Source organism: Nicotiana sylvestris, chromosome 3 (assembly GCF_000393655.2).
Source record: "Nicotiana sylvestris chromosome 3, ASM39365v2, whole genome shotgun sequence".
Classification (NCBI taxonomy): domain Eukaryota; kingdom Viridiplantae; phylum Streptophyta; class Magnoliopsida; order Solanales; family Solanaceae; genus Nicotiana; species Nicotiana sylvestris.
This window is the reverse complement of record NC_091059.1, coordinates 149,478,594-149,550,682: the sequence shown is the minus strand read 5'-3', so window position 1 is coordinate 149,550,682 and position 72,089 is coordinate 149,478,594. Positions and strand designations below refer to the sequence as shown.

The window sequence follows — 72,089 nt, the reverse complement described above, 5'->3', positions numbered from 1 at the left end:
ATACAAGACCTCATTGACACTAACAAAATTGAGGTCCAGACACCGGAGGCTCCTAACATCAATCAAAACCCACTGCCAGCGCACCACGAGATGCATATGATCGAGTTGGTGTATGAGGGAGGAGAGTTGAGAAAGCCCTCGCAAATAGTGATGATGATCCAGGCCGCTCCGAAAGAAGGATTAGCCAGTGGAGGAGTGGGGGTACAGTCGTAGGGAGAAGGCGACAAGCCAGTAGTAATATGGGGAAAGGGCCCGTCCGCCAAGACAAGCAAATCTGAGCCAAATCAGTTGGGGACTAAGCCCACACCCGCCGTTGTGCTGAAGGGGGTATACAGAGAATTGGTCACTATAAAGCCTGTAGTCCAGCTGCCAATGATTGATAGCAAGGTTGTGCCTTGGAAATACGAGAAGGCAGTAGTGATGTACAAAGGAAAACAGGTGGAGGAAGTTAGTTGTGAAGCACAGGGGCTGACTCGATCAGGTCGGTGTTTTGCTCCGGCGGAGCTGAGAAGAACCAACCCGGCTGCAACCAAGAAACCTGTATCTGAAGAAGAGGCTGAGGAGTTCCTGAGAAAGATGAAGGTACAAGACTATTTTGTGGTCGAACAGCTGAGAAAAACACCGGCCCAGATCTCACTGTTGTCATTACTGATCCATTCTGAGGAGCATCGTCGGGCCCTGTTGAAGATATTGAACGAAGCTCATGTACCCAGTGAGATTTCTGTAAACCACCTGGAAACCATTGCCAGCAAGATTTTCGAGGTGAACAGGGTAACATTCTCAGATGATGACCTGCCGGTGGAAGGTACGGAGCATAACAAAGCTCTATACCTAGCTGTCAAATGTGAAGACTCGGTGGTAACTCGAGTATTGGTGGATAACGGCTCAAGCGCCAATATTTGTCCATTATCCACTCTGGACCAGTTAAAGATCGACCGCGGAAGAATCCGCAAGAATAGCATCTGTGTCTGAGGGTTTGACGGAAACAGAACAGCCACTGTAGGGGATGTTGTACTTGAACTGACCATTGGTCCAGTCCTGTTTACCATGGAATTCCAGGTGTTAGATGCCACAGTATCTTATAACCTGCTATTAGGACGACCATGGATTCATGCCGCCAAAGCGGTGCCCTCCACCCTACATCAGATGGTGAAGTTCGAGTGGGAAAGGCAAGAGGTCGTGTTACACGGCAAGGACCCGGCGTGCACCATGGGTGGCGCCATTGTACCTTTCATCGAGACCACTGACGACAAAGGTCCTTGGGTCTACCAGATCTTCGATACAGGGTCGGCCAACAAAATCTCTGAAGGAGAGATCATCCCACACCCTAGGGTAGCTGCCGCAACGGTCATGATGGTCTCAGAAATGCTGGGTAATGGATTTGTACCAGGAAAAGGCCTGGGAGTCGAGCTTCAAGGGATTGTCCAACCTGTCACCCTGCCTAAAATCTGGAAACTTTCGGATTGGGGTTCAAACCAACCGCAGCAGATAGGAAGCAAGCGCGAAAAATGAAGAAGAGGGTCTGGTTTCTGCCCAAACCGGTGCCACGTCTCTCAAGGTCCTTTGTCAGAGCCAGTGCCAAGGGGTCGCCAGTCCCGAAGATCCTAGGACCATTGATTGGTATGGATGGGGACCTGAATCAGAGTTTCGAGAGGCTATTCGTTGATGTCAGTATGGTAGAAGCTGGAGAAGGTTCCAGCGGAGCAGAGATACAGTTTGTGGGGCCTAAGGCCAAAACCAACAACTGGACGGTTACTCCTCTTCCTGTCCGAGGGGAGTCTTGGTAGTAGGCTTTGATTTATGTTTTGTTTGTTTTGTTTTGTTCGGATTATTCGAGGGTGTAATCCAAATTTTACTTTTGTTTTGTAAAAGTGTGAACCCTTTTATCCCGCAAGTTTAATAAAGTTCTCTCCTTTTGCCCATTTTAATTTTGTTTTGTTCCTTTTTCTTTCTGAACAGTTCTCTTTTTACTGGTTCTAATGACATGACATGCACAGCGGATCGTCGACCTAGTCTAATAAATCAATCTGAATCCGACTTAATGACACAAGAGGTCATTTGCAACGATGAATCTGAATATGACGAAAATAAAGCCTTCGAAGAGATAAACCGAGAAATGCGCCAATTTGAAGAAAAACCCAAACCTAACCTAAATGACACTGAGGCTGTGAATCTAGGGGACGCTGATAATGTCCGAGAAACCAAAATCAGCATCCATATTGAGTCGAATGTCAGGGAAGAATTGATCGAAACCCTCATGGAATTCAAAGATGTTTTTGCATGGTCATATGATGATATGCCAGGATTAAGCACCAATTTAGTGGTTCACAAATTGCCCACTGACCCGGCATACCCTCCGGTCAAGCAAAAGCTAAGGAAATTTAAAACAGAAATGAGTGTAAAGATCAAAGAAGAGGTGATTAAGCAGTTGCAGGCGAAGGTCATTCGGGTCACTCGATATCCCGAGTGGTTGGCCAATGTGGTACCAGTTCCAAAGAAGGACGGGAAAATCAGGGTGTGCGTCGACTACCGCAACCTCAACAAAGCCAGTCCCAAAGACAACTTTCCATTACCCAACATCCATATCTTGATCGATAATTGCGCTGGGCGCGAGATTGGATCATTTGTGGATTGCTATGCGGGTTATCATCAGATCCTAATGGACGAAGAAGATGCGGAAAAGACCGCATTTATCACGCCATGGGAAACTTACTGCTATCGGGTAATGCCGTTCGGACTAAAGAATGCCGGGGCAACGTACATGCGAGCAATGACTGCTGTGTTTCACGACATGATACACAAAGAAATTGAGGTGTACGTCGATTGTGTGATCATAAAGTCTTGGCGTCAGGAAGACCATGTAGCAGACCTAAGGAGATTCTTCCAAAGACTCCGAAGGTATGATATCAAGCTTAACCCGGCCAAATGCGCATTCGGGTTTCCATCAGGAAAGTTGTTAGGATTTATCGTCAGTCGACGGGGGATTGAGTTAGACCCATCCAAAATCGAATCCATCCGAGATCTGCCACCGCCAAAGAACAAAACAGAGGTAATGAGTTTGCTGGGTAGACTCAATTACATCAGCAGGTTCATCGCTCAACTCACGGCGACTTGTGAGCCCATATTTCGGTTGCTGAGAAAAGATGTTGCGGTAAGTTGGACGGCAGAGTGTCAAGGGGCTTTCGACCAAATCAAAGGGTATCTGTCTAATCCACCTGTATTGGTCCCGCCTCAGCCAGGGAAGCCCTTGATTCTTTATCTGACGGTCCTGGAAAATTCTTTTGGTTGTGTATTAGGGCAACATGATGACACAGGAAGGAAGGAGCAGGCCATCTACTATCTTAGCAAGAAATTCACAGTATATGAAGTCAAGTATACTCAACTCGAGAAAACATGTTGTGCCCTAACTTGGGTAGCTCAGAAGTTGAAACACTACCTGTCATCGTACACTACTTATCTCATATCCCGTTTGGACCCATTGAAGTATATCTTTCAGAAACCTATGCCCACAGGAAGGTTGGCAAAATGGCAAATTCTGCTCACAGAGTTCGATATCATCTATGTGACGAGGACAGCCATGAAAGCCCAGGCACTGGCTGATCATTTGGCAGAGAATCCTGTTGATGAAAAATACGAGCCTTTAAGAACGTATTTCCCCGACGAAGAGGTAATGCATACAAACGAGCTGGAGTTACCCGAGGAACCGGGTTGGAAGCTTTTCTTTGATGGAGCTACAAACGCGAAAGGGGTGGGAATATGAGCAGTATTCATTTCTGAAACGGGATGCCATTATCCTGTTACGGCTCAACTACGCTTCTATTGCACCAATAATATGGCCGAGTATGAAGCTTGCATTTTGGGTCTACGATTGGCTGCGGACATGGATGTCCAAGACGTCTTGGTCTTGGGAGACTCGGACCTCTTGGTACATCAGATTCAGGGTGAATGGGAAACACGGGACTTGAAACTCATACCTTATCGACAATGCTTGCACGATCTGAGCAAGCAATTTCGATCGGTAAAATTCAAACATATCCCGAGAGTTCATAACGAGGTTGCGGATGCATTGGCCACCTTAGCATCAATGTTGCACCACCCTGACAAAATGTATGTTGATCCTCTGCACATCCAGGTCCGTGATCAGCACGCTTATTGCAACGCCGTAGAAGAGGAAGCAGATGGCGAGCCCTGGTTTCATGATATCAAAGAATACCTCCGAATGGGGATATATCCGGAACAGGCCACTGGAGACCAAAAAAGAGCCCTTCGGCGTTTGTCAAATGGTTTCTTCCTCAGCGCAGGAGTGCTATACAAAAGGACCCCAGATTTGGGATTGTTGAGATGTATAGATGCCGGTCAAGCCACGACGGTTATGGCAGAGGTACATGCTGGAGTTTGCGGGCCACATATGAGCGGATATGTATTGGCAAGGAAGATCCTTCGGGCAGGGTTTTATTGGCTCACCATGGAACATGACTGTATCACTTTCGTGAGGAAATGTCATCAGTGTCAGATACATGGAGATCGGATTCATTCTCCGCCAACAGAGTTACATACGATGTCAGCACCCTGGTCGTTTGTGGCATGGGGCATGGATGTCATTGGACCTATCGAGCCAGCAGCATCCAATGGTCATAGGTTCATTCTAGTAACCATTGATTACTTCACCAAATGGGTTGAGGCTAAAACCTTTAAGTCGGTAACTAAAAAGGCAGTGGTGGATTTTGTGCACTCCCATATCATCTGCAGATTTGGGATCCCAAAAGTAATCATTACGGATAACGGTGCGAATCTTAACAGCAGCCTGATGAGAGAGGTATGACAACAATTCAAGATTACACACCGCAATTCCACCCCATATCGTCCCAAGGCGAATGGAGCGGTCGAAGCAGCCAATAAGAACATCAAGAAGATACTGCGAAAGATGGTAGAAGGGTCCAGACAGTGGCACGAGAGATTACCCTTTGCTTTGTTGGGTTACCGCACTACAGTCCGGACTTCCATAGGTACAATTCCTTATTTGTTGGTGTACGGAACTGAGGCCGTAATACCGGCGGAGGTCGAAATTCCGTCCCTCCGGATTGTTGTTGAAGCCGAGATCGATGATGACGAATGGGTCAAAGCTCGATTGGAACAGTTGAGCTTGATAGACGAGAAAAGATTGGCAGCGGTGTGCCATGGTCAGCTGTATCAGAAGAGAATGGCAAGAACATATAATAAGAAGGTACGTCCCAGGAAGTTTGAAGTAGGGCAGCAGGTATTGAAGAAGATCCTCCCACACCAGGTCGAGGCAAAAGGCAAGTTCGCCCCAAATTGGCAAGGGCCTTATATCGTGACCAGAGTATTGTCCAATGGAGCTTTGTGTTTAACGGATATCGAGGGAAGATGTGTTGACATGGCTATCAATTCGGATGCAGTCAAGAGATATTATGCGTAATTTCTTTTGATTATGGCAGTTGTTGGTTCGTTCGTTTGTACTTGGTACTTATTGGATAATGAAATGACGGAGGCAATTCTTTCTTCTATCCAAACACTTGTACCCTTATTTTCCCCTTTTGAGCTTTAAGTTATTCTTTCATACCCCTCTTTTGGAATCACTAACGGAAAAGATATGAAAAGAGAAAGAAGAAGAAGAGAAAAATTTTAAGAGAAAATGAAAAAAAAAAAGAAGAAGAAAAAGAAAAAGAAGAAGATAAAAACCACAAAACAGCGGGAACTACGTTTGACCTGATTCCTCAAAAAGGATACGTAGGCGCCTCACGGCTCGGTCATAGTGTGCATCATAGAGTACATAGTGTGCATAGTATACACAAGTACGCATGATAGGCACAATGTGCGAACGCACATAATTCAACATAGAGTAAAAATAAAATCCCCCAAGCAAGAAAAACTGGGGCAGAGGTTATGTTTAACGGTTCCAACAAAGTTTTGATTCCAAAAGTTGTAGCGTATCACCCATCAAGTTATTTTTTTTGATAGACTTTCTTTTAGCCCACACCGAAACCAACATCGACGTCCAAAAGACCTCCCGATCAATATCCAAGAGGCGCCAAGTCAGGCAAATAAAGCCGAGAGTAATACACTGATCCCCGGCAAAGAAGAGGAGCATAAAACGGGAAATGAATTGATCTCTAGAAGAGAGGGTCACATCGACAGCACTCCCATCCTCCGTGAAAATATATGATAAAATGAGAGAGTCTTGGCGGTGAAAACCTTCGCAGGCACCACAAGGCGACGAAAGATGAGGGATATAAAACGAGAGAGTCTTATTGGTGAAAACCTTCACAGGCACCATAAGGCGCCGGGAGCTGAGAGAAAAGAGAGAGTCTCATTAGTGAAAACCCCTCGAAGGGCACTATGAGGCGACGAGACAGATCAACAAAAGGGATCCGCGTTCACAGAGAAATGGACGCCCATTTATCCCCAGCAAGTAAGGTCATCTGGCAAGTTGATTGATACAAATAGACTGGGTCGGGAATCTATGGTGCACGTCATGATCACAAGGACCAATCTGTTGTCCAGATAAGTTTTTTCTCTTTTCCTTTTTCCACCAAGTATTGGTTCAGAAAGATTTTCTTCTTTTTCTATTTCTTTCGTTTTTCTTTCTAAGAATTCGTGTTGAAAGAGATTTTTCAAAGTTTACTACCAGTCCAAAGTGGTCAGACGCCACAAGAAAGGGAAATCAATCCAGTACAAGATATCCCCAAGAAATGCAATTCTATGCCTCACAATTCCGGGGGAAGTGAACTCCTGAAGAGGGGTAATTTCGGGATTAAAAGCAGACTCCCAGCAAGAACCACCCCAGCAAGCGACGTCGTCCACCAACCAGTTATTGGTGCACAAAGCAAGGAAAAGAAAAGGGAGAAATCATCCCCCAACGGAAAGATCACCGTTGCCCCACCATGATTAAAACTAACTAAGTCTTTCTGTCTGCTGCAGGAAAATAAAGGTCGATGAAGGCAGAGGAACGCGATACCAGAAAGGTCACCAAAACAGGGGCAGAAAATTTTCTGCCATTGTCAAAAAATTTCTCGGAGGAACGGGAAAACAAAATTTCATGTCTTAGTTTAAATAGGCGCCCACCTGTATAACGAGAGGAATAATTTTCAGTCTTAGTCTAAATAGGCGCCCACATGTATAACGAGAGGAATAATTTTCATGTCTTAGTTTAAATAGGCGCCCACCTGTATAACGAGAGGAATAATTTTAATGTCTTAGTTTAAATAGGCGCCCACCTGTATAACGAGAGGAATAATTTTCAGTCTTAGTTTAAATAGGCGCCCACCTGTATAACGAGAGGAATAATTTTAATGTCTTAGTTTAAATAGGCGCCCACCTGTATAACGAGAGGAATAATTTTCAGTCTTAGTTTAAATAGGCGCCCACCTGTATAACGAGAGGAATATTTTCATGTCTTAGTTTAAATAGGCGCCCACCTGTATAACGAGAGGAATAATTTTCAGTCTTAGTCTAAATAGGCGCCCACCTGTATAACGAGAGGAATAATTTTCATGTCTTAGTTTAAATAGGCGCCCACCTGTATAACGAGAGGAATAATTTTAATGTCTTAGTTTAAATAGGCGCCCACCTGTATAACGAGAGGAATAATTTTCAGTCTTAGTCTAAATAGGCGCCCACCTGTATAACGAGAGGAATAATTTTCATGTCTTAGTTTAAATAGGCACCCACCTGTATAACGAGAGGAATAATTTTAATGTCTTAGTTTAAATAGGCGCCCACCTGTATAACGAGAGGAATAATTTTCAGTCTTAGTTTAAATAGGCGCCCACTTGTATAACGAGAGGAATAATTTTCATGTCTTAGTTTAAATAGGCGCCCACCTGTATAACAAGAGGAATAATTTTAATGTCTTAGTTTAAATAGGCGCCCACCTGTATAACGAGAGGAATAATTTTCAGTCTTAGTCTAAATAGGCGCCCACCTGTATAACGAGAGGAATAATTTTCATATCTTAGTTTAAATAGGCGCCCACCTGTATAACGAGAGGAATAATTTTAATGTCTTAGTTTAAATAGGCGCCCACCTGTATTACGAGAGGAATAATTTTCAGTCTTAGTTTAAATATGCGCCCACCTGTATAACGAGAGGAATATTTTCATGTCTTAGTTTAAATAGGCGCCCACCTGTATAACGAGAGGAATAATTTAATGTCTTAGTTTAAATAGGCGCCCACCTGTAAAACGAGAGGAATAATTTTCAGTCTTAGTTTAAATAGGCGCCCACCTGTATAACGAAAGGAATATTTTCATGTCTTAGTTTAAATAGGCGCCCACCTGTATAACGAGAGGAATAATTTTCAGTCTTAGTCTAAATAGGCGCCCACCTGTATAACGAGAGGAATAAATTTCATGTCTTAGTCTAAATAGGCGCCCACCTGTATAACGAGAGGAATAATTTTCATGTCTTAGTTTAAATAGGCGCCCACCTGTATAACGAGAGGAATAATTTTAATGTCTTAGTTTAAATAGGCGCCCACCTGTATAACGAGAGGAATAATTTTCAGTCTTAGTCTAAATAGGCGCCCACCTGTATAACGAGAGGAATAAATTTCATGTCTTAGTTTAAATAGGCGCCCACCTGTATAACGAGAGGAATAAATTTTCATGTCTTAGTTTAAATAGGCGCTCACCTGTATAACGAGAGGAATAAATTTCATGTCTTAGTTTAAATAGGCGCCCACCTGTATAACGAGAGGAATAATTTTCAGTCTTAGTTTAAATAGGCGCCCACCTGTATAATGAGAGGAATAATTTTCAGTCTTAGTTTAAATAGGCGCCCACCTGTATAACGAGAGGAATAATTTTCAGTCTTAGTTTAAATAGGCGCCCACCTGTATAACGAGAGGAATAATTTTCAGTCTTAGTTTAAATAGGCGCCCACCTGTATAACGAGAGGAATATTTTTATGTTTTAGTTTAAATATTTCAGGTTTTGAGAGCAGTAACCCCACTGGAAGGTAGAAGGTTACAACATGAATATCCAGAAGGGAACAATAAAAATCCCCGGTACCGGGAAGCAGAAAGCGGCAAACTCAGGCACACGAGTCAAAAGGACGCGTAAGGACGCATTTTGAAAGAAGCAGTTTGTGAACATTGAGTCATGCCCAGCGTGGCAAATCTGATGAAGAGAGCCATACCGCCGAAGGAACCATTGAAAGGCTTGATGAAGAAGGCCATGTCCCCAGCGGATCAAGCAAAATGAAAACTAGTACTCAGAGGAGCAAAAGGCCCGTACCATCCCTCAAGTTCACAAAATAAAAGCATCGGAGGAAAACGCAGGCCGACAAAGAAGAAATCAGGCGTCCACCTGGAGAACAAGGACAAAAAAAGGAAGTAATCAGGCGTCCACCTGGAGAACAAGGACAAAGAAAAAGAAATCAAGCGTCCTCCTGGAGAACAAGGACAAAGAAAAAGAAATCAGGCATCCACCTGGAGAACAAGGACAAAGAAAAGAAGAAATCAGGCGTCCACCTGGAGAACAAGGACAAAGGAAGAAAGAAATCAGGCGTCCACCTGGAGAACAAGGATAAAGAAAAGAAGTAGAAATCAGGCACCCACCTGGAGAATAAGGGAATACAATTGAAGTATTGAAGCCAAAATCCCGCTCATATGAGAAAGGAGCACATTTAGAATCAATAAAGCAGAGGAATACAACAGGAATCCCCTGCAGGAAACAATAAAAATCCCCAGCACCGGGAATCAGAAGGCTACGGCTAAAATCCCCAGCATTCAACCAAGTCATAAATAGCAGAAGCTCGCCTCAAGAATGCGAGTCAACAGTCTAAGATGGTCAACAAAAGCTGGACACAAAAAGGGTATCAAGGTCTGCTCAAGAACTAGCACCTGCAACTAGCAAGTAGCAAGGTTCGAATCCAAAGTCTGTGTGAAGCACCATTCAAGACTCAAGATCAAGTTTCAGAAGACTTAAAGATAGGAATCCTTGTAACTAGTAGCTGATAGGCTTAGTTAGTCTTTTTCAGTTTTCATTTTTGTAATGACAGGACCGCGGACCGGAACCTCAACGGAACGGCACCTCGATCGGCTCTTCACCTCGGTACACTCTACCATCTCTCTCTCATTTTTCGAACTACACGTGGCCTGATTCCTGTATAACCAAGGATATGTAGGCAGCTCAGATACCAGGGCTCGGTCACATCCCCTTCCTTTCCGTAGTGTAGTCCCTCCAAGTAATGGTCGGGTCAAAAACATGTCTAGTCGTTCTTTGTCGGAAAACTCTTCGTGTTTCCAGTCAAAGAGGGGCAGCTGTAGACACCTGATTTTTGACCCTCCCCGAGAATTTTCACATTTTTTAGCATAAATATGTAATTTAGGCCTAATATAGCTATTTTGACTATTTTTGCTTTATTTCGTCGCAAAAGAGGAAAATTACAAAAATATATATATAAATTTTAGTTTATGTATTTCTCATAAACTTGAAAAAATACAAAAATTGTACTTTATTTTTGTACTTTATATAATTTCGAAAATTACCAAAAATATAGTTCTATTAATGTTTTATAGTCATTTTAATTTTGAAAAATACAAAAATGTTACTTTATATTTTTATCTTTATATTAAAAACGAAAATTACCAAAAATATAGTTCTATTAATGTTTTATAGTCATTCTAATTTTGAAAAATACAAAAATGTTACTTTATATTTTATCTTTATATTAAAAACGAAAATTACAAAAAAATAGTTTTATTAGTATTTTGTAGTTATTTTAATCTTGAAAAAAAATATTAAAAAAGATCTAGTTTTGTGTTAATTATCAGTCTTATTTTTGTAGTTATTTTTGCTTACATAATCAGTTGAGCAACGTCGTGTTCCTATTTCTCGGGTCCGGGCAAAAGAATAATATTCGGGTTCAAACTACCCGGTTTTAGGCCTAATTTCGGACCTAGCCCATAATAATCCGAGTCCACCACACATGAGGGGACACGCGTGGGGAACACAGACGAAACACGATACACGGGGAACCCCACCACGCGTGGGGGACACAAGTCTCGAACCCCACCACGCGTGGGGCTCATTTTTCTTGGCAAAAGTTTACAAAATACATGGATAAACAAGCCAAGAGGGTCTGAGGTGAAGGACTGGAAATTTTTTTTTGGCAAAGGCACTGTGGATCTCCTTCCTCCTTTGAACAAAAACCTAGCAAGAGCTACTGTCCCAGAAAAATCAGGAACACGCGCGACCACTCCTCCTCCTCCTAGCTCCATCCAACCAGTCCGGCGATCCTCCATTAAACCCGGCGATCACTGTTCATCTTCTTCCTCAAGAAAAGAAGAAGAACGAACGGAAACCACCATCATTCCACTTCAAAACCCTACTCCATAGTTGTTTCCTCCTCACATCCGAACGACCCCCTTCCTGCTTCATCTTCCTCGTCGTAACCAACTCCACCCATCCCGTCCAGCTTCTCCGTCGTTACTGTCCCCAACCCACTGTCCAAACGCCATAACCATCGACGAAAACCACCTCCATCACAAACCAGGCACATCCCGGTCGCAACGAGCTCCCTCCGTCGACCAGTAGCCTCACCATCTTCACCAAACGACCCCTCACTTCAGGTCAAGCAGCAGTAACTGCCGCTGCGTTATCCAGCCACCCTCTCACGTCCAAACTCCAACCATCGCCACCAACCTCACGTCCAAGCACCATCACTGAACTCCGACGTCGCCAAATGACCCCTAGTCCAGCGATGCCTCCCGCCATGAACCACTGCCCAAACGACCCCTCGCAAGCTTGCAACCAGTAGCCGCGTCGACCACAGCCCCAAACGACCCTCTATAGCTGTTTCCTCCTCATATCTAGACAATCCTTGGTTGTTGACAGTTGTGGGTCCGAGCTTTATATTTCCATCGAGGTCGTCTTTAGTTCATCGAGGTCCGGTACGTCGAGGCGTTTGTCCGAGGTTCCGTCGTTGTTCAGTGAGATCCGGCTTGAGTTCCGTCGGGGGCGCTATTTGTCATTCTAGGTTTGTCGAGGTTCGAAGGTTAGTGTTCTTCGTCCTTTGTTTCATTTCGTTCGATTCGCATATTATGGTTTAAGATGAATGTCAACAATGCAATTTTTGTCGTTTTTGTTAAAAATGTTCATCTTATGATTAGTTACTGCATATGCTTAAAGTAAATGTGAGAACATATTGTGAACTTAAGTTTTTGTACGAGAATGTCTACTTCTATGCATATATTTGTGTTTATTAAGGGAACAATTTGACATCCAGTGATTTGTCGCGAACATATGTGCTCGCATATATTATGTACTCTCGTTGTAATGGGTATGTGAACGTCTGAATGAAAAAATCATGACTACTAGCGTTTAAACCTTATTTCTCATTTGTTAGTAATGGAAGTTGGGTTTAATAACAATAACAATACGTTAGCAAAGTTAGGAATAATAGGAACTCTATTAAAATTCTTAGAATTCGGGACAGGCCGCTTAGCGAATTTCACGGCCTTTCCCAAAATAACAATACGCTAGTTGCTTTAAGCGCGTATTTAATAATGTTACCTTCTTAACTCGGGTGCACATTTATGTGACCCAAATCCAAGTCTCAACGGAGTCGAAATGTGTTTCTAATCACGGGTACATTGATTGTGACGTGGTCTGAGACGCATTTCCATAACGTTGCAAATTCTTTTAAAAAAAATAATAATAATAAGATGAGGCGAGCCTCGCCAAATAAAAGGGACAAATTGCGGGGCCCTCACAAAATATATGTATTAAATACTTAGATTCTGGGATGGGCCGTTTAGCAAATTTCACGGCCCTACCCCAAAAATAATAATGCGCTAGTTGCTTTAGGCGCGACTTTAATAATGATATCTCCCTAAATTCGGGTGCACATTTATGTGACCCAAATCCAAATCTCAACCGAGTCGAGATATGTCAATAACCACGGGTGCATTGATGTAACGTGGTTCGAGATATGTTTTCACGACGTTGCAAGTCCTATAAAAATAACAGTGAATGATAAAAGCGGTTAAAAGATAAAATTGGCACATAAGTTCACATTTGTATAAAATCAGATAATCAAGCCGGATATAACAGTTGAGCGACCGTGCTAGAACCACGGAACTCGGGAATGCCTAACACCTTCTCCCGGGTTAACAGAATTCCTTATCCGGATTTCTGGTACGCAGACTATAATATAGAGTCATTCTTTTCCTCGATTCGGGATTAAAATTGGTGACTTGGGACACCCTAAATCTCCCAAGTGGCGACTCTGAAATAATTAAACCAATCCCGTTTCGATTGTCCTTTAATTGGAAAAACTCCCTTGTCCCCTCGCGGGGCGGAAAAAGGAGGTGTGACAGCTCTGGCGACTCCGCTGGGGACGATCGCCCAGAACCACTAGTTCAGGGTTAAGAATTCGAGCTTAGAATAATTGTTATTATTTGGCTTTATTTATTATCTGATTTTTACATGTTTGAGCCTAATGTGCTAAATGCTGCTTTTACCGCTTTGATATTATTTGAACTGTATATAAATTGTGCCGAAACCTTTCTCTTCTTACCTCCGGGGATGTGCTTACTGGTTGAGACTCCCTATTCTGTTAGTGTCATACCCTGAATAAAAGAGGCTCGGAAAGTTTCTAAGCCGGCTGGCCTTTTGGTTCCCGGAAAGGAGCTCCTTCCTCAGCTCGAGTTGTCCGCTCGGGTACACTGTCTAGAACACCGACCCAGGTTTTTGAACATAGAATAACGTGACTTCATGCCGGATCCCTAGTAGGAACGCTTATTTGCATCACGTTGCATTTGACTCAGGGGACTCAACACAGGGGTTGGGTCCGTCTAGGATTAGCGACCTGATATGAAAAGGCCATCCTGATGCATCCTATTTGTTTTCCGTGCATTTATTTGTCTCGTACCCGCATGCTGACCGGTGTTTGAATATTATGATTTTGTGAAATTGAAAAAAAAAAGGGAAATAACGGTTAAGGAATTGATTGTTTATTTTTGAAAAAAAACCCAATACCCAAATACTGTCAAAACTCTGCCGAAATTTTGAGAAAATGAAAAAAAAAACGTCTTATTAGTTTGTTTTATTAAAAGCAAAGGAAAAATAGAAAAATTGTTGTTCTGTTTTGTTTTTCAGAAAAATATAGAAATATATAGTTTGTCTTGTTATAAAAATAAAAAAAAAATAAAAAAAAAAGTCTTATTTTAAAATGGTTTTTTATGAAAATTCAAAAAATAATAATAATAAAAAAGAGTCTTTCATTATTTGTCACAAATATATACATGTATATATATATATATATATATATATATATCCAAATTTTTTTCCAAAAAATATATATATGTCTTTATTTGTTGCAAAAATATTTGTCTTGCCAAAAAGTTTAGAAAAGTTTTTAGACTCCCAATTTTCAAAAACAAAAAAAAAGATCCAAAAATATTTTCCATTATTAACTTCTTTAGAAAGTCTTTTAATTATTTTTTTTTAAAAAAAAATGTATAATAAGAAGAAAAATCCGAAAATATTTTGATTCTTCTTTCAAAATTTAAAAGAAAATGCAAAATTCAAAAAACAAAAACATTTTAGAAGCATTTCTTTTACTAAAGGGAAAATTCCAAAAAAATATATTCTTCTTTTCTTTAGAATAAAAAATAATGCAAATGAAAATTCAAAAAATATATCTTAGAAGTGTTTCTTTTAAAAAGAAAATCAATCAAGAATCAAAAATATACTTCCTTTCTTCTTTTAAAGTAGTTCTTTCACAAATTCAGAAAAAAAAAGTTAGTTCATCTACTTATTCTTGATTACCCGAACTACGCGGGTTTGATTCTCACCGGATGTGAGATACGTAGGCAACCCTCATCGGGTCCAACCCCACCTTTTGCTAAAAAGCCAAAAACAAATAAATAATAATAACAAAAAATATGTCAAATTTTAATTTTGTCATAAAGAAATCGGGTGACGTTATTTTGTCAAAACATAGCCGAATGTTCTCGAAAGGGACGCCGGAAGGCTGACTTTGCATAAACAGCCACCTTCGGGTCATTTTTTATTTTGATCCAGTTGACCCACTCAGCCTTGAAAAATCTTCGTCCCCGAGGCGCTGAAGGGCCGTGCTTGCAACACCAAGTTTTTATTATAATTCGAAAAAAAAAACAAAGAGTCAGCGGTCAAGTGAATACCGTTTGAATTTTGTCATAATAAGCCGAGCCAGCTTCGGCCGCGTCTTAAACCGTTCTTGCCGAAATAGCCTTAGAGTATCTTTCAGTTGTCGAAAGGTTATTTTCGTAAAAGAACGGACAAGTTTGTAAAGTGTCAAAAAATAATCCTCCCCGACCTCAAAATTCATGTGAGATTCGGAAGGGGCCACATTTGCAAAAATAGCCGTTCGGTTGCATTTGTCAAACGGGGAAAGAAACTGGCCGTTTGTAAATCTTTTGATTAGAATATGTGGGTTGTTTGATTTTCGAGTTTGTAGGTCATCTTCAAACCTTTGAAACCTAGTTTGTTTTAATATGAAAATTGAAAAAAATGTTTATTATTGTTTATCTTTATTTGGTCCGAACTACGCCTGGTCTGATTCGCGCGGGGACGTGATACGTAGGCAATCCCCATAAGATTCGACCGCTTTAAATAAAGAAAGAAAAGAAAATATAAATATAAAATAATAAAAAAAACAAGAAAAGGGGATAAATGAGCAAACCGGGATGACGCATGTTGTTTAAAGCAAAGCATGTAGAAACGGTTAACTGCCTAGGAGCATTGCATCCTCTATGTGTTGAGATTAAATCCGTTAAACTCTAACGCTAACGAAGTTTGTTGTTGTCTGATCAAGACAGTTAGTTGTTAAAGAATTCTGGCAACACACCCTTACCAAACCAGATCCAAAGGACCGGTAGCAATAAGCATGACTACTTCAGAGAATAGTAACGAGGAAGAAAGGCCGATGAGCCAGTTGTTAAAAGAAGCGATGGAAAAGATTGAAAGGATGGGACTAGAGATGAATGCAATGCAGCTAGCTTTAGCCAAAGCACAAAAGAGTCCTGAGCCATTGGGGCGCATGCCGGAATACCCTCATTCCGGCCCTTCCACAAGCCTCCCGAATCCCCGTTATCATCAAGAAAGAAGCCCTCATGATTCCCAAGCTCCACCACCCCATCAACCTCTCCCAACACCGAATATTCCCACTTTTGTGGGACCCCCATCAGCCACCTTGCAAAGAACGACCAGTGAGCCATTGTTTCAGGCCCACGATACGCAGTACTACCCCCTGAGCCTACATTCCATGCCCCCGAGCCCCAGGCCTACAATCCGCACTTGGAGGTACCGGCAGAGATTGAAAAGCCGGTTAAAGCCCCTGAACAGGATGAGGTATTGAGAAAGTTCAAAAGCCTGGAGCAGTCCTTCAGGAACCTGCACGGTTTGGGCAACCAAGTCAGCGTAGCTTACAAAGATCTATGCCCTTTCCCGGACGTCCAGCTCCCGGCTGGGTTCAAGATGCCTAAGTTTGATTTATATGAAGGGCACGGCGATCCCATGGCACATTTGCGGGGATTCTGTAGCAAAATGAGAGGGGCAGGCGGCAAAGATGAGCTGCTGATAGCTTATTTCGGCCAAAGTCTGAGCGGATCTGCACTAGAATGGTATACCAGGCAGGATTCCAGTAGGTGGTACACTTGGGATGATCTGGCGCAGGCTTTCGCAGGTCATTTCCAGTACAATCTCGAGATAGTCCCTGACCGTCTCACATTGTTGAGGACTGGGAAGAAACCCGGGGAAAGTTTTCGCGAGTTCGGTTTCCGCTGGAGAGAGCAAGCGGCCAGAGTCGATCCTCCCATGAGAGAGGGAGAGATGGTGGACTATTTCTTACAAACATTGGATCCAACCTACTTTGGTCACTTGGTGACAACGGTTGGAAAATCCTTCAACGAGGTGGTCAAGATAGGGGTCATGATAGAAGAGGGTCTGAGGTCTGACAAAATCCTGAACTACTCGGCACTCAAGGCAACGACCCAGGCTATTCAGAACGGCACGGGAGGTGCGCTGAGAAGAAAGAAAGAAGAAGTTGCCTCGATCAAGGCAGGCAGTTGGTCCGGATCTGGCAGGCCACACTACAACCAACCCAGACCTCACAGGACAAATTACCCATACAACCCACCACATCACTACTATCCACCCCAAGAACCGCATTTCACCGTCCATCAAGCCCAGACATACGCCCAACCTCCGGTTCGCCCACAATGGCATGCGCCGGCTCCCCACAACACATACCCAGCTCCACATAATAACTACCCACCACCACAAAATACCTACCCTCCGCCCAGAGCATACAGGAACCCTCTAGGGACAGGTTTTCGAGGGAGTCAAGCAGCTAAAAATGATAGGCTACAGAAACATAGAGCCTTTACTGAGCTGGGAGAGTCCTATACCGCAGTATTCCACAAATTGAGACAGTTGGGTTTGGTAAGTCCTGTCGAACCCCGAGAGCAAAACCCCCCGCCTCAAAATGTGAACAGGACGATAAGCTGTGAATATTGCTCAGGGATGCTGGGACATGAAACTGAAAAATGTTGGAGGCTGAAGCAGGCGATACAAGACCTCATTGACACTAACAAAATTGAGGTCCAGACACCGGAGGCTCCTAACATCAATCAGAACCCACTGCCAGCGCACCACGAGACGCATATGATCGAGTTGGTGTATGAGGGAGGAGAGTTGAGAAAGCCCTCGCAAACAGTGATGATGATCCAGGCCGCTCCGAAAGAAGGATTAGCCAGTGGAGGAATGGGGGTACAGTCGCAGGGAGAAGGCGACAAGCCATTAGTAATATGGGGAAAGGGCCCGTCCGCCAAGACAAGCAAATCTGAGCCAAATCAGTTGGGGACTAAGCCCACACCCGCCGTTGTGCTGAAGGGGGTATACAGAGAATTGGTCACTATAAAGCCTGTAGTCCAGCTGCCAATGATTGATAGCAAGGTTGTGCCTTGGAAATACGAGAAGGCAGTAGTGATGTACAAAGGAAAACAGGTGGAGGAAGTTAGTTGTGAAGCACAGGGGCTGACTCGATCAGGTCGGTGTTTTGCTCCGGCGGAGCTGAGAAGAACCAACCCGGCTGCAACCAAGAAACCTGTATCTGAAGAAGAGGCTGAGGAGTTCCTGAGAAAGATGAAGGTACAGGACTATTCTGTGGTCGAACAGCTGAGAAAAACACCGGCCCAAATTTCACTGCTGTCATTACCGATCCATTCTGAGGAGCATCGGCGGGCCCTGATGAAGATATTGAACGAAGCTCATGTACCCAGTGAGATTTCGGTAAACCACCTGGAAACCATTGCCAACAAGATTTTCGAGGTGAACAGGGTAACATTCTCAGATGATGACCTGCCGATGGAAGGTACGGAGCACAATAAAGCTCTATACCTAGCTGTCAAATGTGAAGACTCGGTAGTAACTCGAGTATTGGTGGATAACGGCTCAAGCGCCAATATTTGTCCATTATCCACTCTGGACCAGTTAAAGATCGACCGCGGAAAAATTCGCAAGAATAGCATCTGTGTCTGAGGGTTTGACGGAAACGGAACAACCACTGTAGGGGATGTTGTACTTGAACTGACCATTGGTCCAGTCCTGTTTACCATGGAATTCCAGGTGTTAGATGCCACAGTATCTTATAACCTGCTGTTAGGACGACCATGGATTCATGCCGCCAAAGCGGTGCCCTCCACCCTACATCAGATGGTGAAGTTCGAGTGGGAAAGGCAAGAGGTCGTGTTACACGGCAAGGACCCGGCGTGCACCATGGGTGGCGCCATTGTACCTTTCATCGAGACCACTGATGACAAAGGTCCTTGGGTCTACCAGATCTTCGATACAGGGTCGGCCAACAAAATCTCTGAAGGAGAGATCATCCCACACCCTAGGGTAGCTGCCGCAACGGTCATGATGGTCTCAGAAATGCTGGGTAATGGATTTGTACCAGGAAAAGGCCTGGGAGTCGAGCTTCAAGGGATTGTCCAACCTGTCACCCTGCCTAAAATCTGGAAACTTTCGGATTGGGGTTCAAACCAACCGCAGCAGATAGGAAGCAAGCGCGAAAAATGAAGAAGAGGGTCTGGTTTCTGCCCAAACCGGTGCCACGTCTCTCAAGGTCCTTTGTCAGAGCCAGTGCCAAGGGGTCGCCAGTCCCGAAGATCCTAGGACCATTGATTGGTATGGATGGGGACCTGAATCAGAGTTTCGAGAGGCTATTCGTTGATGTCAGTATGGTAGAAGCTGGAGAAGGTTCCAGCGGAGCAGAGATACAGTTTGTGGGGCCTAAGGCCAAAACCAACAACTGGACGGTTACTCCTCTTCCTGTCCGAGGGGAGTCTTGGTAGTAGGCTTTGATTTATGTTTTGTTTGTTTTGTTTTGTTCGGATTATTCGAGGGTGTAATCCAAATTTTACTTTTGTTTTGTAAAAGTGTGAACCCTTTTATCCCGCAAGTTTAATAAAGTTCTCTCCTTTTGCCCATTTTAATTTTGTTTTGTTCCTTTTTCTTTCTGAACAGTTCTCTTTTTACTGGTTCTAATGACATGGCATGCACAGCGGATCGTCGACCTAGTCTAATAAATCAATCTGAATCCGACTTAATGACACAAGAGGTCGTTTGCAACGATGAATCTGAATATGACGAAAATAAAGCCTTCGAAGAGATAAACCGAGAACTGCGCCAATTTGAAGAAAAACCCAAACCTAACCTAAATGACACTGAGGCTGTGAATCTAGGGGACGCTGATAATGTCCGAGAAACCAAAATCAGCATCCATATTGAGCCGAATGTCAGGGAAGAATTGATCGAAACCCTCATGGAATTCAAAGATGTTTTTGCATGGTCATATGATGATATGCCAGGATTAAGCACCAATTTAGTGGTTCACAAATTGCCCACTGACCCGGCATACCCTCCGGTCAAGCAAAAGCTAAGGAAATTTAAAACAGAAATGAGTGTAAAGATCAAAGAAGAGGTGATTAAGCAGTTGCAGGCGAAGGTCATTCGGGTCACTCGATATCCCGAGTGGTTGGCCAATGTGGTACCAGTTCCAAAGAAGGACGGGAAAATCAGGGTGTGCGTCGACTACCGCAACCTCAACAAAGCCAGTCCCAAAGACAACTTTCCATTACCCAACATCCATATCTTGATCGATAATTGCGTTGGGCGCGAGATTGGATCATTTGTGGATTGCTATGCGGGTTATCATCAGATCCTAATGGACGAAGAAGATGCGGAAAAGACCGCATTTATCACGCTATGGGAAACTTACTGCTATCGGGTAATGCCGTTCGGACTAAAGAATGTCGGGGCAACGTACATGCGAGCAATGACTGCTGTGTTTCACGACATGATACACAAAGAAATTGAGGTGTACGTCGATGATGTGATCATAAAGTCTTGGCGTCAGGAAGACCATGTAGTAGACCTAAGGAGATTCTTCCAAAGACTCCGAAGGTATGATATCAAGCTTAACCCGGCCAAATGCGCATTCGGGGTTCCATCAGGAAAGTTGTTAGGATTTATCGTCAGTCGACGGGGGATTGAGTTAGACCCATCCAAAATCGAATCCATCCGAGATCTGCCACCGCCAAAGAACAAAACAGAGGTAATGAGTTTGCTGGGTAGACTCAATTACATCAGCAGGTTCATCGCTCAACTCACGGCGACTTGTGAGCCCATATTTCGGTTGCTGAGAAAAGATGCTGCGGTAAGTTGGACGGCAGAGTGTCAAGGGGCTTTCGACCAAATCAAAGGGTATCTGTCTAATCCACCTGTATTGGTCCCGCCTCAGCCAGGGAAGCCCTTGATTCTTTATCTGACGGTCCTGGAAAATTCTTTTGGTTGTGTATTAGGGCAACATGATGACACAGGAAGGAAGGAGCAAGCCATCTACTATCTTAGCAAGAAATTCACAGTATATGAAGTCAAGTATACTCAACTCGAGAAAACATGCTGTGCCCTAACTTGGGTAGCTCAGAAGTTGAAACACTACCTGTCATCGTACACTACTTATCTCATATCCCGTTTGGACCCATTGAAGTATATCTTTCAGAAACCTATGCCCACAGGAAGGTTGGCAAAATGGCAAATTCTGCTCACAGAGTTCGATATCATCTATGTGACGAGGACAGCCATGAAAGCCCAGGCACTGGCCTGATCATTTGGCAGAGAATCCTGTTGATGAAAAATACGAGCCTTTAAGAACGTATTTCCCCGACGAAGAGGTAATGCATACAAACGAGCTGGAGTTACCCGAGGAACCGGGTTGGAAGCTTTTCTTCGATGGAGCTGCAAACGCGAAAGGGGTGGGAATATGAGCAGTACTCATTTCTGAAACGGGATGCCATTATCCTGTTACGGCTCAACTACGCTTCTATTGCACCAATAATATGGCCGAGTATGAAGCTTGCATTTTGGGTCTACGATTGGCTGCGGACATGGATGTCCAAGACGTCTTGGTCTTGGGAGACTCGGACCTCTTGGTACATCAGATTCAGGGTGAATGGGAAACACGGGACTTGAAACTCATACCTTATCGACAATGCTTGCACGATCTGAGCAAGCAATTTCGATCGGTAAAATTCAAACATATCCCGAGAGTTCATAACGAGGTTGCGGATGCATTGGCCACCTTAGCATCAATGTTGCACCACCCTGACAAAATGTATGTTGATCCTCTGCACATCCAGGTCCGTGATCAGCACGCTTATTGCAACGCCGTAGAAGAGGAAGCAGATGGCGAGCCCTGGTTTCATGATATCAAAGAATACCTCCGAATGGGGATATATCCGGAACAGGCCACTGGAGACCAAAAAAGAGCCCTTCGGCGTTTGTCAAATGGTTTCTTCCTCAGCGCAGGAGTGCTATACAAAAGGACCCCAAGATTTGGGATTGTTGAGATGTATAGATGCCGGTCAAGCCACGACGGTTATGGCAGAGGTACATGCTGGAGTTTGCGGGCCACATATGAGCGGATATGTATTGGCAAGGAAGATCCTTCGGGCAGGGTTTTATTGGCTCACCATGGAACATGACTGTATCACTTTCGTGAGGAAATGTCATCAGTGTCAGATACATGGAGATCGGATTCATTCTCCGCCAACAGAGTTACATACGATGTCAGCACCCTGGTCGTTTGTGGCATGGGGCATGGATGTCATTGGACCTATCGAGCCAGCAGCATCCAATGGTCATAGGTTCATTCTAGTAACCATTGATTACTTCACCAAATGGGTTGAGGCTAAAACCTTTAAGTCGGTAACTAAAAAGGCAGTGGTGGATTTTGTGCACTCCCATATCATCTGCAGATTTGGGATCCCAAAAGTAATCATTACGGATAACGGTGCGAATCTTAACAGCAGCCTGATGAGAGAGGTATGCCAACAATTCAAGATTACACACCGCAATTCCACCCCATATCGTCCCAAGGCGAATGGAGCGGTCGAAGCAGCCAATAAGAACATCAAGAAGATACTGCGAAAGATGGTGGAAGGGTCCAGACAATGGCACGAGAGATTACCCTTTGCTTTGTTGGGTTACCGCACTACAGTCCGGACTTCCATAGGTACAACTCCTTATTTGTTGGTGTACGGAACTGAGGCCGTAATACCGGCGGAGGTCGAAATTCCGTCCCTCCGGATTGTCGTTGAAGCCGAGATCGATGATGACGAATGGGTCAAAGCTCGATTGGAACAGTTGAGCTTGATAGACGAGAAAAGATTGGCAGCGGTGTGCCATGGTCAGCTGTATCAGAAGAGAATGGCAAGAACATATAATAAGAAGGTACGTCCCAGGAAGTTTGAAGTAGGGCAGCAGGTATTGAAGAAGATCCTCCCACACCAGGTCGAGGCAAAAGGCAAGTTCGCCCCAAATTGGCAAGGGCCTTATATCGTGACCAGAGTATTGTCCAATGGAGCTTTGTGTTTAACGGATATCTAGGGAAGATGTGTTGACATGGCTATCAATTCGGATGCAGTCAAGAGATATTATGCGTAATTTCTTTTGATTATGGCAGTTGTTGGTTCGTTCGTTTGTACTTGGTACTTATTGGATAATGAAATGACGGAGGCAATTCTTTCTTCTATCCAAACACTTGTACCCTTATTTTCCCCTTTTGAGCTTTAAGTTATTCTTTCATACCCCTCTTTTGGAATCACTAACGGAAAAGATATGAAAAGAGAAAGAAGAAGAAGAGAAAAATTTTAAGAGAGGAATAATTTTCAGTCTTAGTCTAAATATGCGCCCACCTGTATAAAGAGAGGAATAATTTTCATGTCTTAGTTTAAATAGGCGCCCACTTGTATAACGAGAGGAATAATTTTAATGTCTTAGTTTAAATAGGCGCCCACCTGTATAACGAGAGGAATAATTTTCAGTCTTAGTTTAAATAGGCGCTCACCTGTATAACGAGAGGAATATTTTCATGTCTTAGTTTAAATAGGCGCCCACCTGTATAACGAGAGGAATAATTTTCAGTCTTAGTCTAAATAGGCGCCCACCTGTATAACGAGAGGAATAATTTTCATGTCTTAGTTTAAATAGGCGCCCACCTGTATAACGAGAGGAATAATTTTAATGTCTTAGTTTAAATAGGCGCCCACCTGTATAACGAGAGGAATAATTTTCAGTCTTAGTCTAAATAGGCGCCCACCTGTATAACGAGAGGAATAATTTTCATGTCTTAGTTTAAATAGGCACCCACCTGTATAACGAGAGGAATAATTTTAATGTCTTAGTTTAAATAGGCGCCCACCTGTATAACGAGAGGAATAATTTTCAGTCTTAGTTTAAATAGGCGCCCACTTGTATAACGAGAGGAATAATTTTCATGTCTTAGTTTAAATAGGCGCCCACCTGTATAACAAGAGGAATAATTTTCAGTCTTAGTCTAAATAGGCGCCCACCTGTATAACGAGAGGAATAATTTTCATGTCTTAGTTTAAATAGGCGCCCACCTGTATAACGAGAGGAATAATTTTAATGTCTTAGTTTAAATAGGCGCCCACCTGTATAACGAGAGGAATAATTTTCAGTCTTAGTTTAAATATGCGCCCACCTGTATAACGAGAGGAATATTTTCATGTCTTAGTTTAAATAGGCGCCCACCTGTATAACGAGAGGAATAATTTAATGTCTTAGTTTAAATAGGCGCCCACCTGTAAAACGAGAGGAATAATTTTCAGTCTTAGTTTAAATAGGCGCCCACCTGTATAACGAGAGGAATATTTTCATGTCTTAGTTTAAATAGGCGCCCACCTGTATAACGAGAGGAATAATTTTCAGTCTTAGTTTAAATAGGCGCCCACCTGTATAACGAGAGGAATAATTTTCATGTCTTAGTTTAAATAGGCGCCCACCTGTATAACGAGAGGAATAATTTTCATGTCTTAGTTTAAATAGGCGCCCACCTGTATAACGAGAGGAATAATTTTCAGTCTTAGTTTAAATAGGCGCCCACCTGTATAACGAGAGGAATAATTTTCATGTCTTAGTTTAAATAGGCGCCCACCTGTATAACGAGAGGAATAATTTTCAGTCTTAGTTTAAATAGGCGCCCACCTGTATAACGAGAGGAATAATTTTCATGTCTTAGTTTAAATAGGCGCCCACCTGTATAACGAGAGGAATAATTTTCAGTCTTAGTTTAAATAGGCGCCCACCTGTATAACGAGAGGAATAATTTTCATGTCTTAGTTTAAATAGGCGCCCACCTGTATAACGAGAGGAATAATTTTCAGTCTTAGTTTAAATAGGCGCCCACCTGTATAACGAGAGGAATAATTTTCATGTCTTAGTTTAAATAGGCGCCCACCTGTATAACGAGAGGAATAATTTTCAGTCTTAGTTTAAATAGGCGCCCACCTGTATAACGAGAGGAATAATTTTCATGTCTTAGTTTAAATAGGCGCCCACCTGTATAACGAGAGGAATAATTTTCAGTCTTAGTTTAAATAGGCGCCCACCTGTATAACGAGAGGAATAATTTTCATGTCTTAGTTTAAATAGGCGCCCACCTGTATAACGAGAGGAATAATTTTCAGTCTTAGTTTAAATAGGCGCCCACCTGTATAACGAGAGGAATAATTTTCATGTCTTAGTTTAAATAGGGCCATGTCCCCAGCGGATCAAGCAAAATGAAAACTAGTACTCAGAGGAGCAAAAGGCCCGTACCATCCCTCAAGTTCACAAAATAAAAGCATCGGAGGAAAACGCAGGCCGACAAAGAAGAAATCAGGCGTCCACCTGGAGAACAAGGACAAAAAAAGGAAGTAATCAGGCGTCCACCTGGAGAACAAGGACAAAGAAAAAGAAATCAAGCGTCCTCCTGGAGAACAAGGACAAAGAAAAAGAAATCAGGCATCCACCTGGAGAACAAGGACAAAGAAAAGAAGAAATCAGGCGTCCACCTGGAGAACAAGGACAAAGGAAGAAAGAAATCAGGCGTCCACCTGGAGAACAAGGATAAAGAAAAGAAGTAGAAATCAGGCACCCACCTGGAGAATAAGGGAATACAATTGAAGTATTGAAGCCAAAATCCCGCTCATATGAGAAAGGAGCACATTTAGAATCAATAAAGCAGAGGAATACAACAGGAATCCCCTGCAGGAAACAATAAAAATCCCCAGCACCGGGAATCAGAAGGCTACGGCTAAAATCCCCAGCATTCAACCAAGTCATAAATAGCAGAAGCTCGCCTCAAGAATGCGAGTCAACAGTCTAAGATGGTCAACAAAAGCTGGACACAAAAAGGGTATCAAGGTCTGCTCAAGAACTAGCACCTGCAACTAGCAAGTAGCAAGGTTCGAATCCAAAGTCTGTGTGAAGCACCATTCAAGACTCAAGATCAAGTTTCAGAAGACTTAAAGATAGGAATCCTTGTAACTAGTAGCTGATAGGCTTAGTTAGTCTTTTTCAGTTTTCATTTTTGTAATGACAGGACCGCGGACCGGAACCTCAACGGAACGGCACCTCGATCGGCTCTTCACCTCGGTACACTCTACCATCTCTCTCTCATTTTTCGAACTACACGTGGCCTGATTCCTGTATAACCAAGGATATGTAGGCAGCTCAGATACCAGGGCTCGGTCACATCCCCTTCCTTTCCGTAGTGTAGTCCCTCCAAGTAATGGTCGGGTCAAAAACATGTCTAGTCGTTCTTTGTCGGAAAACTCTTCGTGTTTCCAGTCAAAGAGGGGCAGCTGTAGACACCTGATTTTTGACCCTCCCCGAGAATTTTCACATTTTTAGCATAAATATGTAATTTAGGCCTAATATAGCTATTTTGACTATTTTTGCTTTATTTCGTCGCAAAAGAGGAAAATTACAAAAATATATATATAAATTTTAGTTTATGTATTTCTCATAAACTTGAAAAAATACAAAAATTGTACTTTATTTTTGTACTTTATATAATTTCGAAAATTACCAAAAATATAGTTCTATTAATGTTTTATAGTCATTTTAATTTTGAAAAATACAAAAATGTTACTTTATATTTTTATCTTTATATTAAAAACGAAAATTACCAAAAATATAGTTCTATTAATGTTTTATAGTCATTCTAATTTTGAAAAATACAAAAATGTTACTTTATATTTTATCTTTATATTAAAAACGAAAATTACAAAAAAATAGTTTTATTAGTATTTTGTAGTTATTTTAATCTTGAAAAAAAATATTAAAAAAGATCTAGTTTTGTGTTAATTATCAGTCTTATTTTTGTAGTTATTTTTGCTTACATAATCAGTTGAGCAACGTCGTGTTCCTATTTCTCGGGTCCGGGCAAAAGAATAATATTCGGGTTCAAACTACCCGGTTTTAGGCCTAATTTCGGACCTAGCCCATAATAATCCGAGTCCACCACACATGAGGGGACACGCGTGGGGAACACAGACGAAACACGATACACGGGGAACCCCACCACGCGTGGGGGACACAAGTCTCGAACCCCACCACGCGTGGGGCTCATTTTTCTTGGCAAAAGTTTACAAAATACACGGATAAACAAGCCAAGAGGGTCAGAGGTGAAGGACTGGAAATTTTTTTTTTGGCAAAGGCACTGTGGATCTCCTTCCTCCTTTGAACAAAAACCTAGCAAGAGCTACTGTCCCAGAAAAATCAGGAACACGCGCGACCACTCCTCCTCCTCCTAGCTCCATCCAACCAGTCCGGCGATCCTCCATTAAACCCGGCGATCACTGTTCATCTTCTTCCTCAAGAAAAGAAGAAGAACGAACGGAAACAACTATCGTTCCACTTCAAAACCCTACTCCATAGTTGTTTCCTCCTCACATCCGAACGACCCCCTTCCTGCTTCATCTTCCTCGTCGTAACCAACTCCACCCATCCCGTCCAGCTTCTCCATCGTTACTGTCCCCAAACCACTGTCCAAACGCCATAACCATCGACGAAAACCACCTCCATCACAAACCAGGCGCACCCTCGTCGCAACGAGCTCCCTCCGTCGACCAGTAGCCTCACCATCTTCACCAAACGACCCCTCACTTCAGGTCAAGCAGCAGTAACTGCCGCTGTGTTATCCAGCCACCCTCTCACGTCCAAACTCCAACCATCGCCACCAACCTCACGTCCAAGCACCATCACTGAACTCCGAAGTCGCCAAATGACCCCCAGTCCAGCGACGCCTCCCGCCATGAACCATTGCCCAAACGACCCTTCGCAAGCTTGCAACCAGTAGCCGCGTCGACCACAGCCCCAAACGACCCTCTATAGCTGTTTCCTCCTCATATCTAGACAATCCTTGGTTGTTGACAGTTGTGGGTCCGAGCTTTCTATTTCCATCGAGGTCGTCTTTAGTTCATCGAGGTCCGGTACGTCGAGGCGTTTGTCCGAGGTTCCGTCGTTGTTCAGTGAGATCCGGCTTGAGTTCCGTCGGGGGCGCTATTTGTCGTTCTAGGTTTGTCGAGGTTCGAAGGTTAGTGTTCTTCGTCCTTTGTTTCATTTCGTTCGATTCGCATATTATGGTTTAAGATGAATGTCAACAATGCAATTTTTGTCGTTTTTGTTAAAAATGTTCATCTTATGATTAGTTACTGCATATGCTTAAAGTAAATGTGAGAACATATTGTGAACTTAAGTTTTTGTACGAGAATGTCTACTTCTATGCATATATTTGTGTTTATTAAGGGAACAATTTGACATCCAGTGATTTGTTGCGAACATATGTGCTCGCATATATTATGTACTCTCGTTGTAATGGGTATGTGAACGTCTGAATGAAAAAATCATGACTACTAGCGTTTAAACTTTATTTCTCATTTGTTAGTAATGGAAGTTGGATTTAATAACAATAACAATACGTTAGCAAAGTTAGGAATAATAGGAACCCTATTAAAATTCTTAGAATTCGGGACAGGCCGCTTAGCGAATTTCACGGCCTTTCCCAAAATAACAATACGCTAGTTGCTTTAAGCGCGTATTTAATAATGTTACCTTCTTAACTCGGGTGCACATTTATGTGACCCAAATCCAAGTCTCAACGGAGTCGAAATGTGTTTCTAATCACGGGTACATTGATTGTGACGTGGTCTGAGACGCATTTCCATAACGTTGCAAATTCTTTTAAAAAAAATAATAATAATAAGATGAGGCGAGCCTCGCCAAATAAAAGGGACAAATTGCGGGGCCCTCACAAAATATATGTATTAAATACTTAGATTCTGGGATGGGCCGTTTAGCAAATTTCACGGCCCTACCCCAAAAATAATAATGCGCTAGTTGCTTTAGGCGCGACTTTAATAATGATATCTCCCTAAATTCGGGTGCACATTTATGTGACCCAAATCCAAATCTCAACCGAGTCGAGATATGTCAATAACCACGGGTGCATTGATGTAACGTGGTTCGAGATATGTTTTCACGACGTTGCAAGTCCTATAAAAATAACAGTGAATGATAAAAGCGGTTAAAAGATAAAATTGGCACATAAGTTCACATTTGTATAAAATCAGATAATCAAGCCGGATATAACAGTTGAGCGACCGTGCTAGAACCACAGAACTCGGGAATGCCTAATACCTTCTCCCGGGTTAACAGAATTCCTTATCCGGATTTCTGGTACGCAGACTATAATATAGAGTCATTCTTTTCCTCGATTCGGGATTAAAATTGGTGACTTGGGACACCCTAAATCTCCCAAGTGGCAACTCTGAAATAATTAAACCAATCCCGTTTCGATTGTCCTTTAATTGGAAAAACTCCCTTGTCCCCTCGCGGGGCGGAAAAAGGAGGTGTGACAAGGTGTATACGAGGGATTTGGGGACAAAGTCGATGGGTAAAGTATGTATTTTGCCAAAAAATTACAAAGAAATGTTGGGATTTCAAGTTTGCCTCTTTCCTACACAAGGAAGGATATATATACAAAAAGATACAGAGCAATCTTAAATTAGATACAATTCTTTATATGGAAAACTACAGCTATAAGACTCTTTTATAAAACATATCTTTCTATACCAAATATACCAAGAAATAAAAAGAAAAATAAAATATTGCACAATATTTTCTGAATTACCCCCCTCCCTCCCAAGTTGGAGCATGATGATGGAAAATGCCCAACTTGCAGAGTAGGAATTCAAATCGATCCTTTTCCAAAGCTTTTGAAAACACATCAGCAGGTTGCATAGAGGATTTCACAAAGGCAATCTGAATATTTCCAATTTAAATCTCATCACGAATGAAATGACAATCCACTTCAATGTGATTCATTCTTTCATGATAAACGTGATTAGCAGCAATATGCAAAGCTGATTGGCTGTCATAATGCAAACGTGTAGGATCAGAATGATTAACACCAAGTGAAGCCGACAACCCCTTTAACCATTTAAGTTCGCAAACCGTAATGGTCATAGAGCGGTATTCAGCTCCGACAAATGAATGAGACATTATGTGTTGCTTCTTAGTTTTTCAAGAAATATGTGAATTTTCCAAGAGAACAAAATATCCGGTCAAGGAATGTCGAGTCAATGGACAACCAGCCCAATATGAGTCATATAAGCATACAATCGCAAATCACAATTGGCTCTAAGCAGAATACCTTGACCAGGACTCCACTTCAAATAACGCACAACCCTCATTGCTGCATCTAAATATTTTTTCTTCGGATGTTGCATAAATTGAGCTAGAATATGCACTCGATATGATAATTCAGGGTTAGTAATTGTCAAGTAAATAAGCCGCCCAACCAGTCGTCGAAACTGGCTGGGATCATCAGTGTCATCTCCCGTAGCTAGAGCTAGCTTGTTTGTTCAAGATGAGTATTGGCTGGTTTAGCAGCAGGCAAACCAGCCTTAGATATAATATCCAAATCATACTTACGTTGACACAAGAAAATACCATCTGGATTGCGTGCCACTTCAATACCAAGAAAGTATTTCAATCTCCCCAGGTCCTTTATATGAAAACATTTATTCAAATAATCTTTGAATTTTTGTATTGATGTCTTATCATTAACAGAAATAATGAGATCATCCACATAGATGAGAATATTTAATTGAACCGAACCATCTCGAAATGTGAATAAAGAGTAATCTGAACAAGATTGTTTGAATCCATACCCTTTTAACGAAGCAGCTAGTTTAGCAAACCAGTATCGAGGTGCTTGTCGCAATTTATATAATGATTTTTGAAGGTGACACACCTTACCTAGTGTTGGAGAAACGAAGACATGAGGCATTTTCATGTATACCTCTTCGTCTAAGTCTCCGTAGAGGCATGCATTTTGTATATCTATTGTCCATGTAGTATTCTCTTTTATGTATTTCATATTCTATCTCCAGCATTCCTTTTTATTGCATATGCATATGTACTCGGTTCATGTCCTGTGGTTTTTATCCCCTTCATTCCCTATGAACTTCGACTACCAACTTGCACTGCAAATCTCATGGGAGTCCCATTTTCTCCCTTAGTTCGAGTCATCGACATCACACGTTCTTGTTGAATAATCCTTGAGTAGAATCGGTTCAAATTCGGCAACGATTCTCGACTTAGTATATTGGAACGCACTATTCTTTTTCACGTTTTGTTTCTAGTTCTGCAGTGAGATTGCATTTTCATCCACCACATCTACAAATTGGAATCTGATCATAGTTGGTCAGTTTATCCCAAATCATCTTGAGTGGACCATAACATGCAACTATGTTCTGCCCATCTTGCTTGCAATTTGCAAGATCTAATTTCAATTGTTGCACTCTAGCACCATTTTCAACAGAGAGTCGCTGCTTAATATTCTCCCACAAGTCTTTCACATTTTCCATTTGAGATATGGTTGAGCGAAGCTTGGGTTCGATAATATGTTGAAAATCTAGGAAACCAACATTGAATTTACAGTCCACCGATCTTCAATATCGGTAGAATCTTTTTCTGGTTGTTTAACAATTCCATCAATGAACCCATATTTTTTCTTGGACCTGATAGCAGTCCGAACGGCTAACGCTCATTCATAATAGTTTTCCTCTCCGCACTTGGGTAATAATATTACCCATGTTATCATCCGAATTCAGTAGATACAGGCTCGTAGTTTTCTTGTTAGAACTAGAGGTTTCTTCTTCTTTAGGAGTCATGGCTCTGATACCATGAAAAAACTACAAGAAAAATTGGGGTTTCAAGTCAGTCTCTTTCATTCACAAGGAAGGATATATATACAAAAAGATACAGAGCAATCCTAAATTAGATACAATTCTTTATATGGAATACTACAACTATAAGACTCTTTTACCAGACATATTTTTCTATACCAAATATACCAAGAAATAAGAAAGAAAAATAAAATATTGCACAATATTTTCCCAATAGATTGCGATGCCCAAACTACAAAAAAAGCAAGTGTAACTATATCTGAAGTTCTACAGCCTAATTTGTGACGTTCAAATGTACAGGGAGGTGAACCTATTTTTAAGATCTATGCAGGCAGACATTAAATGAAATTTACACTTAGATTTAACACACGTATACGATGTCGTTTCCCTCGATGAGAAAACTCCTAAACCCTAAAAATCACCAATATAAGCTTCCTGAAGGAAAAAAAAGGCTGCAACCCCATCGCGGAAGTTCCAGTTATGGGAGAGATAAGATGCAGATCTTCGTGAAAACCCTAACGGGGAAGACCATCACCCTTGAAGTCGAATCCAGCGATACCATCGACAATGTCAAGGCCAAGATTCAGGACAAGGAAGGTAATTCACCTGTTAAAGTTTCTATTTTCTTAAGTTTAATTGCTTCTCATATTTGAGCTCTGGAAATGAAATGGTATCCATATGAAATTAAATCAATTTAGCAATAGTGGGCATCTCTTATATGAATTCATGGGCTCGTTTCTAGGTATTCCACCGGACCAGCAGCGATTGATCTTTGCTGGTAAACAGCTTGAAGATGGGCGTACACTGGCTGATTATAATATCCAAAAAGGTTTGTGTTCGATGAAAAGTTTGCAATATAAGCAATTGTTTTATTGTTAGCTTGTTTTTTTAGTTAATATCTTTTGTATAAAACAGAGTCGACTCTGCATCTTGTCCTGAGGCTCCGTGGAGGGAATCATTGAACCGTCTCTTATGGCCTTGGCCAGGAAATACAACCAGGATAAGATGATTTGCCGCAAGTAAGTTCTCCGCTGAACAACGCAGCTTTGAGTTTCATTTACTTATCTCGATCATTTGCTGAACTCTACATGTCAGGAATCGAAACTGTTAAGTATATGTATTGGTTCTTTATGTTCCTTTAGAGCCCAGTGAAAGTAAATGCTTTCAGAAGATGTAATATTTTCACTTAAACATCAACTCTTTAAGATGGCCAGTAAGCTTGGATGCCATTTGTGTGTCATTGTCCTAACTTGCTCCTGATAGTGAATATAAACTTTTATCATGGGGATGAAATGGAATAATGTTGAAAGATGGTGTTTTGAAGCTGTGGGTGGGGTTTAGTCCAAAAAACCTCTGTGGTGGAGCTGCACCCTGAATGCGAAACTAACAATATTAAAGCTGCTTCGTGCTTAGCTGAAGGAAAAGTTAAGGTTCTTAGAGGGTATCTGATGTATAAAAAACTACCAAATATTATCTACCTATGAACCCTGTTTCTAGATCTTCCACTATAGCTGTTCTACTACACTCAATTATGTTTTACCATTTATATAGATATGATACAAAGTTAGCATGAGAAGACATTTGCTAGAATATGGTGTAATTTTATTTTGAAATGGTAATATGGTGTACATTTGTCGTTCACCCAAGAAAATGTTGACAGGTTAGTTCTCACTTTTGTCATTGTTAAAGGAAAGTTTTACAGAGTAGTGGCTTGACTGATCATGTTGTATGGGGCGGACTGTTGGCCAGTCAAGACTTCTCATGTTCAGAAGCTAAAAGTTGCGGAGGCGAGGATGCTGAAATGGACGTGTGGTCATACTAGGAGGGATAGGATTAGGAATGGAGATGTTCAAGATAAGGTGGGAGTGGCCTGTGTGGTGGACAAGACACGTGAAGCTAGGCTGAGATGGTTCGGGCACGTGAAGAGGAGAAGCACAAATGCCCCTGTGAGGAGGCGTGAGAGATTGGCTATAACAGGTTTAAGGATGGGGCGTGGTAGACCAAAGAAATATTGGGGAGAGGTGATCAGACAGGACATGGCACATCTTCAACTTATCGAGAATATGTCCTCGATAGGAGGGTGTGGAGGTCGAAGATTAGGGTTGTAAGTTAGTTGGTAGTCGAGCGTATTTTCTTTCCAAACCCGTACTTCCTTCCCTAGTTGTAGTACTAGTGTTATTCTTGTGTTCCCTATTTTTAGATCGATATTATTACTTGATGTTTCCTTTGCTTCATTTTTATTTTTTCTTTGTTGTCACTATTTCGTTTTTCGAAGTTCTTTGTCATTATTATTGTGATTTTACTTTATTGAGCCTAGGGTCTTCCAGAGACAGCCTCTCTATCTTCACAAGGTAGGGGTAAGGACTGCGTACATACTACCCTCCCCAGACCCCACTTATGAGGATATACTGGGTATGTTGTTATATCATTTGATGGCTCAATGATTATTGCACATAAATTTTGAGTGCTCGCCAAGGTCCTTTCCATCTAGTGCTTTGCTTTTATGTTTGCAGTGGTGAAATAGAAATGTGCATGTGGAGTTGTGTTTTTTATGCCATCCATTTATCCAGCACTCTGGTGTATACTCATGTTTTCGCTACAGGTGCTATGCCCGTCTGCATCCTCATGCCGTAAACTGCAGGAAGAAGAAATGTGGCCATAGCAACCAGGTATCTTCTTGAGTTTCTGCAACATTTTCTATCATGTATGTTCAACTTGAGTCTCCATACATTTGATGATTTCTTTCGTTACTTGCTTTGCAGTTGAGGCCAAAGAAGAAGATCAAGTAAACAGGAGGTTGCATTTGCTGTCTAGATGCTATGCCAATTGCATGATTTTGTAGTTCTTTGCTTAGCTCACATTTTGGTGGCTCTATTGTTGTCTGTTTAACTGCAGCACACATTTGTTTCAACTTCAGTTTCATTTACAGAAAGAATTTAGTGCTCATTTTGAGTTTGGTATGATTATGAGCCGTGTTTTTATTTGTTATCTTCTGTGGCCCTGTTTCTGTTCTTACCAGTAGTATCTGAGACTACTCGAGGAAATGTTGATACGTGTGTTGTGACCCAACGCTCAGCTTTGATAGATATCTAAAATTTACACATTTTTTAGAAAATGCCCCTCTAAAGAGCAAATGAATATGTGAAAATGATCCAGATGTGTACATTGGTATCCTTTAACTCGATTGCTGCCTTCTCCTAGTATATCATCCTAAACGTATCCATTATGTGGAGAAGTTATCACTTTGTCTGAAATACGTTTTGGATCATCTTGCGTGGAGAATCAAGAGCCGCGTATTCTAATTGGAGCAATTCATCAGAAGTGAGTTGCCAACCAAGGGCTCCTAAATTCTCTTCAGCTTGTTTTACAGACTTGACTCCAGGGATAGGAATTGTACCCTTGGATATACACCAGTTGATAGCTATCTGCAATGCAACTCTATGTTACTTGCCTGCGAAAAAAATAACTACCAACATGCAATAGTAATATCGGAGCACAGAGTTTTTGAAAAATATGAATGAATTAGAGCAAGAGTAAACAGTTCTCTTATTTCTAGAAATTGAGAGGTAAAGTGGTCAGCTTCTGCTGGAATACTCTTATAATTCAGCCATGGTATATCCTGCAGGAGGGTTCAAAACTGATGTACGTTTGTTTTCCAAACAATGCTCTATGTCGAAAACGTCATAGATAGACTAGAGATACTCGGTCCGTCTAGCAATATGATATCCTATTCGCTACTACCAAAAAGAAAAAGAAAAAATAGACGAAGAATGGGGAAGCAAATGAAAGGGAAGAACCTTGAATTCAGCTGTTAATCAATATTGTCTGTGAACAGATTAAAATTCTTTGTTGAGAACCTATTCTCCTCAAGTTCCAGTTTTTTTTTGTTTTGTTTTTGCTTCACAAGTTAGATGCATCTATATCTAGAAAGACTAAGGACTTTGACCATATTTTCCCACTCTAGTTTTGTGGTGTTGCTCGTCTGGTTACGGATTCTTTTAAGGGAAACATATGTTGAATCTATCTCCACCAAAAAGTCAGCCTATTTTGCAACCTTTCATCCTTCACATCCTTCAGTGAGAACTTTCCCTAATCACGAATAAAGTACTTGAGAAAGCAGTACTCTGGCAAGCAGACAGCGTTGGTGATAAATTTAGACTTAATTGCATGAAGGGACTAATACCGGATAGGTAGTGAAGCAAAATAAAAGAAAGAACAATTCATTGCAGTAGATGATATTGATTGATAATACACTCTGCTTAAGTGTTATAGCATTTGAAAGAGAGCTGATGAAAGCATACTTTATTAGCACAAAAGAAACGCGGTGTATTTCCTTTTGACATGTATCTTCAAATTTAACAAATTGTGAGTGAGGAAACAGACTCAAACTGTTAAGATCAATGCCATGGAGTCTGGAGTAAAGAGAAACAGGGAGTACTAGATTCTTTCTAAACTTTGTGGACTAAGGGTTGTAGCTTTGACAAACAATGTGAGTATGAAAAATGACCTTAAGTACATACCAACTGCTTTTTGTGGGTATACACGAGTAATGTCAAGGCCAGGTTAAAGGAAGTAAATTTTAGTAAAGACAAACTATACTTTCACAAGGCTCAGAAAAATCCTACTAAATTAACAGCCTGAATGGACTAAACCTCTGCACGAGAGCAAACAGTTCTTAGATCGCTACTCAGGAGCTTAAAATGCAAGATGTAAAATAACTCCAGAATAATGCTTTTCATTATTTCAAACACCAATACTATATGAAAGGCCTACTAGATGAGAATACTGAACCAGCAGTGAGATTGCAGTGCCCTGCTTGTCTGTATTAAAGAGCTGAATAGAAAGTATCATAATACAGATGGAAGAGCATTCCACTAAAATTTCAAAAAGCGTTTACCTGTGGTATTGTTTTCCGACGTCGTTGAGCTATTTCTTTCAGTGAGGTAAGTAATGGCTCCAATCCAGGTAGAATTTGTCTAAAGAGTAGTCCCCTACAAGTGATGTTTTACGTTGAGAAAAGTATCAAATAGTAGCTTGAGCTATACCTGCTCATTTACTAGTTAGAAAAATTAAAACTTGAGAAGAAATTGAGAGTGCGTACCTTGGCCCAGGTGGAAGATTTGAGGGTGTATATTTCCCAGTGAGCATACCAAGACCAAGAGGACTGTATGCTATGACCCGTATGCCTAGAGAATCACATACATTTTTCATCTCCAATTGATCATTTCCCATACTCAGCAATGAAAATTGTACCTGATGTTGGAGAGGTCACAGGATTAAGATTGTGGCACTAAAGCGCGCAACGACTTGAAGCAATTTAAGTACAATCTGGTGATATGGAATTTGATGAGTGCTAAAAATGCTTGAACATCAGAGGTGGTTGTTTCTCTTTTTCTTTTTTTGAATAATGGTGATATCAAGGCTAGCTTGCGCGGCCTCAACAAATCCACCGTATACCTGCTACCTTCTACTAGCACAAGTACCGGGTAAGTTTGTCCCATTAGAGCAGATTGTCTTCATTATCTTTAGACTTCCCAGAAATAACACATTGTTGGCTGTTACCTCTTTTAAACAACATAGAATTCCACACTCTGTATATCTAACTTGGGCATCGTACATAAAATATTGTATTTGCTTCTGAAGAGAAAGTTAACTGCATACTTCATAGTAAAGTAGGAAAAAGACTCAGGCACCTGGGCTGAGCGCAAAGGAACTCCTCGGTCATCAAGATATTTGTGTATTTTCAGCAGCTGCTTTGGTCCATAGTTGCTCACCCCAACTGCACGAACTAAACCCTACACGAGAGAAAAATTGTCACCCCAACTGCACAAACTAAACCCTACACGAGAGAAAAATTGTGCAACAATATGAATCTATCAGGTACTTTATCCATTAGTGATAATCAAGACCAGATTTAGCCGAAAGTAGAGTCAGAAGCATTTGTACAAGTGACAGAATGACACCGCAACTTTGATCTCCCCTCACACTAAATGGTCAAACAATGAACGCGATTCTAAATAAATACTTTGAGTTATTAGTAACCTTCTCGTACATGGCAACTAAACCATCCCAAAGTGCTCGTTCCTGCAGAGGTGCATAATTTGCAGTTGACCAGTGCAATTGTCCTATTCCAATTTGCTCAATTTGCATCCTATCCAGAGAAGACCTGACACAAAGTTCTAATTAAGAAAGCATCTTGTTGGTTCATATGAAACAGCTAAATAATGAGGCTAATGTCTTCTGCAGTACTCTTAAAAGTTTGTTATACCAGATAAAGGAGTAGATAATGTAAATTAGTGCACTTCCGACAAACATGTAATTTTGATCGAGTGAAAATATAGATATATTTTCCCTATAAAACTGGAGTTTTGATAATCGGATTATCAGTATGATCAAAAGAAATGAGGATAGGGCAATACTTGCAAGCATTCACAAATTGTCCAGGTGTTAGACGCCATGGGTATGCTGCAAACTTTGTTGCAATCACAATGTCATTCTTTACTTGCTTGTCTCCTGAAAACATGAGCAGTCAAAAACTTAGAAAACAAAAAAGAATGTCCACTGCCATTAGAATTGGGTAGCCTTGATATATGTAATGAGCACCAAATGCTCAAAGAGCAGTCCAACAGTCAGTCCACCCTGCAGGTGAGCATAGCTACTATCCCTTTTCTGCTTCTCTTCCTATTTCACTATGAGTCGAAGGTACCATGTAACTCGAAGTTAAAGAATGTCACAGGTTTACATAATTTATGAGAGCACCAAACAAATCTTCGAGACAACATACAAAATTAAACAAGAAAAGTTGGGAGCTAAACGAAATTCAGTGCTGCTCTATGTTTCCATAAATGTGAAACAACTAAGAATTTCACTGTGAAACAAACGTGTCTTAAGATAGGATCATATGAATTGGCAATGTAACTAAGCCTACTTCCTGAAGAGAATAATTCATAAGTATCTGATTTGGCTATTCAAACTTTCTAATGAATTAGTCCATGAAATGCTCAAAAGAGGACAAAGCAATGTCACCTGGAAACTCACGAATGAATTTTCCGAGAAGTTTCTCACTTTGTCCATTTAACCTTCCAGTCCCATAAGAATCAGCCGTATCAAATAAGTTGATGCCATTCTCCACAGCAAGATTGAAAGTGCGCTGAAGTTCAGAGTCCATAGAATCTTGATAACCCCAGAGAAGCTGATTTCCCCATGCCCAAGTACCAAACCCCATTGGAGATACTGTCAAAGGTCCCATCTTTACCTATTAATTCAACTCAATTAACCTTGATTTTCCCAATTCATGAAACTAGCAAAAGGGGATGAAATAGTACATTGAAGAAAGTACCTTTTGCCATGGCCAGAAACGGGGAATTTTGAGGGATTTGAAAACAGAGGAGGATGGAACAGCATCATTTGTGGGACTACTACATCTGAAGTAAGAAATTGATTTTGATCCTGGAAGCGAGCGAGCCATTGCTCTGTGAGCTTAGGGTGAGAAAGGATGCTGATAACTGATAAGAGGTTGTTCGACCGTCAGATGAATTTGGATAAACCGAGAATTTTAAGCTGAAAAACGCTATAGATAATAATCCAAAAAAAAATAAAAAAGGAAAAAAAGTTGACGGCTGTGGGATTTGAACCCACGCCCTTTCGGACCAGAGCCTAAATCTGGCGCCTTAGACCACTCGGCCAAACCGTCGTTATGTTTTAATACCTGTCTTCTAGTTTTATTTAACGTAGTGATTCCACAAAAAGAGCAGCCATTTTTTCACGGTTTCTTCCTGTTGGATCTTCTGCACCGTACCATTAAGTTTTTTGTGCTGAAACCATACGTCTTCCAGTTGAGAATTTACCTAATTGGTGACTCTAGCTTTCAAGAATTTGTTGATTACTTACTTGCCTTTCTTATTTAAGTCGATTATGTGTGTGTCGCAATGTAATTTGCAGTATATTAATCCCCTCTTTTCTTAGACAAAACTGAATCTCTATCGTTCCTACTTTTTAATTACTTACCTAATGGAGGGATGACTGGGAAAAACGCCACACTGAAAAGAGAAGGAGGAATATCTAATGATGGTGAGCCTAACCAGTAAATACCCAGCAGTCCTTTTCCTTCAATTTTCTGTTCCTTGTTTTTACATTTTGCTCAGAGTGATTGTTATTGTATTAACCGTCACTTGTTCCAGAATTGAAGTTCTATGCACTCAATTAAAATCATTTGCTGCAGCTTCAGACTAATAGAGGTACATCCGTAATACATGTTTCTACTCTGGTGATTTTATATGGTTAGCAGTTGTATCGCACTTTAGGAATTTCATTTACATAACTTACTATAAAAATCTAGTGTAATGGGCAATTTGAAGACCGAGTATGTCTCTTTTGTCTGATTAAAGTCACACCCCAAGAAAAAGGGGGTGTTTTTGTTTTGTTTATTTCTTTCTCTTTTCCTCTCTCATTGCATGTATTATATTTTTTCAGCAACAAATTTTCTAAGCTTTTTTTATGAACAACAAAAAAGTTTTGGAGAAAACTAAAGCATGCATCTTGTTCATTCACAAGCAATGCCTCTGCTGTTTGTGTTACTACTCCTCTCAAAGACTAGAATCATTTTTATCAAGCTAAATTCTGATTCTTGGGCACAATAGAAAAGCATATAACGGAAAGCTGGGCTATAGATTCCTCCTTCTATTCTCCTACTACTCTGACTCTATTAATTGTGAAAAGAGAGTTTCTATACAACTGTGAGGCTCAGAAATCCCACAACTTGGAATTTCCACATGATTGATTGAAGCTGCTACCTAAGCCAACACACCACTGTTCTAAGGAATTGTCTCCTAATTCCTCAAGGTTCCAAAACTCTGCTTCTTCTTTGGGAGCGAAGTATTTATCTGTTTCTTCTGCTGTATCATCATCCTGATCTTCCTTTATCCTCTTGTGGTCAAATCTTGCATTTGAGCAACCTGGACTATCTTTCAACTCTAAGTCTGTTCCTCCATTTTCTGAGCTTGTGTACATTTCATTGTCTTTCAAATCTTCGCTTCTGCTGCCTCTAGCAAGGTTGTTTTCTAGCTGATCATTTAATATCTCCAACTGTTTGAAAAAAACAATCTTTATTAGCTTCTATAAGTTGGCTTTCACTGTTAGAAAAGAGGATACAAAGTAAAATGAAAAAGAATACCTGAATGAGCAGTTTCTCCTTTTCAGTCTTCAAGGATTGGAATTGCATGTTTAAATGGTCAAATTTTGCTTTGAGTACTATATATTCGTTCTCTAATTGCTTTGATTTCCATCTAGCCCTTTTATTCTGAAACCAAATAGCTACTTGGCGCGGCTGCAGCCCAAGATCTCTTGCCAACTGCAGCTTCTTTCTTGGCTCAAGCTTTGTCTCTAGTCTAAACATGGACTCAAGCAACTTGACTTGTTCATCAGTAAACCTTTTACCATTTTCAGTATTCTTCTTTAAGGAGTTGGGACTCTTAGATTTTTCCAGTTCTTGAGATTCTTCTGGTTCCATTACTTTGTTGAGTTCCAAGTCAGAGAAAGGTGTTCTGTTGTCAATTGTGTATTCAACTGGATATATGGAGAATATTTTATTAGCAGGGCAGCTATGTTTAAAACTTGTATATGTGTCTTGATCTAATATATAGTCACCTATATGAGAAGTATCTCCTGTGGTTGCTTTCAGGTGATTGGGACTTTTGGTTTGCTGGTTGATTCAAGCCTATTGTCTAAGCTGTCGTGTATCCTTTTCCAACCTCTCTCTTCTGGATATTTTTTTGATATCTTTTTAATTCTCAGGGATACCTTCCAGGTTTTTGTTTTTGTTTTCAAAGTGAGTAACTTATTGTCTTAAGTTATCTTTCCCCATCAGCCTTTTGGCAATTCCTTTAAGTATAAGCTCGTTGCATTGATATTTTAATTTTTAAGTTATAATTTATCATCATACTTCAAGATATCAGCTTGATATTTAAACAGTGTAGGAGCATCGGTATGGGATAAGGATAACTATGACAACTCTGACTCTTGCATGTAATCTCTGTACACAAAAGGGGAATTCAGATCCCATTTTTAAAGCCATATACATGTGTGATATAAATATGAGTTGTGCACTTAAAGGGTATGACAGAGCACAGAGTTAAAGTTACTGTATTCGTAATTAAATTAAATAAATAAATATTATATATATACACACACATTTAATGAACTTTTTGCTACAAACAGCATTTAATACAAATAATTGGGTTCCGCTGAACCCGTACCTAATATGCTAGCTCCGTCTCTGCCGGTACGATGGTGTGCACTTCTTGTGTGCTGTTTTGTAGTATTGGAGAAGTTTTTGCTGATAATTGTTCATATGTTTCTGACAGAATTAAAGGTTTTATACAGTTGTTGTGGGATCGTAGAAATGCATACGATCATGTTACTTCTATTCAGCATGTATTCAGACATACGTGTAACATATTTTACATACATGGAGAGAGACGTTTTGGAAGTAAATGAATTAAATGGACTGTACATAAAGACGGTAAGATAATGGAAATGGTCGCCTAATAGCTACAAAAGAGATAGCTTTTTGATTCTTGTATTATTATTAATAATCATGAGGAGGAAGAAACAGCCAACTTTAGGAATTTAACTTCAACTCAAGATTCCAATTTAAGATTTTAATTACACCCACGTATTCTTTGCTGAATTTTGATTCCTGAAATTTGCCCTTTAGACTTGAAGTGTCTCCTATACTATATACAGGTGTCATATGATTTATGGTATCTTTCTTTTTTAGCTGTAAATTTTGAAAGTGTCCTGAGCAATCTTGTCAATTGTGATAAGCTCGATCCAGAGTTAAGTGAGGAAAAAGTTATGGCTAAATGGTAGGTGAAGTTGCTATTCGTTATTATTAGATATAAACGTGCTCGATGGTTTGCTGTATTATTTTTTTGCTTCATGTGTTAGGAGGTGAGAAGTAGTGACAAATTCAGAGTTTAGGCGTTGTATGTTATGAGTTGAGAGAACGAGTTCTGAAATGTATATCTCTAACTCTCTCTATATATATAATGGGTAACCCTTTCATAAAACAAGTAAAATAATTATTTTAGGCCCCATTTTTTGTTAAACCTAATAGGTTGGGTATAAGTTAAAAAAATTTATGAAGTGAAAAAATTTGATTTCTTGAAGAAGGATTATGAAACTGCTATGATTTTTGCCAAGGAAATTACACTTAAATGAATATTGAACCCAACTTTTGTAGCAAACGTGTGATATATAAGAAGTGGCAATTTGATGAGAATGTTGATAATGAAATCTCAAAATCTTTCGAAGTGTCCGTTAGAGTTGATTATTTTTATACATAGTAGCAAGGCTATTTTTTCCCTTCAAATAGATTTGAACAATTCAAAGCATGTAAAAATATTTTTAATTTTCTATTTAGCGGTAAAAACTAAGATCACTAGATGATGAAAATGTGAAAAATATTAAATGTTCCTTAAAGCATAATAATCAATTTGATAGTGATGGTTTAGATTTATTTTCTGAATTAAAAGTATCAAGAAAAATAGTACAATTAGAAGATGGAGTAGCAGTTTAATTGTTACACTCAATCAAATATAAATATTTTATTCTTTTTCAAATATCTATATTGGTTGTGGAATAATGTTAATAAAAAAAATAGACTTCAAATAAATAAAAAAAAATAAAAAGTTAAGGTCCCTCGTAAAATTTAGCTAATATTATATCGAATATAGCTTATATATATATATATATATATATATATATATATATATATATATATATATATATATATATATATATATGTATTGAATTATATCAATCCGGCGAACCTATGGTGGAATCCACCTCTGTTGAGAAGGGCTGGTTACGTTGAAATGGATGGCCTTATTTTTGAGGAATATAATATAATGTTTCTGGATGCTACATTACTTACATGTTAACATTCCATTTCTATGTGGTGACACGTCCTTTTGCCCTATTTTCTTGATAGGGAGAGAGCTGGGATTTAATATCAAGTTAGACGATTCATGTTAGAGATGTATATTGTAGCTGAAGTACACAAATGAACCCAAGAACTTAAAGAATGAGATTATAGTTATCTACTTATCTTAATGTAATCTTGTTTTATGTGGGTATTTCTTTAGTGGGGCTTAACAAATCTCTCTTTTGAGACTTTTGATTGACTTCTGAATTCTTTGTACTGACCCCAAAAAAGAAAATATTATTGCTGCTAGTTTTCTCACTTACCATGTCCTAAGGTTTAAGTCTGTCAATGGATTTGCTGGTAATTGATGCAAGATAATGTTAAATTTATACAAAGAAAGAATTTTGTAGGAACCTTTTTTTTTTCAATATAGGAACCTTTAAGAATAGAGAAAGATAAAACTCCAGGTTCAAAACAGTCATTGTCAAAAGGGGTCTGCATTGCCTTAAGATTTTTTAATTGTGAAAATGACATTGTATAATTGCTCTTAGCCATATATATATAAATTTTATATACTTTTGCTGAATTTTGATAATTTCCGACCATGTTTAAAAGTGATCTTCACACATGTTGATATTTATTCCGAGTTTTATTATTCCTAACTAGTAGTTCTATGCTTGTGGGAGTCAATAAAACTATCCCCACCTATCAAATTTTGTTGGTGCATTGCACCTTCTCTCTTGCTACTCTTTCTAGTACCAACTCCTTGAAAATGACACCCAAATTTGTCCTAAACGGCCATGATTAGTCTTTCCATTTCAATTAGCAGGGTATGCACCAGATGCTTTTTGTAATGTAATTTTCAACATTCTTGGAGCGACATGTGTTTTTTTAAGTAATTAAGTGGAATACTAAACTTTTTGTTTAATTATCTGACTTAATCAATTCATATTCAAACTTTGTTTATAACAAATTAAGTAGATTGATTTCAAGCTTAATAAGGAAGGTTGTGGACTTATAAATTGAAATAGGCACGTACAAGCTCTACTATTTCAAACTTCAAAAAAAATATGCCTGTAGACTTATAGGCTATAGCTCGGATTTTTTTAAAAATTTTTTAAGTTACATCAGGAAGTGGAAACTGGAAAGGGGATGTTACGTTATTGATGATTGAACCTTCCACCTCAACTGCGGAAGACAGGAAACTCACCCAGTGAGATACTCAACCTCATTATAGATCGAAATTGGTACTTCGTTTCTAGTTAATAATTCGATAAACATTTGTATATTTTACAAGTGACCTAACTGTGTAAACTCTTTTAAATAGTCTAATAGTGTTGTAGGTGGTACTACATATATATCCCAGTCTTGTAGCATGAGTTTCGTGTGCAGGATTGTAAGATTAAATAGGGGTGGTCCAGAGTGGTTTATGTCAATTCTGTGATGTTTACTAGGGAGAGTGAATGTGGTGTTGTATTTGGATTACTATTACACTTTCAAACCTAATTTGGACAACTTCTCGTCATAGTCAAGCTATTGAAATGTTGATGTATTAAAGGATCAAAGCAATTGAACCCTTAACATACGTGCCGACAGGACATGTGTAAATTCTTCTATTAAATGGGATAAGAATGGAGTATACAAGATGAGCAAAATGTTTGGACAAGAATGGAGTATACAAGATGAGCAAAGTGTTTTAGACACACTTTGTGAAATGTTTAGTGTAAAATTATTCTCGTAATCAACAAGTGTGTAAAAAGAATTTGACTACAGGGTTATGTGACATTTTATGTATTTTGCCATTAGAATATTGGGGTAAAAGTTTAAAATTTTACCCAAGGATCCTTAAAATAGTAGTATAATAATGAAGGTTTTGGCGCAAAATATATATTAGCAATAACTTCCAATTATAAAGAATTCATTCACAATTGAAACGGAATTCAAGTGTTTACTACGTACCCATTGAAATAAATCCGCTCCTGCATCTATTTGTTACCAATTGAAATAAATTTTCTCAAGGTCTCATTGTATTATTAAGAACATCGAATTATCATCTTCTTGTTAAACCAAAGGCTAGACTGCCAGGCTTTGAAAAAATAAATTCGGAAGAGGAATTAATGGAAACTTCCGATTGACCCGAAATTGAGTGTGTAATAAAAAAAAAATAGGATACTTTTGTACCACGGTTGATTTTTTAACATTCAAATAGAAGTTTTGGAAACATAGCTAGGCGCCAGATTTAAAAGCATGCTCGCCAAAATTTCAGCAAGTTATCGCGCCGAAAAATTATGGTGATAGTCAGCAAAATCCTGATGGATTGCCAAAATTTTCAGCATTGTGATTGAATTCCCGGTGGTTCAAAATCTGGCTTGCTTCCCAAAATTCTAAGGTTGTTTTAAAATTCTGGCCGGGGACTATTTTCCCAAAAAAAAAATTTCGATATCAAAATTTAAATGGTGATCCTTCTGCGGACAACAATTTTGAGCAATTTACGCTAAATGTCGATGAAATCTAAATTTATTACCATTCTTTATTCAGTTTTAAAATAATTACAAAACATACCCACTCCACTTAAACTTTGTATACGATCAAAATCGGGCTCGTCCTTTTTATGATTAATCGAGATCGGAGGTGACAGGCCAAGATCTGACCCCATGTCATACCGGACCGTGATATGAAATTAGATTGCCAAGCTCGAGATCCTTAGACCGACCAAAACCGAAACTGACCGAGATGGAGATCGACCAAGATTGGGACCGAATAAGATGGAGATCGAGGGAAGTTTACTAGGCCGAATAACGGAAAGACGAAATATCCGCAATGGGACGAGGATCACGGCGTAAATCCAGGCACATATCAAGAAGATGCCGATTAATTAGCCAATCATGGGATTTTTTCATTGTATTTAGGATTATACCAAGAATAGGATTCCCCTACTATATAAAGGGGGCCGAACCATTTGTAAAGGGCATCATACTCACGTTACAAAAATAATATATTCACTTTCTCTTAAGCTCTCAATATTCTTGTTATTGTGTTTATACTTTCCGGCAGAACATTTACTTAATTCGAGGGCAGTCTAGCTCAAGGATTAAAGCTATACATTTTATTTGGTTTGCTTCATTCATATTTATAGTTAATTCCATAGTCAATTTATGTTTTCTCTCAATTTGTGCTAAGTAAATCATGTGTCCTTAAAACCACAGTATATATTCAATTGTTATCCGTCTTTAAGTAAACAGTTTGGCACCCACCGTGGGGCTAAGGATAATAGTAATTGCCTGGTACAAATCTTCGTAACACACATTATTTTACGCTTGTCCTATGAAGTGTCTTTGATTACAGGATTAAAAGATGTCAAACTCTCAGTCATCACCTCAACATATTGACAATGATCTCAACCACCATGGTGAGAACGAGAACACCAGGAAACATTCCACCCCTATTGGCCTTGATGGAATTCCGACTGTAGATCCAATCGACGTCAGTTCACATGTAGCCATCAATGGAAATGTGGCCATCTATCTTGAAAGCAGCATTCATGGGGGTACCCGATCAGCTACTCAGAATGCGCATGGTGGTGAAGATGGCGGGATTAGCTCGCGGGTAATCTTTAAAATGTTGCAAGCCCAACAGGCAGCAATAGCTCAGCTCCAAAATCAGAATCACACATCGAGCAGGGTCGAACCCAAGCCATCCCAGAAAATCATACATATGGTCGAATTGGCTTCGAAGAGGTCAAGCGAGAAGGAATCGGAAACCAACCCTTCTATCATTAAGATGATCGAAGAACTGACAAAGCGAATCGAGACAGGGGAAATGAAGATCGAGGAAAATGACAAGAAGGTAGAAACCTATAATTCCAAGGTCAACTAGATCCCGGGGGATTCACCAATATTGAAAGTTCCAGATTCCAATTTTTTTTTACAAAAACCTTCCCCCCCCCCAAACGCAGATCCAAAGCCGATCTCCAACAAGTTCCGTATGCCCGAGATTCCGAAATATAACGGGACAACCGATCCAAACAAACATGTCACCTCTTACACGTGTGCTATCAAAGGAAATGACTTGGAAGATGACGAGATCGAATCCGTCTTGTTGAAAAAATTTGGGGAGACTTTATCTAAGGGTGCTATGATATGGTATCATAATTTACCGCCTAATTCTATTGACTCATTTTCTATGCTTGCAGATTCCTTTGCAAAGACACACACCGGGGCCATTAAAGTCGCAACAAGAAAGTCGGATCTTTTCAAGGTAAGGCAGAAGGAAAACGAAATGCTTAGGGAATTTGTATCTCGATTTCAAATGGAACGAATGGATTTGCCACCGGTCACCGACGATTGGGCCATTCAAGCTTTCACTCAAGGTCTTAACGTTCGAAGTTCAGCCCAGCACCTGAAGTGGAATTTGATCGAATACCTAGCTGTCACTTGGGCCGATGTACACAATCGGTATCAATCGAAGATCAAGGTCGAGGATGATCAACTGGGGGCTCCTTCTGGGTCTGTTTATCCTAACAGGCCCGTAGATAAAATCAAGAGAGATATCAACTGAGAACCGAGGTCAAAAAGAGATCAATATAAATCGTATAATAGGGACCATAGAAATAGCGGGTCTTTGCAAGATTCTACACAGAATGAGAGGAGAAAAGATCGAGGTCAAAATTCACGGGGACTTGGTACTGCAAAAGGTTACATTAAACATCCAAAATCCAAATGAAGGTACGACCCCATTTCAATTCATTCTATTTTTCGACTAACACTTGCAGGTTATCGACAAGTAGCGGCACGAAGCTTTGGAACTTAATGCACGCGTTGCACTCTTTTTCTCTTGAACCGTTTTTGTCCTAATTGGGTTTTCGGCAAGGTTTTTAACGAGGCAACAACGGATCGTGCTAACTTAGAATCGAAGGCCGACCACAAATCGGTGCTGTCACACCCTTTTTACCCCTAAAAGAATCATGTATTACGTCATGGGTTAAAGAGTTTTTTCAATTAAAGTAACATTTAAAATAGGGATTATTTTATTTACAGAGTCGCCACTTGAAATTGATTTTTGGTGTTCCAAGTCACCATTTATTTGAATCCCTAGTCAAAGGAAGGTTTGACTCCTTTATTATTGATCTGCAAAAATAAAGTTCGGATAAGGAATTCTGTTGACTGGGGAGAAGGTATAAGGCTTTCCCCAAGTCCCGTGGTTCTAGCACGGTCGCTTTTATTGACTTATACTTGACTTGATTAATTTTGGATAAACTGTGATTTATATGATTTTCTTGTTTTACCTACCCGCTTTTATCTCTTGATCATTAGAATTATTAAAGAAAAAATAATTTGGATAATATTATATTGTCATAATCACGCTAAGCAAGTGAATGCGTGATTGAATAATAAAATTAATTAACTTATCATAATTGCACCTCGCAAGCGAATCCGAAATTATGACAATAAATTATTTGTAACACTTTTGAGAAATTACTACATTTGAAAAAATTAGTTTTACTTGAAACTTATTAAAAATCAACCATCGCGCTACTCAAGCGAACGCGATTTTAGCAAAGGATTAACTAAATTAAAAATTAACTAAAACTAATAGATATGGCATGAGATTGTTGTATTAATTTATTAAATATTAAACACCATGTTACGCAAGTGATTCCGTGAAGTTAAAACATGCCTATTAATTGCCTACCATTTAAATTAATTATAAAAAAGAGACTAAGTTATCTCATAAAAGAAAATTTTGATTTTTATCGAGGTTAGTTGACTAAACAAATATATATATATATATATATATATATATATATATATATATATATATATATATATATAAAGTTAGACAACATATCAATTTTTAAAAAAATGGGTAGCTTTAGATTTGGCTATTGCAAGGCATTGAGTTAATTTAATGATTCATTAGAGAATGGGAAGCTAGTGGACTAGAATATTATTGGCCCAGCTGGAATTACTAAAAAATATGGGCTAACTGAATTATTATTAAAAATGGGCCAAGAAATGGATTCATTTGGCCCAATGTTATATAGAAGAAAAGGGGTAATTTTATTTTTTATAGGTAAATGGACCAACTTTTATTTGATTCAATAAGGCCCAAAGTAGATACATTCTTAGCTCTTTACTCAGTTTGCATTCATGACCACTAACTACAAAATCACAATTGTATAAACGCTCACTTTACAAAAATAGCCACTTTTGCAAATCTGGCAAAATAGTCAGATTCACAAAGATATTACTACAACATTCCTAGAAACATATATTGGCAGTGTAATTTCAGTAACTAAAACGAAATTATGCTATGTGCCATACCCCTAATGTCATTCATGGCATACTCAGCATTGTTACTCGGATACAATAGCTTGAAAACATGCTGAAAACCCCATAAATGACCTACATATCACATTCAAAAACGTACAACTCGATATTCAAGTATTATAAAGGACTATATTCACGTTATTACATGCTTGATACATAACAATAACATCCATGCTCTTTTGTTGTCAAACTATCATCACATCAAACACGTTTAAATAGTGCAACAGGTTCAAGTTGTTGTTATTGCTGAGAAGATATACATTACGAGTTTTAAAGGATTACCTGGATAGCAGAAAAATAAACAGTAGTGAAGTGAGCAGAAACAACAGCAGAAATAGCAGAAAAACAGCAACAACCAGCAGCAAATCAGTGTTAGAAACAGCCCAGAAAATCCAGCGAAGACACTTAAAACTAGTAACTAACAAACTCAAAACTTAGCCAAATGATTGCTCTATTTTTCTTAATGATTTTTCACTCTAGGAGTCACTCATAAAGCTCACAAACTTCAGCTAACTAAAGTATTCACCTGCTGATTTTGTTTGTTCAAAGATGCGTGTTCAAGCAACTCTCAGATGTGTGTGAGTGCAAGATCTTTTTCTACGTGTGAAAGAATGACCTCTTTAAGTAGAAAAAATAAGTCCTTTTGGACAGATTTTGTTTCACCAAAAATCTGTCCAAAAGGACCAACTTTTGTGAGCCAAAACAGTCCACTTCTCACCAAAAATATGACACAAAGTAAGGTAGTTATAATTTCCAACATGCTTAAACAGTAAAATCAAACTAACATGTACTTATTTTATGATTAACACATTCTAACTTTCAGCTTTACACCAAAACAATACCACTCTATTTGATTCAAATTAAACCAAGTAAATAGGCAACTAACATTAACCAATTGAACTGCTAAAGCATACATACTTAGATTGCAACTAGAATGAGGATTCAAATGAACTAGATCAAACCAGTTCAACCTACGCAAGTTAAGATAAAGAGATTAATACTATAATTTATTATATAAAGCAGAAGTTAAAAAAACATTATTGAATCGTCGATGAAATATAACATCGACGAAACAACTTGCTAGATGAACACTGATTCGACAACCCTAAAGATTAGCTTGATTAATAACAATCTAATAAAAAACTAAGCTAGATAGTGATAACCAATTAAATAAAAGTAAACTTTAATTAACAAACAACAAACCAAAACAGAAAAAATAAAAATCAAAAATTAACCTACTACTATTAAAAGATCAAAAATTAATTAAAGGGATGACTCTTATACCAATCGAACATGCTTGAACTGTTCGAGCCAAGAGAAGATGCCGGAGATGTGAAGGAGTAGCTGCCCGACCCTGAAACACTCATTTCACTCCGGCAAATGCTAAAACAAAGGGATTCCAGCATTATGCCGGAAGAAAAATAGGGTTCTTGGGTCGAAAGAAGCGAAAATGGAGAAGCAGTGACGGCAAAGGCAGCGGGCAGTGGGGTGGTCGACAATGGTGGTGGGGTTTCAAAGGTAAAACTAGAAGGGAAGTGTAGATCTCCTGGAGATCTACATGTTTATGTGAAGTTTGTGTGGTGGGGTGGTCGGATTTGCCGTGAAATCGAAGAGGGAAGTAAGAGGCGGCTATCTAGGGTATCAGTTTCACAGAATTTAGAGGGGTTTTTGAGAATTTGGGGATCAAATTAGGAGAGAGGGTAAAGAGAGGAAGAGAATGGTGTAGGTTTTATGGGATTTGGACGAGGTCTGCCGACAGTGGCGATTTCCGGCCGGGGGAGCCACCGTGGGGAGCGACGAAGAGATGAGAGAGTGAGGAGAGGGGAAGAAGAAAAAGGGAATACAGCTAAATGGGGGCAAAATTTGGCTTTCTTAGGCTTTAAATACCTAGGTGAGAGATTAAATTAGGACCGTTGAATCAAGTCAAGATGTGTGGCTAAGATTAAATCTCATCCACTTAACCAAAACGACGTTGTTTTGGAGCGTCTGGTTGGGGTCTTGAGTTGGGGGTCGAATGCAATTGGGCCGCAGATTTGGTCCATGTTTTTGGGCCAATTGTGCTTAAAACCCAATAAAATCAATCCATATTAACCCCATCACTCATTATTTAAGAACTCTACTTCTAAAATCTACAAACACATATAAAATAAATCATAAAAGGTATAATGTAGGAGAATAGAAAAAGCAAAAATTAGGTATTTACAGCTACCCCTCTTTGCTCGAGAACATGAAGAGTTTTCGTGCAAAGAAAGTGAATTTCATAGCTAATTTTGCTCGTGTACCACTCCAATAAAAGCATTTTTGAAAAAACGTGACTGAACCTTGCTTCTGAGGTTGCCTACATATCCTTGGCTATAAAGGAATCAGGTCAGTGTAGTTATGAAAAAATTTGGTAGTTGGGACTAGCAAACACTAGAGTTAAGACTGTTGTTGTTGTTGTTGTTGACTGTTACTTGCTGCTTACATTAAAAGAAGAAGAGACTACATATTCCTGCAAGCTAAGAGTTACAAAATTCCTATCTATGTGTCTTTTGGAGTCAAATCTTGATTCTTAACTTGCTCGCTTGTGTTGACCTTAGATTGGATTTTGATTCTCTGTGAAGAAAAGATTATGACTCAATCTCGATTGCTTGCTTTCTGGATCAGAATTTGAGAAAATGAAACTTGAGAAGTTGTGTTGCCGACACGTTGTCAAAGTTAACTCCAACTATCCTGTGATCGTCCTTCTGATGATAGCTGAAACTGCGAGCTTCGATCGTCACAATCTGTGATCTGCGGCGAGGCCTGCAAAGCCATCAAAGACGAACAAAATGAACAAAAATTTTCTGCCCTTGTTTGGACTAGGAAAATTTTGTGAGTTATCAGCGAAAGCTATAAACTATCTAATTTATTGAAAGGCATACATAAACAATAGTATAAACTAGCTAAAAGAGATAAAATTTGGAACGAATGATTGTGTATCCAGTGGTCGGTACCTTGTACTACTGAAAAGAAATGTAACCAGGGGTTGGTAGTCTGTCTTACTGGAAGGAAATAGATTCAGGAGTTAGCACCATGTATTATTGATAAAGTGTTGAATCCCTTTAGGTGAAAAGGTTCTACCTGAGTTAAGCTACATAAAACAACCTGAACGAAGAGTACTTCTGCCCGGAACTATGAGCTGAATCCCTCTAGGTGAAAAGGTTCTACCTAAGTTAAACTACGTAAAACAACCTGAGCGAAGAGTACTTCTGCCCGGAACTATGAGTTGGATCCCTGATCGGCCAACCCTGTACTACTACAAAGTAGCAAGAGTGGTCGAAACAGCTTTTACCCGAGAAGGTCGAGATCGATTTCCACAGGGAGCTAGATATTGGAATTGAGTGTCTATCTAAATTGGAGTTGCGTAGTTGTTCCTAATTGCACTTTTAAATATTGTTGGTTTTGATATTACTTCTAAATTTATACTACTAAGATGCTAAATTAGGCGAAGTGAAGCTAAGAGTAAACTAGTTGAAGGTTGTCTAAATAGGTAAAAGGCACTAGGGAAGTGACTTTCTCCTAGGTGGGTAATTGACGGATTCTCGAGTCTGAGGCTAGATTGTCATATTTGGGGATTACAATATAACCATTGCACGATACTACTCATTTTATACTTCTCGGTAGTTCGAGTAATTTTGCCCTAATTGACTTTCTCAAGACCAATTGGGTATGATAATTTGTACAAGCAATTGAGGTTCAAGTCAGGGTATTACTATCTCTAGGTTTAACCCTTTAATTGGGGCTATCAATCTCTTGAATACACCCCAATTCCTTGTTGGACCAATTTTATAGATTTAGGCTCTCTTTTTCAAGAAGAGTGAAAGTTAACTAAGCATAAACTAGTGTTTGCAACCACTAAACCAACATTAAAACCATAAATTAGTCCCAATATCAAACACTCATAGACATTCAAGCCTTAAAATACAAGACCATCAATTACCCACACTAGGGTTGAGCTACAACCCTAGATAATGGGTCTAGCTACTCATGATTACAGAAGAAAATAGAGAAATAGATGAAGAAAAGCCCATAATATTTAATTACTAGATAAAACTTGAAGATTCAATGATGAAACTATTGTAAAATTACTCAAAATGGTAAAATAACACTATTTACGAGCGTAGCTGCTGTCTACAATACAACTGATGACCTAAAAATGGGAAAACAAACTATTTATACTAGACCGAAATTCTGGACAAAAATACCCCTGCGGGACTAGTGCAGACCGCACAAAATCGAGTGTGGCCGCACTAAGGCTCTTGGTTAAGGCATCTGCTCTCTAAACTTGGCCACCGCGGGCCGCACAAAATGCACCGTAGCCGCGGTGGCTTCTGTTGCGGTCCGCAAAAAATGGACCGCGGACCGCATTGGAAATGTCACACCTCCTTTTTCCGCCCTCGCGAGGGTACATGAGTTTTTTCCAATTAAAGGACAGTCGAAACGGGATTTATTTCTTTATTTCAGAGTCGCCACTTGGGAGATTTAGGGTGTCCCAAGTCACCTATTTTAATCCCGAATCGAGGAAAAGAATGACTCTGTATTACAGTCTGCGCACCAGAAATCCGGATAAGGAATTCTGTTAACCCGGGAGAAGGTGTTAGGCATTCCCGAGTTCCGTGGTTCTAGCACGGTCGCTTAACTGTTATATTCGGCTTGATTATCTAATATAATACGTATTATAAACTTATGTGCAAATTTTATCCCTTAGCCGCTTTTATTATTCTTTTTATTTATTGTTAGTATTTTACGAAAAATTGCAACATTGTGAAAACGTATTTCAAATCACGTCGCAATCAATTGCACCCGTGGTTATCGACACATTTCGACTCCGTTGAGATTTAGATTTGGGTTACATAAATGCACACCCGTATTTAAGGAAATAACATTATTAAATACGCGTCTAGAGCGACTAGCGTGTCATTATTTTGGGTAGGGCCGTGAAATTTGCTAAAACGGCTCCTCCCTAATTCTAAGCAATTAACTGTACATTTATTGAGGGCCCCGAAATCTATACATTTCATTAAGCGGGGCTCATCTCATTTATTTTAAATGGACAAATCTTAAAGCGACTACATTTTTTCTATAAAAATTAGTCTCTAAAATAAAGAAAGAAAAATCCTAATTAATTACTAGCTTTTATAATTTTAAGAAAACATGACATGCTAATTGCTTGGTTAATACAAATATTGATGAAAAAAAATTACTCTTAATTTCGAAATTTAAAATAAAATAAAAATTCAACAACTAATATTCAAAATAAACAAATATAGCTAGATTAAAACTCAGCATTGTTATTATTATTTTTAAAAAAAAATATATATTATTGAGATTAATTATTCACAATCATTTGAAACTAGATTTAACCATAATTACTAAAGCTTATTAGAAAGTTTATTAGACTTAAACGTTCTTCTAATCTTGCTTAAGCTCAAGTCATGCCTTAATGCCTAATTTACGATGTTTAATTTAAATTCATGTTTTAACTAAATTTAGCTACTTGTTCATGATCAACCTACAATCTTGAAGCCTTCATAGCTAGTGAATTAACCTGTTTTGCCGAACTGATTTATTACAGACTAACTTATGATATTATTTTCTTATTCCAGCTATTATTTAGTAATTCATGAAATAGCTTAAATACAATCAACAAAAGAAACAAAGAAAAAAAACGAAATTAAAACTTCAAATTTTCATTCTTCATATGTATTCATGCTTCATATTTCGGATTACAATAACCAGCTTTTCAGTTGTGTACCTGATATTGGAAGCAAAAGAAAATGAATATGAGTATCAGCAGCAGCAGTAAAATCAGTACAACACAGCAACAATAGCCCAGCAACAGTAACAAACCAGTGGAGTAGTAATCCAAAAAAAAAACAAAATCTTCCAGCTTTGATGAAACAACAATTAATTCTGATTTCAAACAACAAAAGAAAGCAGAATATTTTTTTAGTTTTTATTTTTATTTTTTGAAAGCTTAAATATTTTTCGGAATTTTCTATCTCTTAAATGTTCAGCCCTTTTCTCTCTCTTATTTTCAGATTTGTTTCTCTCTCTCGTATTTGTGTATTTTTTCTCTATCTCTCTGTCTATATTTTTTGATTTCAAGACCTCACATATATAACCCATCCCATAAACCTTTCAATTAATTAAAATCCATACTTTTCTCTACCCAACCCATTATCTTTCCACTCATCCCCATTACATTAAATAAACATATCACACCACCCCATTTCATTTTGTCCCCCATGCTTCATTTAAAATAATGCAAGATTCCCCTTTAAATTAAATCTTGTCCCCCCTTTATATTAAATAATCATATCACAACCCACCCCATTTCATTTTGTCCCCCATGCTTCAAATAAACAATTACAAAATGTACAATTCCTAAACTACCCCTTCCGACCTTACTGAAATTACCAAACTACCCCTGAACGTATTACAAATTTACCAAACTACCCATCAGCTATAACACATCAATTAATCAAACTTAACCAAAATATAGACAATATGATCAATTTCTAACAATGTTCAAACAACAATATGAACACGGATGAACATCATAACAACAATATCACATGAACATGATTTTAACAATATTTCAACAACAAATCACATGAACACAAATTGAACAACCAAGAACAACTAAAATTTGATTGAACAATATTTTTAGCAACAACAAACCTATTTTTCGGATTTAAACAACAACAATCAAACAAGTATATTTAGATTCTTAAATTCAATAATATTGAACTTAAAATCAACTCTAACAACATTACAACAAACAATTCTTATATTAAACTTTAAACAAGATTATGAGACCAATTCAAGAAATAATCACAAATGATAAACAAGAAATAAGAAAATCAAACTATACAAATTTCGGATTCAAGATCAATCAAATAAAGTATGAACATGAATGAAAAGATTCAACCACAATAACAAACTTTATTCAAATTTCGAATTGAACTTAAACAAAACAAATAAACATATTCAAATCACTAATCTTCAAATAATCAATTAATCTTTCTTAATTAAATCCAACAAAAAAAATATAACAAAGATACATGATCATGAATGAAATCTATATTAAACAAACAACGGATTCAAGCGATTTAAACTAAATCTAACAATATTAAACCTAAACTAACAATTCCTTTTTTTTTGCAAAAATTAAATTAACATGAAATAAACTGAAAATCAATTAATTAAATTTTCATTTGAATCTGAAAATTAAACCAACCAAACATATAAACAAACTAAAAAAAATTATTTCAATGATGAACAAACAAAACAAGAATTGAATCATTTATCGATTTTGGATCCGAAAAATATCAAACAAATTACGGGCAAAAAATGAAACTCAAAAACCCACTAACCGGATCGAAACAATGACGAACTTGAACGGAAACAAATCTGCCCGGAAACAAATATCGCACCAAAATCATTTGACGCCGAAGACGATCACGAACGGACAAACGAAGAGCTTGAAGGAGAGGTAGCAGACAACCGTGAAAGCGATGCCGGACGGGGCAGCAACAATGCAAAACGTGAGCAGCAGTAGATGCTGGACGAAGCAGTCACGCAGCATCATGAAGTGAGGAAGAAGAAGAAGCAACGATCAACGTGAACTTGAAGAAGAAGAAACACTCGCGATCTTGAAGAAGAAGAAGAAACACGGGCGGCGGGTGTGTGTGTGTTGTGTTGCCGTGGTTGTGTGTGTGTATGTGAAGGAGAAGAGGTGGGGGAAGGGCAGCCATGGATGGGGTGTTTGGATGCTTGAAGAAGAAGAAGAAAAGAGAGAAAGAGAAGGGGGGGGGGGGCGGATGAGAGAGAGGGATTTTTTAGGGTTTTCTTCCTTTTCTTTTTTTTTGTTTTGTTTTGTTTTGCTTTGTTTTTTTTTTGAAATGCAAGATAGGGGGTGTTGGGTTATGGACCGGGTTGACCCGGTTTGAAATGGACTGGGTCGTTTGGGAAGATTGGGCCATTTTTTGGGCCTGTGGCTTGAAATCGAAGAAGAGGCCCAATTCCGACTTTCTTTATATTTTCGCTCTCTTTTCTTCTTTTTATTTCTCTAAAACTAAATTATAAAAATACTTAAATTATTATTAAGAACTAAATTAAGTTATAAAAGTGCAAATTAACTTCCAATAACAATTAACGCACAATTAAGTAATAATTAAGCATAAAATTGTATATTTGGACATTAAATGCTAAAAATGCAAACGATGCCTATTTTTGTAAATTTTTATTTTTTTGTAAACAAACTTAATTACTAACAAATTATAGAATTAAATCCTTACATACAAAATGCGATATATTTTTGTATTTTTTATTAATTTAGCAAATAAACATGCACAGACAAATACAAATAATTATTCAAAATATCACAAAATATCACAAAATTGCACACCAAGGAAAATTATTTTATTTTTGAATTTTTGGGGAGTAATTCTCATATTGGGCAAAAATCACGTGCTTACAGCTGCCCCTCTTTGCCCGAAGACACGTAGGGTTTTCGTGCAAAGATAAAGCGAGCGATTTTTGCCCATCCGAGTACTCCGTGTGAAGCATTTTTGAAAAAGATTTGACCGAACCTTTGCTTCAAAGGTTTCCTACATATCCTGGGCTAAACAGGAATCAGGTCAATGTAGTTCGGGAAGTTTTTGGTAGCTGGGACTACCGTGGGACTGCATTGTTACTGTTGTTGCATGCTATTACTACTGCTTACCGATCTCCTTGTTACACCTTGCTTAAAAGAAAACAAGAAGCTAGGCTATACTGCAATTTTTCTTGTTGCCTTGCTTTCTTGTCTGCTTGCATTTTTTCCGGTGCTTTTCTTCCGATGCTTTTCTTCCTTTCGACACAAGCACTTGAGTTTTTGCTGGGACCTCTTATTGCAACCTTCTGCTTCCTGATGCTGGGGATTTTTATTGTTTTCTGCTGGGGATTCCTGTTGTAACCCTCTGTTTTATTGTCCTGTGACTTGATCTTGAAATGTATGCCTCTGTTCGATGGGCGGGCTCCCAACTTTAATACTTGAAAATTAATGCTGAATGTGTTCCTCTGTTATATGGGCGGGCTCCCAACTTCAACACTTGAAATGAAAAGACTGAAATGTATGCCTCTGTTATCTGGGTGGGCTCCCAACTTCAACGCTTGAAATATAAAGACTGAAATGTATTCCTCTGTTCTATGGGCGGGCTCCCAACTTCAACACTTGAAATAAAAAGACTGAATGTATGCCTCTGCTATCTGGGCGGGCTCCCAACTTCAACGCTTGGAATGTAAAGACTGAAATATATGCCTCTGTTATCTGGGCGGGCTCCCAACTTCAATGCTTGAAATGAAAAGACTGAAATGTATGCCTCTGTTCTATGGGCGGGCTCCCAACTTCAACTCCTGAAATGTAATATCTCTATTCTCCAGGCAGACTTCTGACTTTTAAAATTTAAACTATGTGTCTCTGTTCTTCAGGCGGACTCCTTACACCAAACTTGAAAAGTATGTCTCTGTTCTCCAGGCGGACTCCTGACTTTTAAAATTTAAGCTGTATGTCTCCGTTCTTCAGGCGGACTCCTGACGTCAAACTTGAAAAGTACGTCTCTGTTCTCCAGGCGGACTCCTGATTGCTAAATTTGAAATGAATGTCTCTATTCTCCAGGCGGACTCCTGACTTTTAAAATTTAAACTGTATGTCTCCGTTCTTCAGGCGGACTCCTGACTTTTAAAATTTAAACTGTATGTCTCCGTTCTTCAGGCGGACTCCTGACGTCAAACTTGAAAAATACGTCTCTGTTCTCCAGGCGGACTCCTGATTGCTAAATTTGAAATGAATGTCTCTATTCTCCAGGCGGACTCCTGACTTTTAAAATTTAAACTGTATGTCTCCGTTCTTCAGGCGGACTCCTGACTTTTAAAATTTAAACTGTATGTCTCCGTTCTTCAGGCGGACTCCTGACGTCAAACTTGAAAAATACGTCTCTGTTCTCCAGGCGGACTCCTGACGTCAAACTTGAAAAATACGTCTCTGTTCTCCAGGCGGACTCCTGACAACTTGCATTTATCCTAATTAGTGCTTGTTTTTCCCTCCTGGAGAATTCCTCTTCAACAACTAATTTTTCTCCCCCTGCTTAATCAAAGAAAATTTCGTCAGTTTAAAACAGTGGTTAGTTGATGGCATTCTTGCTGAAAAATCCTTCCACTGCCTTGCTTTGTGTTGACTAATTTCCACACACTGACCCTGAACTGCTTGACTTTCTGACCAACTTTTAAATTTCCCAACCTCTGGCGACCTAAATGCTTTACACCCCTGCTGTTATTTCACTTTTCTGACCTTTTATTTGAGCTTTCGCCTTTCCCACGACATTTCCCAATCATTTCACCGATGAAACTTCCGTTAATTCCCTGTATTCCACTTGACATTAAGTTGTTTTTGACATGCTCTGACCACGTTGTGCTTTACAATTCTAGAAGCTGGTAGTGAACTTTGAAGTCCTTTCTGCTTGCATCGAACAAAACTGGCACTGAAACATCTCAGCTAGATAAAAACCCTCAAAAGAAAAATGAAATGATTTTTGAGTTAAGGATAAGAAGAATCCAAAACCAGATGACTGTTTGAAAAGAGAAAGAAAAGAAACTTATCTGAACGAGACAACTAGTACCAATGGTCAAGACATGCATTTTGGATTAATCAGCCCAATCTGTCCAAACAAACAACTCTCAATTGCCGTACCTCATTGCCCAGAACTTCCATCACTTGTTTGATTTATCTAGACCTTAATCTTGTTTCCCTGCGGTACCGCGAAACGGTTTCTATCAACATACCTTTCTCAGTTTTCCATTTCTTATCTCACCTTCGCCTTGAGGTGCCCGTAAAGGTTTTCACCAACAAGACTCTCTCATTTATTTTTCTCTCAGCTCCCGTCGCCTTACGGTGCCCGTGAGGGTTTTCACCCATAAGACTCTCTCATTTATTTTTGTTCTTCTTGCTCGAACCAGAGTGTTGCCCCTATCGTGGGTTATTCCTACCTGTTCATCTTGGCATTTCTCAAAACTGATCATAAGGTCTTTCTTCGGTCCGTAATGTAGGCTTTTGGATTGATTTAGAAAGAAAGGTATAAAAGGCTCAAAACAATTCCAATGGGTTCAAATTACAACTTTCGGAATCCAACTTTCATAACAATCACCACTTCTGCCCCAGTTTCTTGCTTGGGGATTTTTGGATTTCTATTTGGTATGACTGAACCTTGGAGTAAGGCTGCCTACGTACCCTTTCGGGATCAAGTCAAACGTAGTTCACTTCATAGAGACTACGTTGTTATGTTTTCTCTTCTTTCCTTTTTTTTTCATTTTTCCTTCTTTTCTTTTCTTCTTTTCTTTTTTTTTTCTTTTCTCTTTTTTTTTCTTCTTTTCTTTCCTTTTTTTTCCTTTATGTTCGACACTTGTGTTCTCTGATAATGTCGATGATTCCGAAAGAGGTGCATGAAAAATAAGTAAGGCTCGAAGGGGATAACAAGGGATATGAGTGTTTGGATAGCAGAACAAAATGCCTTCATCATTTCAATCTTTAAGATATGCCAAATACGAACAGATACATTTAGAAAAATAAAGAAATCATACATAATATCTCTTGACCGCATCGGAATTGATGGTCATTTCTACACATTTTCCTTCCGCATCTGTCAAATACAATGCTCCATTAGACAACACTCTGGTTACTACAAATGGTCCTTGCCAGTTTGGGGCAAATTTTCCTTTTGCCTCAGACCAATGAGGCAAGATCCGCCTCAGTACTAATTGCCCTACTTCAAATTTCCTTGGACGTACTTTTTTGTTGTATGCTCTTGCCATTCTTCGTTGGTACAGTTGGCCATGACACACTGATGCCAATCTTTTCTCATCGATCAAACTCAACTGCTCAAGACGGCTTTTCACCCATTCATCATCATTGATTTCAGCCTCTGCAATGATTCGCAGAGATGGGATTTCCACTTCTGCGGGTATTACCGCCTCGGTACCATATACCAATGAGTAAGGAGTCGCCCCTACCGAGGTACGCATGGTGGTGCGATATCCTAACAATGCAAAAGGCAATTTCTCGTGCCATTGTCTAGATCCTTCAACCATCTTCCGGAGTATTTTCTTTATGTTCTTATTGGCCGCTTCAACCGCACCATTTGCCTTGGGACGGTACGGAGTAGAGTGCCTGTGAGCAATCTTAAACTGCTCACATGTCTCCTTCATCAAATGACTATTAAGATTAGCCCCATTATCTGTGATGATTACCTTTGGGATCCCAAACCGACATATGATATTTGCATGCACGAAGTCAACTACAGCCTTCTTGGTCACAGACTTGAATGTCTTCGCTTCCACCCATTTGGTAAAATAATCTATAGCTACCAAGATAAATCTGTGCCCATTTGATGCTGCTGGATCAATTGGCCCAATAACATCCATGCCCCATGCAACAAAAGGCCATGGCGCGGACATCGTATGTAATTCTGATGGTGGAGCATGAATCAAATCTCCATGTATTTGGCATTGATGACACTTACGCACAAAACTTATACAATCTCGCTCCATCGTGAGCCAATAATAACCTGCTCGAAGAATTTTCTTTGCTAGAACATACCCACTCATATGCGGTCCGCAAACTCCGGAATGCACCTCAGTCATGATAGTTGTGGCCTGCCGTGCATCTATACATCTCAACAAACCGAGCTCTGGCGTTCTTTTGTACAGTACTCCTCCACTAAGGAAAAACCCACTTGCCAACCGTCGAATTGTTCTTTTCTGATCACCGGTGGCCTGCGTTGGATACACTCCCGCTTTGATGTACTCTTTGATATCATGGAACCATGGCTCTCCATCGATTTCCTCTTCTATCATATTGCAGTAAGCATGTTGATCACGGACTTGAATCTGCAATGGATCAACATAGGCCTTATCTGGATGGTGCAACATTGATGCCAAAGTAGCCAAAGCGTCAGCAACCTCATTATGAATCCTTGGAATGTGTCTGAATTCTATGGCCTGAAAACGCTGGCAAAGCTCATGCAGACATTGTCGATACGGTATAAGCTTCAAGTCCCGTGTTTCCCATTCCCCTTGAATCTGGTGTACCAGTAAGTCCGAGTCACCCATGACCAAGACTTCCTGTACACCCATATCCACAGCTAATCTCAATCCCAATATACACGCCTCATATTCTGCCATGTTGTTTGTACAGTAGAAACGAAGCCGAGCTGTAACAGGGTAATGCTGACCTGTTTCCGAAATAAGTACTGCTCCTATTCCCACACCCTTCATATTTGCAGCCCCATCAAAGAAAAGTTTCCATCCCGACTTCTCAGCTTGTTCTAATTCTTCAATGTGCATTATCTCTTCATCAGGGAAATAAGTTTTCAAAGGCTCATAATCTTCATCAACGGGGTTCTCAGCCAAGTGATCGGCTAATGCCTGTGCTTTCATGGCAGTCCGTGTCACATAGACAATGTCGAACTCTGTAAGTAAGATCTGCCACTTTGCAAGCCTTCCTGTGGGCATGGGTTTCTGGAAAATATACTTCAACGGGTCCAAGCGAGATATAAGGTAAGTGGTGTAAGATGACAAGTAATGTTTCAATTTCTGTGCCACCCAAGTTAGGGCACAACATGTCCTTTCCAGATGAGTATACTTGACCTCGTAAGATGTGAACTTCTTACTGAGATAGTAGATAGCCTGCTCCTTTCTGCCCGTAACATCATGCTGCCCCAGTACACAGCCGAATGAACTGTCCACAACTGTCAGATATAGAATCAAAGGTCTCCCTGGTTCTGGTGGGACCAGCACGGGTGGGTTTGACAAATACCTCTTTATCTTATCAAAAGCCTCCTGGCATTCATCAGTCCATTTGACCGCGGCATCTTTCTTTAACAATTTGAAAATTGGTTCACACGTTGCCGTGAGCTGAGCAATGAACCTGCTGATATAGTTCAGTCTTCCCAACAAACTCATCACCTCGGTTTTGTTTCTTGGAGGTGTCAACTCCTGAATAGCTTTGATCTTTGACGGGTCTAATTCAATACCCCTCCGGCTAACTATAAATCCCAACAACTTCCCAGATGGCACCCCGAAAGCACATTTCGCAGGATTGAGCTTAAGATTGTATCTGCGAAGCCTTTGAAAGAATTTTCTCAAATCTCTGGCATGGTCAGATTGCTGTCTAGACTTAACGATCACATCATCCACGTATACCTCAATTTCTTTATGTATCATATCATGGAAGATAGTTGTCATGGCCCTCATATAAGTTGCCCCAGCATTTTTCAAACCAAACGGCATGACCCGATAACAATACGTTCCCCACGGCGTGATGAATGCCGTCTTTTCTGCATCTTCCTTATCCATTAGAATCTGATGATAACCCGCATAACAATCCACAAAAGAGCCAATATCATGTTTGGCACAATTGTCGATCAGTATATGGATGTTGGGCAGTGGGAAATTATCTTTTGGGCTTGCTTTGTTAAGGTCTCGATAATCGACGCACACCCTGGTCTTGCCATCTTTCTTTGGCACAGGCACGACATTGGCTAACCAAGTGGGGTACCGTGTAACCTGAATGACCCTTGCCTCAAACTGCTTGGAGATCTCTTCTTTGATCTTCACACTTATGTCTGTTTTGAACTTTCTCAACTTCTGCTTGACAGGGAGGAGTGCTGGATCAGTGGGCAATTTATGAACCACCAAATCGGTGCTTAGACCCGGCATATCATCATATGACCATGCAAAAACGTCTTTGTACTCATGCAATACTTTAATTATCTCCTCCTTGAGTTGTGGATCCAAATGAACACTTATTTTAGTTTCCCGTACGTTATCTTGGTCCCCTAGATTAACTGCTTCTGTGTCATTTAGGTTAGGTTTGGGTTTTTCTTCAAAGTGGCTTAATTCTTTACTAATTTCCTCATAAGCTTCATCATTATTACAATTCATCCCATCATCACACTCGACCTCTTGTATTATTACTTCTGAATTAGATTGGCTTTTAAAGCTGGGCCGAAGATTCCTCATGCATGTCATGTCATTGATATCAGCATAAAGAGAACTGTACAAAGAAAAGAAACGAAAATGGAAAGAGAATTAGGGACGAAGAAAATTGCATTTCATTAAACGTAAAGACAACAAGGTTTTAACTCATCCAAACGGACGGAACATAACAACTGGATTACAAACCCTGGAATAATCCAGGTGACAAAAAGGAAAACAAAACCCACTACCACGACTCCCTCCGAACTGGAAGAGGAGTAGCTTCCCAATTGCTGATGTTAGCACGTGGTCCGATGTACTGTATGTCTGCTCTGCTTGACCCTTCCCCGGCCTCAACCATGTTTACTTCAACAAATACTTTCTCAAACACCTTATCCAAATTCCCATCCGCCTCAACTAACGAACCCGATATCTTTGCCAATGACTGTTTCTTGATATTCGGCCTGACGAAGGACCTGGACAATCGAGGAATTGGTTTAGGGAGCACCCAAGCTTTCTTCTTCAATTTACGGGCCTTTCTGATATCTGCCGCTGTTGGTTTGAACCCTAACCCGAAGGTGTCCAAATTTTTGGGCAAAGACACAGGTTGAGTAATGCCCTGCAGTTCAACCCCCAAACCCTTCCCGGGCACGAACCCGTTATTCAACATTTCTGACACTACCATGACGGTCGTAGCTGACACCCTAGGACATGGCATGCTTTTACCCTCAAGCAACCTGCTCACCGGAACCGTGTCGAGGATCTGATACACCCATGGCCCCTTATCATCTTCGGTCTCTATAAAGGGTACAATGGCATCATTCACGGCGCATGTGTGATCTTCCCCATGTAACACAATTTCTTGTCTGTCCCACTCGAATTTGATCATTTGGTGCAGTGTGGAGGGCACGGCTTTTGCCGCATGAATCCACGGTCGACCCAACAAAAGATTATAGGATACTGCAGCATCCAACACCTGAAATTCCATCGTGAACTCGACTGGGCCAATAGTCAATTCGAGTACAATATCCCCTACTGTGTTTGTTCCCCCTCCATCGAACCCTCGAACACAAATGCTATTTTTGCGGATTCTATCCTCATCAATCTTTAACTTGTTCAATGTGGATAACGTGCAAATATTAGCGCTCGACCCGTTATCGATTAGTGCCCGAGTAACCATTGAACCTTCACATTTGACCGTCAAATAGAGAGCCTTGTTGTGTTCTGTGCCTTCCATAGGCAATTCATCATCAGAAAATGCTATCCTGTTCACTTCAAAGATCTTGTTGGCAATTGTCTCTAAATGGTTTACTGAGATTTTGTCAGGCACATGAGCCTCATTCAATATCTTCATTAAAGCTCGGCAATGCTCATCAGAGTGAATTAATAATGACAACAACGAGATTTGGGCCGGTGTTTTTCTCAGTTGATCAACAATGGAATAATCTTGTCCTTTCATCTTTTTCAGAAACTCTTCTGCTTCCTCTTCCGTTACAGCTTTTTTAACTGGCACTGGATTGTCTTTTGCGCCCTTAGCTTTTCTCAACTCTTCAGGGGCGAAACAACGTCCTGACCGGGTCAGTCCCTGTGCTTCACAACTTTCTTCCTCAATTTCCTTTCCTTTGTATGTCACCACTACTTTGTCATATTTCCAGGGTACGGCTTTGCTATCAACCATGGGTAACTGGACTACCGGTTTTATGACAACCGGCTCTATATAGACTCCCTTCACGACCACCACGGGCATGGATACTGACCTTGGTACCACTATCTTGACTGGCTCCTGCTTTTTCTCGGCCACAAACGATCCCTTTCCCATTACTAGCACTGGCTTGTCTTCTACTGCTTTTAACTGAACCACTGGCCTTGCACTCACTGTCTTTTCTTTGGTTTCCGTAGAACGAATCACCATAACCACCTGCGAAGGTTTCTTAGGCTCTTCCCCCTTATGTATCAGTTCGATCATGTTGGCCTCATAATGCGCTGGTAACGGATTTTGATTGATGTTCGGGGCCTCTGGAGCCTGTACCTCAATACGACGATTATCAATGAGCTCTTGGATTGCGTTTTTCAACTTCCAACATTTTTCAGTATCGTGCCCCGGCATCCCTGAGCAATACTCGCAGCTAACAGAGTGGTCCAGGTTTCTGGGAAGAGGATTTGGTGCTTTGGATTCAACTGGGGTCAACATCCCCAACTGTTTCAATCTGTGGAAAAGAGAAGTGTAAGATTCTCCCAGCGGGGTAAATGTTTTTTTGTTTGGGGCCTTCTCATTTCTAAAAGCTTGGTTTGGGCGGAAGCTGGTTCCTGGTCTGTTAGCCCTGGGAGGTGGATAGGTGTTTTGTGGGTGTGGCTGTGTATTTTGGGGACTTGGTGTACGCCATTGCGAGTGCACTGGGGGTTGAGTGTAGGTCTGGGCATGGTGAATAGAAAATTGTGGTTCTGGTGGTGGATAATAGTGTTGCGGTGGACCATATGAGGTATATTGATAGTTTGGGTGATGGGGTCTGGGTTGGTTGTAGTAGAGTGGACGGTTATTGTGCCTGGACCAAACATTAGCTTCAACTGCAGCAACTTCTTCTTTCTTCTTCTTTCCCAGCACACCACCAGTACCGCTTTGGATGGCCTGGGTGGTTGCTTTCAAAGCCGAGTAGCTCAAGATCTTGTTAGATTTCAATCCTTCTTCAATCATGGCTCCCATCTTTACCACTTCATTAAACGACTTCCCGACAGATGTCACTAGATGACCAAAATAGGTAGGTTCCAATGTTTGCAAGAAGTAATCTACCATCTCACTTTCCCGCATGGGAGGATCAACCCTTGCAGCTTGTTCCCTCCAGCGGAAACCAAACTCTCTAAAACTTTCCCCAGGCTTCTTTTCTAGTTTCAACAATGACAGACGATCAGGGACTATTTCGAGGTTATATTGAAAATGGCCGATGAATGCCTGGGCCAAATCATCCCATGTATACCATCGGCCGGGGTCTTGCCTCGTGTACCATTCTAGCGCTGACCCGCTCAGGCTTTGCCCGAAATATGCTATCAACAACTCATCTTTTCCCCCAGCCCCTCTCATTTTGCTACAAAAACCACGCAGATGGGCTACTGGGTCACCGTGCCCCTCATATAAGTCAAACTTTGGCATTTTAAACCCCGCAGGCAACTGTACATCAGGAAAAGGGCACAAATCTTTGTATGCGACACTAACTTGGTTTCCTAAACCATGCATGTTCCTGAAGGATTGCTCCAGGCTTTTGACTTTACGAATTACCTCCTCTTGTTCTACATTCTTAACCGGTTTCTCAACTTCTCCCGGGATTTCAAAATGGGGAGAGGAGGTATATGGCTCAGGCGCTTTGAAAGTGGGTTCGGGAGGGTAATATTGGGTGTCGTGAGCTTGGAATAGCGGCTCACTGGATGATCTATGTAGTGGAGCTGGGGGAGGTGCCACAAAGACGGGAACATTTGGTGGAGGAGGGTTTTGAGTGGGAGGTGGAGCTTGGGAATCATAAGCCTCTCTTCCCTGATAATAGTGATGGCTTGGGAAACTTGTTGAAGGACCGGGAGAGGGGTATTCCGGCGTGTGTACTGGTTGGAGGGTAGGAGTAACGGGTAGTTCTTGCCCCTTCTGGGCTCTAGCTAAGGCTATCTGCATTTCATTCATTTCTAGCCTCATTTTTTCCATTTTCTCCAGGGCTTCCTTCAGCATCTGATTGGCCGTTTTTTCTGACTCAACGCTGTTGTCTGACCCAGTCATGCTTTCTGGTATAGGACCTTTTGATCTTGTTTGATAATGGTACGGTGCCAGTACGCTCTAACAACTAACTGATATTGGAAAAACAACAAACTTGTCAGTGTTAGAGTCTTAACAGATATTGTAATTGCACGTTAATCATTTCTAACATGCTTTTGCTCTGACCTCATGCATCATCCCAGCTTATTTTTGCTCTGACAAACATATATTCTTTTTTTTTTTTTTTAAATTACGGTCGAATCTTATAGAGATTGCCTACGTATCGTGACCCCGCACGAATCAGACCAAGCGTAGTTCGTGCAGATAAATGTAAAAATATGGGTGGAAATAAAATGCTCAACTTTCATTAATAAACAGACTCTTACAAACTCGACATCTTTTGTTTTGGAAAGAAACTAACAAACGTAATCTGAAAGCAAACAAAAACTCTAAGCTGCAAACATACTCAATCCGGACGTACAAAAGACTGACTCGACATGGTAGACACTCAAAGACACGGACTATGCATATTCTAGTGCTTCAAACTTAGGTATCCGCGGGGCGTCGTTCGGCCTCGCCGCGGGTCTAGGATCCAAATCCCTTTCAAGCTGCTCTAACTCATTCATGGTTCGCTTCACATAGATCATCACTGCTGAGATAAAAGTAGTACGGGTCATGTCTTCACAAACCCGACATCTCCTGACAATAGCATGAGCAATGGCTCTAATCCTGTCTTTTGTTTGCTTCTTTTCTATGAGCAAGCGTCTTATCTGATCGCTGCACGTCTTTAAAGCTCGGGAGTCTTGCAAGTGCTGGTCTTGCAGCTGTTGCACTTCTGCCTCCATTTGGGCTAACAAGTTGTAACAATGTCCGCTCTCAGTTTCGAAGTCTCTAGCCTGCCTAACCGCTCTACCTTCAAGGGCAACTACTTTTCTCTTTAAATTGGCAACAATTTTCTCATGGTCCCTCTTCAACTGATTCAAGTATTGGCGACGCTCTTCGGTTCTTGTCGCCCATTGTGCTTTGAGTTCTGCCATGACATTTTCAGCTTTTCCTAGCTCATCCCGCCATTCTCTGACTTCGCTTTCCAATCTTTTTACCAATTGTTCATCGGATCGGCTCCTCGGTTGCTTATCGATGGTTATCTTCAACTGTCGGACTTGGGCTTTAAGAGCGTCATTTTCTCTGGCTAGTCTATTCATTTCACCTTGATCCTCGGCAACCTGTACACTGCTCTCGAATTTCAGACTCTCGACTTGTTGCTTTAATTTACCAATCTCAACCCGATAGCTTTCTTCCTTTGCTAACCAATCCCACTGCTCTTGGGACGACTTGGCGAAATCTTCGAGATGAGGTCTTTTAGCCGGTCTTCCATATGCCACGTCACCTCTGAACCATTCGTGATACCCTGGAGCAATTTCCCCTCTGACCCTATCAGACACACAAGTGTTTGCCATCAGATATTGACACTCACTCCAAATTTGACGAACCTCTTCCTCGGGGAATCGACCGTCAGGACTAATTTCGATCACTTGGGTACTTAAATCTTCATCTCTCGGTATTACTTGATATCTACCGAGTTGCCTCAGAACCCGATATGGTGCATAAGGTTGTATGCTTTTGAGTCCCATTAACAAAAAATGCGGTCGGGCTGCTGGCATATATATGACTTCCTCGACAGACAACCATCCAAGCACCCACTGTATCTGGCTAGCCTCGAGGTTCCGAAATAATAATGCCCAAGCTGTGACTCCTTCAGGTAGACCAACCCCTTTGATTCTCGTACAAAATTCCCCTATACAAGTTTTCTCAGCCGAGCCATAACTCAATAACTGAGAGCGCGGGCACAAATGCTCAATCATCCATATTTGCAACAATAAGTTACATCCCTCAAAAAATTTGCCCCCAGCTTTGCACGCAGTGAGAGCTCTGAAGATATCAGCCACAATCATAGGTGCTAAAGTGCTTTTCCCCATGGTTTGCAAAGTACTGACGACGCCTGCTATTTTCAAATCAATATTACCATCTTTCCTTGGGAATATTACGAGACCCAAAAAAGCTACCATAAATGCCACTCGCCTGTGTTTCTCCCATTTTTGTCGGCTATTTCTGCTGCAAAGCTTAAAGTCTGGATTATTGAACCCGCCCACATGTCCATATCTATCATACACGAAGCGGAAACTGCAGAAACCCTTTGCAAAATCTGGGTGATGAACTGTCCGGGGTACTTTCAAGGAATCCAGGAATCGATGTATGGTAATGGCTCTAGGAGCAATCAAGTATTTGAATCTCAATGGAGCTTGGTCACTTCCAATGTACCCCGCTATTTCTTCTATTGTTGGGGTGAGTTCAAAGTCTGAAAAATGAAACACATTATGTGCCGAATCCCAATGGGCGACCAATGCCCTGATGATATCCCCCCGAGGCTGAATGTCTAATAAATCCGGAAGGTCTTTCAAATATTTTCTCACTTCGTCTTGCCCTTCTTTGCCCAAATCATTCCACCACAATTGCAGCTCAAAAGGGATTTTGGTCATTATTGAAAAAGGCTCATTTATTGTTGTGCTCATCCTGCACATTTATTAAAGCGTTTAAGCAAAAGAAAACTTTTATTTAACTCCAAAAACTACTATCTATATTATCGACTCAAAATTAACCCTATATTTTAAATGAAGAACTCAATTCTTAATTCTAATATTTTTAGATAAAAGACCCGATATTGCGACACGGCCTTCCTGCGCCTCAGGGGCAAAAATTTTAAGGCTGTGAAGGTCAAAAATCAAAATACGACCAAAGGTGGTTGTTTATGCAAAGTCAGCCCTTCGGTGCCCCGTTTGGGAATATTTGGCTATTTATGACATAACAACATCACCTGACTTATTTATGACTCTTTTTTTTTATCGTTTTTCAAATTAGGAAACTCACTATTGCAAACACAGCCTTTCAACGTCTCGGGGACGAAGATTTTTAAGGTTGTGTGGGTCAACTGGACCAAATCTTAAATATGACCCAAATGTGGCTGTTTATGCAAAGTCAGTCTTCCGGCGTCCTCTTCGGGAACATTCAGCTATGTCTTCATAAAACAGCGTCACCCGACTTCTTAGAAATTTGACATATATATTTTGCTATTATTAGCAAAAGGGGAGGTTGGACACCACCCGACTTATTTATGGCAAAATTAAAATTCTTGACATGTTTTTTTTTTATTTATTTATTTGTTTGGCTTTTTTTTAGCAAAAAGGGGGTTGGACCCGATGAGGGTTGCCTACGTATCTCACATCCGGTGAGAATCAAACCCGCGTAGTTCGGTCAAATTAACCGAACTATTTTAAAACATGACTCTTTTTCATTTTTATTTTTTTCCTGGCAAGACAATCTATTTTCCTTTTCTATTTTTGAAAAAGACAAAATAACGATTTTTTTTTCATTTTCAACAAACAATAAAACAATCTA

General features: G+C 40.0%; 2 protein-coding genes, 1 long non-coding RNA gene, 1 other non-coding gene and 1 pseudogene across 6 annotated transcripts; 2 read left to right on the top strand and 3 right to left on the bottom strand.

Moving 5' to 3' along the window:
* Positions 1 to 31,974: 31,974 nt before the first annotated feature.
* On the top strand, positions 31,975 to 34,595 carry LOC104244378 (ubiquitin-ribosomal protein eL40 fusion protein-like; annotated as a pseudogene).
* Positions 34,596 to 34,670: 75 nt separating this feature from the next.
* On the bottom strand, positions 34,671 to 39,169 carry LOC104244379 (pyridoxal reductase, chloroplastic). 3 transcript variants are annotated; one of them, XM_009799788.2, is made up of 8 exons: positions 38,952 to 39,169; positions 38,639 to 38,867; positions 38,032 to 38,125; positions 37,655 to 37,778; positions 37,306 to 37,407; positions 36,714 to 36,865; positions 36,510 to 36,603; positions 34,671 to 35,037 (listed from the first exon to the last, which is right to left on the bottom strand). In XM_009799788.2, exons 1-8 carry the CDS (start codon positions 39,078 to 39,080, stop codon positions 34,852 to 34,854), a joined length of 1,110 nt encoding a protein of 369 aa, XP_009798090.1. In that variant the 5' UTR covers positions 39,081 to 39,169; the 3' UTR covers positions 34,671 to 34,851. The 3 variants fall into 3 exon arrangements, with proteins under 3 accessions (XP_009798090.1, XP_070027177.1, XP_070027178.1); XM_070171076.1 differs by having other exon boundaries at positions 38,651 to 38,867; XM_070171077.1 differs by having other exon boundaries at positions 38,639 to 38,845; positions 38,952 to 39,084.
* Positions 39,170 to 39,225: 56 nt separating this feature from the next.
* Positions 39,226 to 39,305, bottom strand: TRNAL-UAG (transfer RNA leucine (anticodon UAG)). Its single transcript has one exon. It is a non-coding gene; the product is annotated as a tRNA-Leu (tRNA).
* On the top strand, positions 39,271 to 41,497 carry LOC104244381 (uncharacterized). Its single transcript, XR_715481.2, has 2 exons — positions 39,271 to 39,849; positions 41,292 to 41,497. It is a non-coding gene; the product is annotated as an uncharacterized lncRNA (long non-coding RNA).
* LOC104244380 (homeobox-leucine zipper protein ATHB-7-like) lies at positions 40,125 to 41,471 on the bottom strand. The gene is made up of 2 exons (XM_009799790.2): positions 40,785 to 41,471; positions 40,125 to 40,696 (listed from the first exon to the last, which is right to left on the bottom strand). Exons 1-2 carry the CDS (start codon positions 41,118 to 41,120, stop codon positions 40,355 to 40,357), a joined length of 678 nt encoding a protein of 225 aa, XP_009798092.1. The 5' UTR covers positions 41,121 to 41,471; the 3' UTR covers positions 40,125 to 40,354.
* Positions 41,498 to 72,089: the final 30,592 nt, after the last annotated feature.

Excerpts from the sequence above, each read along its gene's own strand:
- LOC104244379 (XM_009799788.2), bottom strand. The coding sequence starts at position 39,080 with ATGGCTCGCTCGCTTCCAGGATCAAAATCAATTTCTTACTTCAGATGT. Across the intron at positions 37,779-38,031 it reads CAATTTGTGAATGCTTGCAA|GTCTTCTCTGGATAGGATGC; the intron begins GTATTGCCCTAT and ends ACTTTGTGTCAG. Across the intron at positions 36,604-36,713 it reads AATCTTCCACCTGGGCCAAG|GGGACTACTCTTTAGACAAA; the intron begins GTACGCACTCTC and ends CATCACTTGTAG.
- LOC104244380 (XM_009799790.2), bottom strand. The coding sequence starts at position 41,120 with ATGGAACCAGAAGAATCTCAAGAACTGGAAAAATCTAAGAGTCCCAAC. Across the intron at positions 40,697-40,784 it reads AGGAGAAACTGCTCATTCAG|TTGGAGATATTAAATGATCA; the intron begins GTATTCTTTTTC and ends TTTTTCAAACAG.